Genomic DNA, 62,195 nt, shown 5'->3' with positions numbered 1-62,195 from the left:
GAAGCCATGTGTGGTGATGAGCACTGGGTGTTATACATAACTAATGAATCATTGAACACTACATAAAAACTAATGATGTATTATATGTTGGCTAATTGAACATAATAAAAAAAATAATAAAGTACATGGTTTTTCTACCCAATCCATTTTTTCACAAAGAGAGAGATAAATGGATAATCAAATGGGCAAAAAGGCTTAGTAGTCATACAATAGGCTGACTAGTCAGTGATAAAAGAGAACAGACTACGGATATACGTAACAACAGGGATGAATCTCAACTTTGTCATAAGGAAGTGAAGTCAGACACCAGGCTGCGTAAGGTAGGGCTCCTCTCATACAAATAGGCAAAACTAATCTATGAGGATAGAAATAGGACAGTGAGTGCCTCAGATGAGGTGGGGAGGGAACTTCTAACACTTGCAAATTTAACATTCAACCCTTGATATTTTACTATTTAATTATTTACTATTTTAACATTCGTTAAACGGGAGAATTTTTGCATCCATGTTCATCAGGGATATTGGCCTTTTTTGGTAATTCTCTTTTGGTGGGGTCTTTGTCTTGTTTTGGGTTCAAGGTAATGCTGGCCTCATCGAATGAGTTTGGAAGTTTGCCTTCCTTTTCTATTTTTTGGAACACTTTGGGAAGAAGAGGTGTTAATTCTTCTTTAAATATTTGGTAAAATTCCCCTGGGAAGCCATGTGGCCCTGGACTTTACTTTGTTCGGATATTTTTGAATACAGATTTGATTCTTTTCCTGGTTATGGGTCTGTACAAATTTTCTTCTTTTTTTTTAAATAGTCAAATACTTTAATAGACTTTTCATCAACAAATATACCAATAAGCAGCACATGACAGGGTGCTCAACATCATCAGTCACCGGAAAAATGCAAATCAAAATCATAATCAAAATGCAAATCATGACTCACTTACTAAAATGGTTATAAGTAAAAAACAGATAATGTCAAATGTTTGGGAAGGAAGTTGAGAAACTGGACCTTCATACATTACTGTTGGGAATGCAAAATGAGAGAGCCACCTTGTTTTGGGTTTTTATTTTAATTTTTTATAATTATGTTATGTTAGTCACCATACAGTACATCATTAGTTTTTGATGTAATGTTCCATGATTCCTCATTTGCGTATAACACCCAGTGCTCTGTGCAATATGTGCCCTCATTAATACCCATCACCGGGCTAACCCATCCCCCCACCCCCTCCCCTCTAAAACCCTCAATTTGTTGCCCAGAGTCTATAATCTCTCATGCTTTGTTTCCCCTTCTGAATTCCTCCCTTCAGTTTTCCCTTCCTTCTCCTAATGTCCTCCATGCTATTCCTTATGTTCCACAAATAAATGAAACCATATGATAATTGTCTTTCTCTGCTTGACTTATTTCACTTAGCATAATGTCCTCCAGTTCCATCCATGTTGATACAAATGGTGGGTAATCATCCTTTCTGATGGCTGAGTAATATTCCATTGTACATATGGACCAAATCTTTATCCATTTGTCCATTGAAGGGTATCTTGGCTCCTTCCACAGTTTGGTTATTGTGGACATTGCTGCTGTGAACACTGGGGTGCATGTGGCCCTCCTTTGCACTACAAGTGTATCTTTGGGGTAAATACCCAGTAGTGCAATTGCTGGATCATAAGGTACCTCTATTTTTAAATTTTGAGGAGCTTCCACACTGTTTTCCAGAGTGGCTGTACGAGCTTGCATTCCTACCAACAGTGTAAGAGGGTTACCCTTTCTCCACAACCTCTCCAACCTTTGTTCTTTTTTGCCTTGTCAATTTTTTGCCATTCTAACTGGTGTAAGTTGGTATCTCAATGTGGTTTTGATTTGAATTTCCCTGATTGATAATGATGTTGAACATTTCTTCATTTGTCTGTTAGCCATTCGTATGTCTTCTTTGGAAAAGTGTCTGTTCATGTGTTCTGCCCATTTTTTGACTTGATTATTTGTTTTTTGGGTGTTGAGTCTGAGACGTTCTTTATAGATCTTGGATACCAGCCCTTTATCTGATAAGACATTTGCAAATATCTTCTCCCATTCTGTGGGTTGCATCTTAGTTTTGTTGACTGTTTCCTTTGCTGTTCAGAAGCTTTTTATCTTGATGAAGTCCCAAAACTTCGTTTTTGCTTTTGTTTTCCTTGCCTTTGGAGACATGTCTTGAAAGAAGTTGCTGTGGCCGATGTCGAAGAGGTCACTGCCTATGTTCTTCTCTATGATTTTGATGGATTCCTGTCTCACATTGGGGTCTTTCATCCAGTTTGAGTTTATCTTTGTGTATGGTGTAAGAGAATGGTCGAGTTCATTCTTCTGTATGTAGCTTTCCAATTTTCCCAGCACCATTTATTGAAGAGATTGTCTTTTTTCTGTGGGATGTTTTTTCCTGCTTTGTCGAAGATTAGTTGACCATAGAGCTGAAAGTCCATTTCTGGGCTCTCTGTTCTGTTCCATTGATCTATGTGTCTGTTTTTGTGCCAGTACCATGCTGTCTTGGTGATCACAGCTTTGTAATATAGCTTGAATTCAGGCAACATGATGCCCCCAGCTTTATTTTTCATTTTCAACATTTCCTTGGTGATTCAGGGTCTTTTCTGGCTCCATAGGAGTTTTAGGATTGTTTGTTTCAGCACATTGAAAAATGGCGTTGGTATTTTGATAGGGATGACATGGAACATATAGATTGCTCTGGGCAGCATAGACATTTTAATGATGTTTATTCTTCCAATCCATGAGCATGGAATGTTTTTCCATCTTTTTGTGTCTTCCTCAATTTCTTTCATAAGTGTTCTGTAGTTTCTAGAATATAGATCCTGTTCTTCTTTGGTTAGGTTTATTCCAAGGTATCTTATGGTTTTTCATGCTATTGTAAATGGAATTGATTCCCTAATTTCTCTTTCTACATTGTTTGTGTATAGAAGAGCAACTGATTTCTGTGCATTGATTATTGTATCCTGCCACTTTGCTGAATTGCTGTATGAGTTCTAGTAATTTGCAGGTGGAGTCTTGGGTTTTCTACATAAGGTATCATGTCATCTGCGAAGAGAGAAGGTTTAACTTCTTTTCCAATTTGAATGCCTTTTATTTCTTTTTCTTGTCAAATTGCTATTTCTAGGACTTCTAGTACTATGTTGAACAATACTGCTGAGAAAGGGCATCCTTGTCATGTTCCAGAATTTAAGGGAAAAGCTCTCAGCTTTTCCCCATTGAGAATATTTGCTGTGGGCTTTTCATAGATTGTTTTCGTGAAATTGAGGAATGTACCCTCTATCCCTGCACTCTGAGGAGTTTTAATCAGGAAAGGATGCTGTATTTTGTCAAATGCTTTTTCTGCATCAATTCAGAGGCTCATATGGTTCTTGTCTCTTCTCTTATTAATGTGTTCTTTCACACTGATTGATTTACGAATGTAGAACCACCTTGCATGCCAGGAATAAATCCCTCCTGGTCGTGATGGATAATCCTTTAATGTACTGTTGGTTCCTATTAGTTAAGATCTTGTTAAGAATTTTGGTATCCATGTTCATCAGGGATATTGGTCTGTAATTCTTTTTGATGGGATCTTTGCCTGGTTTGGGAACAAGGTAATGCTGGCCTTATAGAATGAGTTTGGAAGTTTTCCTTTTGTTTCTATTTTTTGAAACAACTTCAGGAGAATGGGTATTATTTCTTCTTTGAATGTTTGGTAGAATTCCCCAGGGAAGCCATCAGGCTCTGGACTCTTGTTTTTTGGGAGGTTTCTGATTACTGCTTCAATCTCGTTATTAGTTATTGGTCTATTCAAGTTGTCAATTTCTTCCTGTTTCAGTCTTCGTAGTTTATAGGTTTCCAGGAATGCATCCATTTTTTCCAGGTTGCTTACTTTATTGGCATATACTTGTTGATAAAAATTTCTAATAATTGTTTCTATTTCCTTGTTGTTAGTCATGATCTCTCCCCTTTCATTCATAATTTTATTAATTTGGGTCCTTTCTTTTTTCTTTTGTATAAGTCTGGCCAGTGGTTTATTGATCTTATTAATTCTTTCAAAGAACCAGCTTCTAGTTTTGTTGATCTGCTCTACTGTGTTTCTGGTTTCTAATCCATTAATCTCTGCTCTAATCTGAATTATTTCTCTTCTAGTGTGTGGCTTAGGCTTTATTTGTTGTTCCTTCTCCAGTTCTTTAAGGTGTAAAGATAGTTTGTGTATTCTGGATCTTTCTACTTTTTTGAGTGAGGCTTGGATGGCTATGTATTTCCCCCTTAGGACTGACTTTGCAGTATTCCATAGGTTTTGGACCAATGTGTTTTCATTCTCATTGGTTTCCATAAATTGTTTAAGTTCATCTTTAATTTCCTGGTTGACCCAAACATTCTTAAGCAGGATGGTCTTTAGCTTTCAAGTATTTGAATTTCTTCCAAATTTCTTCTTGTGATTGAGTTCTAGTTTCAAAGCATTGTGGTCTGAGAATATGCAGGGGATAATCTCAATCTTTTGTTATCAGTTGAGACCTGATTTGGGACCCAGTATGTGGTCTATTCTGGAGAAAGTTCCATGTACATTGGAGAAGGAGTATTCTGTTGTTTTAGGGTGGAATGTCCTGTATATATCCATGAGGTCTATCTGGTCCAATGTGTCATTCAAAGCTCTTGTTTCTTTGTTGATTTTCTGCTTAGATGATCTGTCTGTTGCTGAGAGTGGAGTGTTGAGGTCCCCTACTGTTAATGTATTATTATCAATGTGTCTCTTTATTCTGGTTAACAGTTGGCTTATGTAGTTGGCTGCTCCCCTGTTGGGGGCATAGATATTTATAATTGTTAGATCTTCTTGTTGGATAGGCTCCTTAAGAATGATATAGTGTTCTTCTGTATCTCTTACTACAGTCCTTAGCTTAAAATCTAATTTGTCTGATATGAGAATTGCTACCCCAGCTTTCTTTTGAGTTCTGTTGGCATGAAAAATGGTTCTCCATCCCTTCACTTTCAGTCTGGATATATCTTTAGGTTCAAAATTAGTCTCTTGTGGACAGCATATGGATGGGTCACATCTTTTTATCCAATCTGCAACACTGTTTCATTTTATGGGAGCATTTAGGCCATTCACATTGAGAGTGATTATTGAGAGATACGATTTTCATGTCGTCATGTTGCCTGTGAAGTCCTTGTTTCTATAGATTGTCTCTGTAAATTTCTGTTCTGTATCACTCTTGCGGTCTTTCTCCTTTTATAGAAGCACGCTTAATATTTCTTGTAGGGCTGGCTTGGTGGTCACATATTCTTTCAGTTTCTGCCAGTCTTGGAAGCTCTTGATCTCCCCTTCCATTCTGAATGACAGCCTTGCTGGATACAGTATCCTTGGCTGCATGTTCTTCTCATTCAGTGTTCTGAATATGTCTTGCCAGCCCTTTCTGGCTTGCCAGGTCTCTGTGGACAGGTCTGACGTTATTCTGATGTTTCTCCCTTGGTACGTAAAAAATCTCTTCCCCTTCGCTGCTTTCAAGATTGTTTCCTTTGATCTAAGATTTAGAAATTGTACTATTACATGTCGTGGCATTGGTCTGTTCTCATTCATCTAGGAAGTGTTCCTCTCTGCCTCTTGAACATGAATGCTTGTTTCCTTCTCCAGATTAAGGAAGTTCTCAGCTATGATTTGCTCAAATATCTCTTCTAGACCCCTCTCTTTCTCCACCCTCTCAGGGATCCCGATAATTCTGATATTGAAATGTTTCATTGAGTCAATAATCCTCCTCAGCTTAATTTCTTGAAATTGGATTCATTTTCCCCATGCCACCTCTTTTTCCTTCTTTTCTATCATCTTATCCTCTAACTCACGAATTCGTTCTTCTGCCTCATTTACCCTGGCAGTCAGAGCATCCAGTTTAGACTGCATTTCATTCACAGCATTTTTAAGTTTGGCCTGATTACATCTCATTTCTGCCCTTAGAGATTTTATATTGTCGTTAATATTTTTCTCAAGCCTAGATATCGCCTTGATAATTGTTGCTCTGAAGTCTATTTCTGACATCTTGGTTATATCCATATCTATTAGTTCTGTGGCAGAGGCCACAGTCTCTGATTCTTTCCTTTGTTGAGGGTTCCTTCTCTTAGACATTCTGTTGAGGGGTAGTTGTACAGAGTCCAAATTATTGGCCACAACCCAAGCAAGATGCACATATTTTATAGGGATCTTATGGTTGTTGGCCTCTTGTTCTTCCAGCCTGTCTTCTGGAGGAGGGGCCTGCCATGCTATTACTCAGGCAACCCCATTTGGGCAGAGCTGCCCTGCCCCCTTTGGGGGAGGTGGTGATGGGCTCAGTGAGAAACGGTTTGGGGGGACTTTTGTTCTCTGGAGGTTTTCCCTGGTGGCTTTCTGTGTCTTTTCTGAGAGTCAGAGCAGAAGTGACCGTATCCAAACCTCTGTCTCAGAACAGAGAGATTTGCAGTCTGCTCTTCACTGAGCTCTCCAGGCCACACCCTCTGTGCTGCTAAAAAACTGCAGCATCCTGGGTTGTGCACCCACAGCAGCACTCCCAGCCCTCACTCCCAGGGCTGGGCACATCTCTGCCCTTTGTGCTTCTAACACCGCCAGCCACCCCCAGTTCACATGTGTGCCCCCAAGCTCCAAGTTTCATTCTGGGGGGCTGCCCTAAAGTCCTTTCCCTGCTGCTACCCTACCGGTCTGCGAGTCTGTGCCCAGTTCCCAGTGTGGGAAGCTTTTGCCTCCGTGCAAGATCATGGAGGCTCCCTCCTCCTTCCATTCATGTTCCGATATCTGCCCACAAAATCATAGCTCCCCGCTTCATTTCCCGAGACACACTGATGTAGATATTCTGTTTGTAGAGATGCAGATATAGCTTCTTACATGTCAGGCTGATTTCATGGGTGTTCAGAATGGTCTGATAGATATCCAGCTCAATTCAGGGGACCGGTTGAAATAGGGTCCCCTACTCCCCTACCATCTTCTTTTTTCCAGTTCAAATTTTCTATTGCTTCCTGTTTCACTGTTGGTGGTTTACTTGTTTCTAGGAATTTATCCATTTCCTCCAGATTGCTGATTTTTGTTGCTATGAAATTTTTCATGATATTCTCATAATTGTATTTTTTGGTGTTGGTTTGATCCCTCCTCTTTCATTATTTTATCTATTTGGTTCCTTTCTCTTTTCTTCTTGATATGTCTGGCTAGGTGTTTATCAATTTTATGAATTATTTTCAAAGAACCAGCTCCTGGTTTCATTAATCCATTTTACTGGGGGATTTTTTTGTTTGTTTGTTTCTGTATCGTTTATTTCTGCTCTAATCTTTATTATTTCCCTCCTTCTATTGGCTTCAGTCTTGGTTTGTTGTTCTTTCTCTAGCTACTTTACATGTAAGGTTAGGTTGTGTATTTGAGATATTCCTGCTTCTTGAAGTATTGATATATACTTCCCTCTTAAAGACCAGTTTTGCTATATCCCAAAGGTTTTGGACTGTCATGTTTTCATTATCATTTGTTTCCAATTTTTTATTTCTTCTTTACTTTCCTGGATGACCCATTCATTCTTCATAGAGTGTTCTTTGATTTCTATGTAGTTTTGGTCTTTCCAAATTTTTTCTTGTGGTTGACTTCAAGTTTCATAGCATTGTGATTAGAAAATATGGATGATATGACCTCAATCTTTTCATACTTGTTGAGTCCTGATTTGTGACCCAGCATCCAATCTATTCTGGAGAATGTTCCGTGTGCACTCAAGAAGAATGTGTATTCTGTTGCTTTGAGATGAAATGTCCTGAATATATCTGTTAAGTCCATCTGGTCCAGTGTGTCATTCAAAGCCATTGTTTTCTTATTGATTTTCTGTTTAGATTATCTGTCTATTGTGGTGAGTGGCATGTTAAAGTCCCCTACTATTATTGTATTATAATCAATGAGTTTCTTTATGTTCGTTATTGTTTTATATATTTGGGTGCTCCCATCTTCTTGTTGGGTAGACCCTTTTATTATGATATAGTGCCCTTTTTCATGTCTTCTTAAGAAGACATGATATACATGTCTGATATCTGATATATCAGATACATCTGATATAAGTGTAGCTACTCTGACTTTGTTTTGATGTCCATTTGCATGACAGGTGTTTCTCCATCCCCTCACTTTCAATCTGCGGATGTCTTTAGGTATAAAATGAGACTCTTGTAGGCAGTATATATATGAGTCTTGCTTTTTATCCATTCTGACGTACTATGTCTTTTTATTAGAGCATTTAGTTCATTTATATTCAGAGTGATTATTGATAGATATGAATTTAGTGCAATTTTATTGCTTGTTTTCCCATTGTTTCTGGATATTTTCTGTGTTCCTTTCTAATCCTTTGCCCACTCAAAGAGTCTCCTTTCATATTTCTTGCAGGGCTGGTTTATTGGTCACAAATTCCTTTAGTTTTTGTGGCCTGGGAAACTCTTTATTTCTCCTTCTATTTGGAGATCATTGGTGGCAAGTGAAGCAAGAGAGACTGGAGCCTGAGGCTACTGTTCATGTATTTCTAAGGAGAAATCCAAATCAATTCCACCCAGGGGCATGGTCAGGATCCTGTTCTGGGGTTTCCAGTTACAGCTGTGATAAGACAAATGGCCCTTCCCAGGTGAGGCACTTTGTGTGGACACATTGCATCCTCCCAGAGGAAGAAAGCAGCCTGATACTAGCCTCCCTCATGTGCAACATTTCTCCCCCTGCAGGCCTAACTTGGGTGGGAGTAAGAGGGCCAGGAAACCTCTCAGAGGATAACAGGTCCAAGGGACAATAGGAGGTAGTTTCTTATTGGGCAACTTGAGGGCCTGAAGTCCCATCTTCTGGGACAGTCTGTCCACTTGCTTCTGCCATCATTTCTTTATACTGACGTTTGAAGAAGCCAACCTGTGGGGGATGAATGAAAAGAGAATCAGGAAATCCAGTGGAAGAGAGGAAAAGAGATGGCTGGGGAGGGAGATGGATCACGATTTCTGGAACCCCTACTTCGTTCAAGCACTGCGCTAGAATCTTGAGACACACTGGGTCATTAGACTTTACCATGATTGGTGAACTGGGTGGAATCACCTTCAGAATGAGAGATCAAGGCCCAGCATGAATCAGACACTGCCTACAGTCACAGACAGAATCAGTAGCGTGTCAACACCTAACCCAAACTATTGCTTTTATGTGGCAACTTGCCGTGAAGGGAAACACGTATGAGGAAGATGAGAGTACAAAAGACAGGAAGAAGAGAGTGGGAAAGACAGGGAGAGCGATTCAAGGAGGCCTGAGAGTCAGATAGGAAGGCACGGACATGGCGGACAGTTGGGAACCGGTGACGTCATAGGTGGAAAGGGATCTCTCACATGCAGTGACTTATCAAGAACATGCACCTATAACCAAGCTGAGCTCTTTCTTACATTATAGAAAGAACGGGATCAGATTGCTGGTGGTGTCAATGGCAGGATGGAAACACTCACCTTGTATAGGATGGCCGTAATGAGAGCCAGCAGCAGCAGTCCTCCCACAGAGCTTCCCACAATAATGGGGAGGGGGTTGTAGACCTCATATTTCTCCAGCACCGTCTCTATCTGCATGGAGGTGACCTCATCAGAAAGTACCAGAACTTTTGCTATCCCAGACTCTTTCTAGGTTTAACTTTAGACTCCCTCCCCTCCTTCCCTTTCTCCAAAAAGTGGGATACAGACACACTCATGTGGTTAGGGACAACTCTCCTGCTGATGGACCATCATCCTTCCTCCCTCCAGGCTTCTGAGCCTCCCGCACAGCACCACAGATTTAGCATTAGGGGCCCTCTTACCAGCCTGGCCACTCCTACCACAGAGTCACTACCTGAGCTCTCAAGAATGCCTCCTGTCCTGGAAGCTGGGAATACACGGACCTGTTGAATGTGACTTCAGCCACACTCACCACCAATACCTTCTTCTGCAATGTCTGCAATACAAAAGGGCAAGAGCTGGGGACTAGCTCCGGGAAAGGTTCAGAGTTCAAATAAAGTCCTGGTTTGAGGGTGGCCACAGACACATTTGGTACCACATGAATTCAGGGAAAAGACTGCTGTTGGGCCCACACACCTGGCTGACCCAACCAAAACTGAGGTTGCCCTTCAGGATGAAGTCCAGTTCCTCCTGGATGCCAAAGGAGGGGAAGTCACACTGGAACCTCAGACAGTCAGCGATGGAGCAGTTCTAGGAACAGAGAAGTAACATCCGCCAGAGAAAGGTGGTTTTAAAGGTAGAAGACAGCATGAAACTGACTGATACGAGAGAAGTAGCCCCATCTGAATTCAAGAGGGCTGTTCAGCAGACAGCCATCTAAATGTAATACTAATTCTTGAATTAAATTCCTCTCATGTGTGGCTTAAAGTGGAAATGGCCCAGAGCCCTCCTTACCAGCAGAGAATTCTTCTGAATGTGCCTTAGGAAGTCAGACTCTGTGTGCACTATTCTCTCTGAAGAGCACTGAATGGAGGGGTTCTAGGAAAAGATACAGCAGGCATCTCAATGGGGCCATCAGGGATTCATGAGGGACACAGAGAACTCAGGTCAAGGGCATGAGCTGTGCACAGCCCTGCAGTACCTGGGGATGGAAGACCTCTAACTCTGTCCACACAGGTACCCCATTCAGCTCCACAGGCACAGAGAAGATGATGCTGATCGGCAGGTCCCTTTGTCCCAGGTTGTTCACCTGCACAGAGGGCATTGAGGGCAAAGACCATGCCAAAACCCATTTTCCTCCCTAATTGCTGGCTCCCAGCCCCCTGCCACAGCCCCTGCTCTTAAGTCAGCATCATTTACCCGGTATCTATGCTGAGCCTGGCTGCTTTTCTTCTGGTCTGAGGCTGAGAAGTTGAGATACTTGGTGGACTGTTCATGGCTGGTGAGAGAAGAGGCATAGATGGATTCTAAGTTCCACGGGGGTCGCCTAAAGAGGTTCTGGCTAGCAGCATGACAGGATAGGTAGTCAGTGGGGCCTTGGGGTGGCCCTCAATGAAGTCTATGGCTGATGTTGGATAATGGGAGTGTTTATGGAGCAGGGCTAGGCTTCAAGCTGAGTGCAAGGTTCTTGCAGAAGCTCCCAACAGAGAAAGCTGCCCAGGGGCTTGGGCAGGACTACAGTGAAAGGGACCCAGAGCTATGCCATTGACTCCCTGGGGAGCAGGGACCAGGCCATCCCTCTCTGTGACTTAGTTTCCCTTTCTGGCTTTCACAGGCCCAGAGGATACTGGATATGCATATGCGACACAGCAGAGTTTTGGAGAGACTCAGGTTGATGCTGTTGACAAATGTCTACTGATCACGACCCCCGTGTGGCCTCCCACAGGCTTTCTCTCCTCTCCTGTTTCCTTGGCTTTTCTGGGACTGGGGCTTAGAGGTGAAGGAAGGTCTATGGGTAGACTGTTGGCTGGATCTCAGCGTAACAATTCCTCCTAAGGCCCTCCCAGGCCCATGTGTGGAGACCCAGTGCCCAGCCTGACCCCTTGAACAGGTGGGTGGTCTCACCTCTGCCTCTTCCTGCTCCACTTCTTAAGTACCTGTCCTTTGCCTGCACAGTCCTAATTCTAGACCACTTCTACTCTGAACTCTCATCTCTCCTCTGTGAGGAACTCCCCCAAAATGCCCCAGCCTCATCCCATGGGCCTCTCTAAATGTCCCCACCCACAGAGTCAAATCAGCAGAACGCAGCTGAACTGTAGGGCCACATACACTTAGAGGTAGTGTGGCCTTGCTATGGGTCCCCAGTGCACACTTGAGCAAGCAAGCTCAGGGCATGCACCGGGCTGGCCCGCTGAGAGCTCCTGGTGTGGAGGTGTGAATTAGAGTGTGAACCTGGGAAGGAAGAGGATGTCCAATGAGTCACAAGGGCAGAACTAGTACAGGGGAATGAACCAGACTAAGCCACAGGGGCTTGTACGTCATGAGAGCACACATTGCACAAGGGCAGGTCCTTACGTCTGGTTTGATTATACATAATAGAGGCTCAATAAACTTTTGTTGAATGTCCAATGAATTTACAGAAAGCAAGTCTAGCCCTGCGCTTAGAACATAGCAGCGGCTAGGAAGGTATTTATTGAAGGAAAGTGTATGCTCAAATAGATGATTGGACTCCTGAATTTTAAACACCTCCTCTATTATCCCTCCTGGAGCAGAATTAAGGTCTTTTTCCTTTATATAGCCTTTCCCTGACACTCGGCCCCTGCGGCAAGCAGCTCAATTCTCCCCATACCTCTCAAAGGGGACTGGGAAAAGGAGGAACAGCAGCTCTAAAAGCCCTACAGGGTGTCAATCTGTTCCTTGCAATGAAGAATTGTCTCACACCAACGCCAAATGCCGAGGGCTCCTTTGAGAGTCACGGGCTAAGCTCAATGCTCTGGACTCTTCAACATTCAGCTGAGGCTCCCCTGAAGGCGTCTCTAGCTGCTCTTGGAAACTCATAATAGCCTCAGGGTGCAGAACCACAGAGAGCTCCTTGACGAGATTCTGCCTTGGATCAGGGGAACCTCACTCCCCCACAAAGCTGTAAGAACCTCAAGACAGGAAAATGTCTCACATTTCTCAGGAAACCCAGGACAATCTTGGTGCTTTTAAGAAGGACTTCTAAGAACTGTAACCTCAGGGCGGCCGAGTGGCTCAGGCAGTTAAGCATCTGCCTTCGGCTTGGGTCATGATCCCAGGGTCCTGGGATTGAGCCCCGCATTGGGCTCTGTGCTCAGTGAGGAGCCTGCTTCTCCCTCTCCCTCTACTTACGCTCTGCCTACTTGTGCTCTCTCTCTCTCTCTGTGTGTGTCAAAGGAATAAATAAAATCTTTAAAAAAGAAGAACAGTAACCTCTATTAAATGTATGATGTAATGGTAATAGTATCACAATTATTATCGTAGCTAGCCCCACAATAAACACTATACTTGATTAGTAAGTGCTAGCAGTATCATCTACCAATAGAAAGGGTGGTGATAAAACCCGAATATCCCAGGGGTTCAACTGCTGCAGGGGCTGAAACCCTTCCCTAGGCCCATCAGAGTGATGGAGGGGTCATGGTATGGTACCTGCTGATTACGGTGTAGATGGCATATTTCACCATGAGCTCCAACTGAAAGGTGCTCTTGTTGGTCCTGGGAGTGTTATTTTCACTGCAGAAAGAGGAAGAGCCTAGTTGGCAAGGACCCCAGAGGAGGAGTCTGGGGGCAAGGAGGTCTCAGTACCCCCAGCTCACCTGCTCACATTAGCCGTCAGAAGCAGCCGGTCTCCCAGCATGGCCTTGGGGGAGACATCAAAGGTGACCAGGAAGGTGATCTAAGGAAGAGGCAGTCATGAGGGAGGTCACCAAGGAGTGAGATAGGGTGAGGGCAGGAGAGCGGGGGGTGGGCAGACCCGAGGCTGACCTGGTTACCCCCCTGGAGGATGAGATGGTTGATGCTACAGCGGGTGCTCTGAATGCTCTGGCCCTGGGCTGGGGCGCCATCACAGGTCAGGCGTGGGGAGTGTGGCTGCAGCTGGTTCTAGGCAGGGACAGGTGGCAAAAAGGCAGGTAAATATTTGTTCATGTTCCGAAGAGACACCATGAAGTAGTGACAGTTACCTGGTTCTACCTTAAGATTATGTTTCTAAAAAAATTCTCAGACACTAAAAAAATAAAATAAAAATCCTTAGACACTATGTAGTCCAACGTCATCCTAATAGAAATGCCAGATTTATTAGAGTTTACCCCCTTTTTATTTACTCTTCTTTTTAAAAAAGCTTTTTGTCATGGAAATTTTGAAACATACTCAAAAGTAGAGACAGACTAGATAAGTCAATCCCCTCACGTTCCCATCACTCGATTGAAATTACCAACATTTTTCTACTCTTATTTTATTCCGTTCTTTGCCACTTTTTTTCTGAAAAATTTAAAGCACATTCTGAATATCACCTCGTTTTATACAGAAATACTTCAATGCATGCCACCAACTGATAAGGGTATTTTTTGTATTTTTAAAAAAATTTTTCATTTAAATCCAACTTAGTTAACATATACTGTATTATTAGTTTCAGGGATAGAATTTAGTGATTCATCAATTGCATATAACTAACCCAGTGCTCATTACATCAAGTTCCCTCCTTAATGCCAGTCACCCAATTACCCCATCCCCCCCACCTACCTCCCCTCTAGCAACCCTCAGTTTGTTTCCTAGAGTGAAGAGTCTCTCATGATTTTTCTCCCTCTCTGTTTTCATCTTATTTTGTTTTTCCTTCCCTTCCCGTATGTTCATTAGTTTTATTTCTTAAATTCCACCTATGAGTGAGATCATATGGTATTTGTCTTCCTCTGACTTATTTCACTTAGCATAATACACTCTAGCTCCATCCACATCATTGTGTATGGCAAGATTTCATTCTTTTTGATGGCTGAGTAATATTCCATTATAGATATACCACATCTTCTTTATCCATCTGTCACTGGACATCTGGGCTCTTCCTATATTTTAGCATTATGGACATCGCTGCTATAAACATTTGGGTGCATGTGCCCCTTCAGATCACTGTTTGTATCCTTTGGATAAATACCCAATAGTGAAATTGCTGGGTCATAGGGTAGCTCTATTTTTAACTTCTTCAGGAGCCTCCATACTGTTTTCCAGAGTGGCTGCACCAGTCTGTTTTCCCACCAACAGCGTAAGAGGGGTCCCCTTTCTCCACATCCTCACCAACATCTATTGTTTCCTGTCTTGTTACTTTTAGCCATTCTGACTGGTGTGAAGTGGTATCTCATTGTGGTTTTGATTTGTATTTCCCTGATGCAAGTGATGTGGAGTGTTTTTTCAAGTGTCTATCGGCCATGTGTATGTCTTCTTTGGGGAAATGTCTGTTCATGTCTTCTGTCCATTTCTTGACTGCATTTTTTGTTCCTTGGGTGTTGAGTTTGATAAGTTCTTTATAGATTTTGGATACTAACCCTTTATCTGATAAATCATTTACAAATATCTTCTCCCATTCCATAGGTTGCCTTTTAGTTTTGCTGACAAGTGTATTTTTTTAAAAACATACATATTTAACTTTATGACATCGTCATAAGGGGTGCATGGGTGGCTCAGCTGGTTGAGCGTTTGACTCTTGTTTTCCACTCAGGTTGTGACCTCAGGGTCCTGGAATCGAGCCCCAAGCTGGGCTCCACATTCAGTGGGGAGTCTGCTTGAGGATTTCTCTCCCTCTGCCCCTCCCCCCACTCATGCTTGCTCTCTCTCTAAAATAAATAAATAAATCTTTAAAAAAATAAATAAAATCTATGAAATAAATATTTAAAAAGGCTTGATTTTATAAAACGTTAAAAAAAATTTTAAGAGTTCTGTATCACAGGAATTTAAACAGTGGCAATATATATATAGCTTTGTAGGTTCAAGTTATAAAAATTAAAATCAAATAATCAGAAATGTTTTCAATATAGAAAATATACAAATGAAATAAATAGCAAAAGGACCTAATAGGAGCAATATTTCATTACTTATAGGTTATCATTAGATAATTTTAGGATCTAGACGAAGTCTCTGAATATTCAGACTTCTTCTGCTGTATTTTATATTTAAATATCTCCCTACCTATAATCTGAGTCAAGGTACTTGACCAAAAGTTCTGATTTAAGAAGGCATTTAGCTTTATAGCAAAAGTTTTCCATCTACTGTTACCACCTCCAAAGAAACTGACATAACAATGCTAATGTAATCTGCTAGTTCCCTTTTGAGCAATGTGCAGTAATTTACGTCAACCCTGTATAAAGTCATACAGGTACCAAAAAATGGAACAATTATGCACAATTCAATGGAAGTATAATGTTAAGCTTTCCCCATCTAAAAATTAACCAATGAAACAAAATGTATCAACTATAGTTGACTTGGTTTCAGGAAAAGCACATCTGAGAATTAAAAGTACATCACTGTCCTTATCTCATCCTGTCATTGACAGGAATTTTGTAGGCCACCATCCTATTTACTCTGTGGATGGTAGTGATGAGGGAACAGAAGGCAAGTTGAGAACAAAGCAGAAACTGACACCCTGCAAACAACACCCCCCACCCCCCCACCATGGGATGTACGTGACATTCCTCAGGCACTCCTGGCTGCCCTAAAGCTAAGGAAAGGAAAACAAAGTTAACTCAGAGATCACAATCCTGCAAGACCTGAGTCTCCCTCAGTTTACACATGTCCTAGTGATTTACAAGGAAGCAGCTTTCTTATCAATAGCCTAACTTCCAGAGACCCATAATTCAGTTTCCTGAAGCCCTAACATGACCATCCCCTCCGTAAAATTGAGGGAGGCTGAGGCGGAAGGAAATGTAAATAAAATGGAATTTCTTTTAAACCTGAAGCCCATTGACAAGGACTTGTGATGGGAGGAATGTAACATTCCTCCGGGAGACTCCCAACTCTCTTCACGTTAGTGCCTCATTAGAGTGAGGGACAGCCTTGGTTTGACCATAACCAGATATCCAGTATCCTGCGAGTCTTCTTTAACATTAGAAAGTACTTTCTTGAATCCTCCCTTTTTCCTTACCTCCCCCAACCCCATGGTATATAATCAGTCACCCCTCACAACACTGGGCAGCAAAAACAGCTCTTTCTGCCCACGGGTCGTGTCTCCATGCTTTAATAAACCACCAATTTTGTACCGAAGGCACCTCAAGAATTCTTTCTTGGTGGTCGGCTCCGGACCCCACCCCACTGAACCTCACCTATATCCCCAACCTCATCAGTCGAAGTAAATGAACGAAGACAGACTTTCTCAGAATTGGTAATAAGCTGTGGTCCCGACCCTTCCCATTTTGCAGGTACAATCAAATCTTTGTCTTTAAAAATCAGTAAATCAAAGGAACAAGAAACTTCCCAAAGTGACAAATGTCACCACAGCTGTCATCTGTCTGATCACTGAATGGATTTCATCTTGGATAGCTTTCTGAGACTTCTCTCTGGGTGTGATGAGGGAACAGAAGGCAAGCTGAGGACAAAGCAGAATCTGACATCCCACAACCACCCCCCCAGAAGGGACAGATGTGACATTCTTCAGGCACTCCTGGCTGCCCTAAAGCTAAGGAAAGGAAAACAAATAGTTAACTTAGAGCTCACAATCCTGCAAGACTTGAGTCTCCCTCAGTTTACACATGTCTTAGCAGACCTACAAGAACAAAGCATTTCTATCAGTAACGCAGCTTCCAGAAGGGAATGTAGATACAATTAAATGTCCTTACAACCTGCAGCCCATTGACAGATACTGGAAGCAGGCAGAGTATAACGTTCCTCCAGGAAGCTCCCAACTATCTTCATGTGAATGCCTTGCTAGAGGGAAAAATAACCTTAACTTGACAACCCTGGCCTCTGGTATCCTGTGAACCTTCTTTAACATATGAAAGGACTTTCTCAACTTCCCTTTTTCCTTACCTCCCCCAATCATCAGCCACCCCTCACAACCCCGGTACAGCAGCTCTTTCTGCCCAACGGTCCTGTCCACATGCTTTAATAAATCACCATTTTGCACCAAAGATGTCTCAGTTCTTTCTTGGTCGTCAGCTCTGGACTCCATCCCACTGAACCTCACCTATATTCCAAAACCACATCACTAGTACATTCCTTCATACATAAGTCAAAACATGCTCCCATTGGGAACAGTACTAGCCTAAGAGGGACATAGGAGATCAACCAACCAAATGAAAGTATAAAGGTAGTTTAGATGTTGGGTCAAATAAAAATATATATTTTTGAGACAATTGAGGAAATCAGATTATGGTCTAAATACCAAGGAATCATTCACTTTATTGAATACGATGTAAGATGTCCCCACTGTCCAGAACTATAGAGTGAAATAGGGAGGAGTGCAATGACATGATATCTGGGTTTGTTTTAAAATACTTCAGCAAAGTGGAAAAAACTCAGATGAAATAAATGTGGTAAAATGTTGATAATTGTTGAATCGGGATGATAAGTTTTGGGGAGGCTTGTTGAACTACTTTCTATTTTTATAAATGTTTAACATTTCATAATAGGAGGGGAGAGGCAAGATGGCGGAAGAGTAGGGGACCCTATTTCAACTGGTCCCCCGAATCTAGCTGGATATCTACCAAACCATTCTGAACACCCACGAAATCAGTTGAGATGTAAAGATATATGTCTGGATCTCTACAAGCAGAAAATCTCCCACTGTCATGAGGTATTGATGTGGGAAACAGAGGCAGAAGAAAAATTATTACATTTCCTTACTACCTACAGCCCATTGACAAGTCCTTGAAACAGGCATGGTGACATTCCTCTAGGAACTCCGCTGTCTTGATGCTGATACTTCATTAGGGGCAAAAGGCAGTCCTAGCCTGACACCCCCCCCCCCCAACCAGTATCCTGTAAGTCTACTTCACATATAAAAATTCCTTTGGAAACTTCCTTTATCTCTAACCGCCCCCCCACCCAAGTTACGCGTTGGCAATCATCCCCCAAGCATATGGCCCACCAATACACATCTGAAGGGTCTCATGACTCAGGTTTTATTAGACAGTAATAAATGACCTTTTCCCAACAACAGCTAGCCCCGTCAAGGTTCTGGAAACCTTGCTTCTAAAATTCCTTAGAGACTTGCGCTATCCCTAACCCCCTCCCAACTTGAGAGTATATAATGGGCCACTCCTCATGACCCCGGTGCAGCAGCTCTTTCTGCCCACGCATCCTGTCCCCGTGCTTTAAATAAACCACCATTTTGCACCAAAAACGTCTCAAGAATTCTTTCTTGGTCATCGGCTCGGGCTCCACCCCACCTCACCTCACCTACATCCCACAGCCTCAACAGTATGAAGGGCGGAGCCGTGATGCTGCGGGCAGATATCAGAAGATGAACAGCAGGGGGAGGAGCCACCAGAAGCCGGCGCTGGGAAGGTGCTGTAACACCAGAGCACAAAAGTGTCCGGGGCTGGGAACCCCACGTAGACTTGCAGACCAGCAGCAGCAGGGAAAAGGCTTTTGCAGCCCCAGGCAGGATCCAGATGCTGCAGGTGCGCACGCATGCAAACCTGGGAGGCTTGAGGTTCTAGAAGCACAAAAGGCAGAGACACCCCCGGCCCAGGGATCGACCTCTGGGAGAGTCGCTCTGGGGCGCACCGCGGCAGAAGGCTGCGGTTTTTAGCAGCGCGGGCAGAAGTGGAGACAGTGTGTCCTGCAAGGCTCAGTGAAGAGAGGACCACGATTTCTCTGCTCTGGGTCAGAGGTTTGGGTGCAGTTATTTCTGCTCTGACTCCCGAAAGAGACTCAGAAAGCCCCAAGAGAACAAAAGCTCAAAAAACCAATTTCCACGGAGTCCACCCTCCCCCCCCCACCGGGGGCAGGGAACTCTGCTGAGACAGTTTTGCATGAGAAACAGCAGAGCATGCCCCTCCCCCAGAAGAAAGCCGGGAGAACAAGAGGATGACAACCCTAGGGTCCCTATAAAACGGGTGCATCTTGCTTGTCTTGTGGTTAATACTTTGGACTCTGTACGTTCCCTCAATCACCCCCCATCGGAACACAACAAGGATGCCCACTCAAGCCACTATTGTTCAACATAGTACTAGAAGTCCTAGCATCAGCAATCAGGCAACAAAAAGAAATTAAACATATTCAAATCAGCAAAGAAAAAGTCAAGCTCTCTCTCTTTGCAGATAACATGATACTTTATGTGGAAAACCCAAAAGACGCCACCCCCAAATTACTAGAACTCATAGAGCAATTCAGTAATGTGGCAGGATACAAAATCAATGCTCAGAAATCAGGTGCTTTTCTACTGTAGAAAGAGAAATTAGGGAATTAATTCCATTTATAATAGCACCAAAAACCTTGGAATAAACCTACCCAAAAAGGTGAAGTATCTATACTCTAGAAACTATAGAACACTTATGAAAGAAGTTGAGGAAGACACAAAAAGATGGAAAAACATTCCGTAATCATGGATTGGAAGAATAAACATTGTTAAAATGTCTATGCTGCCCAAAGAAATCTACACTTTCTATGTCATTCCTATTAAAATACCATTGGCATTTTTCAAAGAGCTGGAAAAAACAATCCTAAAATTTGTATGGAACCAGAAAAGACCCTGAATCACCAAGGAAACGTTGAAATAGAAAAACAAAGGTGGGGGCATCACATTGCCTGATTTCATGCTATATTACAAATCTGTGATCACCAAGATGGCAGAGTATTGGCACAAAAACAGACACATAGATCAACAGAACAAAATAGAGAGCCCAGATATGGACCCTCAACTCTATGGTCAACTAATCTTTGACAAAGCAGGAAAAAACATCCAATGGAAAAAAGACAGTCTCTTCAATAAATGGTGCTGGGAAAGTTAGACAGCTATATACAGAAGAATGAAACTCGACCATTCTCTTACACCATACACAAAGATAGACTCAAAATGGATGAAAGACCTCAATGTGAGATGAGAATCCATCGAAATCCTAGAATAGAACATAAGCAGTAACTTCTTCAACAGAGCAACTTCTTTCAAGACACGTCTCCAAAGACAAAGAAAACAAAAGCAAAAATGAACTTTTGGGACTTCATCAAGGTAAAAAGCTTCTGCACAGCAAAGGAAACAGTCAACAAAACTAAGAGGCAACCCACGAAATGGGAGAAGATATTTGCAAATGTCTTATCAGATAAAGGGCTGGTATCCAAGATCTATAAAGAACTTCTTAAACTCAACACCCAACAAACAAATAATCAAGTCAAAAAATGAGTAGAAGACATGAACAGACACTTCTCCAAAGAAGACATACTAATGGCTAACAGACATGAGAAAATGTTCAACATCATTAGCCATCAGGGAAATTCAAATCAAAACCACATTGAGATACCACCTAACACCAGTTAGAATGCAAAAATTAACGAGACAGGGAACAACAATTGTTGTTAAGGATGTGGAGAAAGGGGAACCCTCTTACATTGTTGGTGGGAATGCAAGCCAATTTGCAAAACAGTATGGAGGTTCCTCAAAAAGTTAAAAATAGAGCTACCTATAACCCAGCAATTGCACTACTGGGTTTTTACCCCAAAGATACAGATGTAGTGAAAAGAAGGGCCACATGCACCCCAATGTTCATAGCAGCATTGTCCACAAGAGCCAAACTGTGGAAGGAACCGAGATGCCCTTCAACAGACAAATGGATAAAGAAGATGTGGTCCATATATACAATGGAATATTACTCAGCCATCAGAAAGGATGAATACCCACCATTTGCATGTATGGAACTGGAGGAGATTATGTTAAGTGAAAGAAGTCAAGCAGAGAAAGACAATTATCACATGGTTTCACTCATATCTGGAACATAAGGAATAGCACGGAGCACATTAGGAGAAGTAAGGGAAAACTGAAGGGGGGGAACAGGGGGGAAACCATGAGAGACTATGGACTCTGGGAAACAATCTGAGGGTTTCAGGGGGGAGGAGGGAGGGGGATGGTTTAGCCTGGTGATGGGTATTAAGGAGGGCACGTGTTGTAACGAGCACTGGGTGTTATACGCAAACAATCAATCATGGAACACTATATCAAAAATTAATGATGTATGGTGACTAACATAAAATACTAAAATTAATTAATTAATTAATTAAAATAAAACCCAGACAAGGATGTAAACAGATGCTAAAAAAAGAGAGAAAAAATTCATAATAAAATATTTGTTAAACAATCTGTTTCTCTTTGACTCCCTGTTGTCGTAGCTCTATCTTCTAGAACAGGGATTGCCAAATGACAGCTCACCACCATTTTTATAAATAAATTTTTATTGGAGGACAGCTATGCTCATTCATACACATATTGTCAATGGCTGCTTTCACTCTACAACAGCAGAGTTGAGTAGATGTGACAGGCACCATGTGGCCCACAAAGCTGACCCGTCTAGTCCTTCATAGAAAGAAGGAAAACCAGTAACCAAAGGGTTAGCAGGACTAATAAGTGCAACTGCAAATTTTTACCCAAATTTGCTAGTTCTCCAATGCAGCCTGCTACCATGTTTCTGTAGATAACTGTCTTGCCCGACACCATAACAAAATAGTTGATTTAGTGGTTTTTTTCAGAGACTCAAGGCCTCATCAAGAAACTAGCCAGAACTGATCAGGACCACTGACTGCCTCTTTGACCACGTGCAAATGCACAACAGATGAACTTTTGACATAGAAGGGCTTAAAACTCTCCCCTTGGATCATGCTAAGGATGCCATTTCTGGTCATAGATCGCCTTACAGCATATGCAGAAGCCCCTCGCAGGGCAGGTAACAAAATAACTTCAACCCTCCCCTACTTATTAACTGCCTTTATCTGATTCTGAAATCATGTAGTTTCTCTCCCCTATAACCAGACCCCTTTTTTTATTTGCCTTTAAATATCCCTGAGTCTCCCTTTCCTTACTCAATGTCTCAATGATTGGCTTTGCTGCATGTTGGGGATATGGACTTGTATTTGGTTACAAATACGACAAGCCAGCCAGGAGCTCTTTGCTCCACTCTCCAGCCAGTAACGGGAGTTTGGTGATGAGTCCAAACAGCTGCCTAGGCTCTTTTGTCCTAGGGACAATCCCTGGGGTACCACCCCAAGTTGGCACCACTGACCTTCCATGTTTAATTTAACTCTTGTGGCAAGGAAACCGCTTTTAGTTTGGACAGACACCTTTTGGTGAGTACTTCGTGTGTGATAGCATGTGACTTATTTCTTCCTCCCGTTCAGTTGCCTCCAACAAGGGGGGTTTGGTTGGGCTTCTAAGCCTCCTTTTCTTGCTTAATTAAGAAAAGTTTGACTAGGGGCAACTGGGTGGCTCAGTTGTTAAGCGTCTGCCTTTGGCTCAGGTCGTGGTCCCGGGGTCCTGGGATCGAGCCCCGCATCAGGCTCCCTGCTCAGCGGGAAGCCTGCTTCTCCCTCTCCCACTTCCCCTGCTTGTGTTCCCTCTCTCGCTGTGTCTCTCTCTCTGTTCAACAAATAAATAAAATAAAATAAAATAAAATAGAAAGAAAGAAAGAAAGAAAGAAAGAAAGAAAGAAAGAAAGAAGAAAGAAAGAAAGAAAGAAAAGGTTGACTAGAAAACCAGTTTGTTCAGTCAGTGAAGCCCCAACTTTTAGGGAGGAACTAATGCTCACAGAAGTATTCTGGCCTTCATATGGTATGTTTGTTCCTGCAGCTTTTAGTATCTTTGCATAAAATTGACCATGTTCTTATTAGAAAATGGGAAATGATTGGGGCACCTGGGTGGCGCAGTCGTTAAGCGTCTGCCTTCGGCTCAGGGCGTGATCCCGGCGTTCCGGGATCAAGCCCCACATCAGGCTCCTCCATTATGAGCCTGCTTCTTCCTCTCCCACTCCCCCTGCTTGTGTTCCCTCTCTCGCTGGCTGTCTCTATCTCTTCAAATAAATAAAAAATAAAATCTTAAAAAAAAAAAAGAAAATGGGAAATGACAATTCAACTCTTGCATACAGCTCTTTGGGCTCTATTCTTCAAAATTGGGTAAGATTTAGTTATGAAACTATGACAAAAATTATTTTTTGCAACACTGCTGGGCCACAATATTCATGAGACTCTGGAGAAAAATGGCCAATTAGTGGATTCATAAATTATAATACCATCTTACAATCAGACTTTTGTAAAGGGAAGGTAAATGGGATGAAATACCTTACGTTTAGTCTTTTGTATCTGAATAAGCTGGCTCAGAAAAGATGTAAAATTTTACTCCAACAGTACAGTGACACGAAAAACCTGTGTTGCCTGATTCTAGCTGGAGGAAAGAGGATGATACATTGATTACCGAATTGAACCCCCAAGGGGCTGCCGGAGTGGCTACCCCTCCCCAGCAGCCCCATTCCAACAACTTGAGCCACAAAGGGACCCAAAACAGTTTCCCCTTCTCATACCCAACAGGGAGGACTCAATTTAGTCAGGGAGTCGCTCATTCCTGAGGAAGGCAGTATCTATTAAGCCAAGTTCCAATTGGATGCTTAGATGCTGGAGGACCACTTGCAGGAATGATTTGGGTGTACTCTCCATTTTCTACCTCAGATATGTTCACATAGAAAAACAATATGCTTACTTATAGACATGACCCCAAGAGGATGGAAAGTTTGTTCTCATCTACTTTTGCCAACCACAACCCCACTTGGGCAGATACACAAAATCTGTTAAATACTCTCCTCACTTCCAAGAAATGCTGCATGCTGCCAGAAAAGTCTAGAGAAGAAGCTAATCAGCTGCAGGGTGAAATCCCCAATAACGCCTTAAGAGCTGATGCCGTGATGGCCATTGCTACCGCAGATCCCAACTGAAATGTCAACACTGGAGACGGAGGTTAGCTTGAATACTATCAGGATTGTATTTGAGTTGGATTAAGAAAAGGGGTCCCAGGGGCGCCTGGGTGGCATAGCGGTTAAGCGCCTGCCTTCGGCTCAGGGCGTGATCCCGGCGTTCCGGGATCAAGCCCCACATCAGGCTCCTCCATTATGAGCCTGCTTCTTCCTCTCCCACTCCCCCTGCTTGTGTTCCCTCTCTCGCTGGCTGTCTCTATCTCTGTCAAATAAATAAATAAAATCTTTAAAAAAAAAAAAAAAAGAAAGAAAAGGGGTCCCAAAGCAAAGGAGTTTAAATAAAAGTCAAGAAGTTCAGCAAAAACTGAATGAGAACACTTCAGAATTTCTTGAATTTTTGACACACATCAGAAATACACTGATATTGATCCTGAGGCACCAGAAAAAATTTTAATGATCAATATGGGGAGAGGAAGAGTCAAGACGATGGAGGAGTAGGGGAACTGTAAGCTTGCTTCATCCCGCAAACACAGCTAGATAATTATCGAATTATTCTGAACACCCAAGAAATCAGTCTGAGGTCTGTGAGAACAAAACTGCAAATCTACAAGGAGAAAAGCAATCCCCTTCTGGAAGGTAGGAGGCGCAGAGAGTTGATTTGGGGGAGATAACTGTAGGAGGGGAGATAGCCCTTCTTACAGAGTCTACCACAAAGGATTATAAGTAGCAGAGCACAAAATTGGAAATTTTCAAAGTCTGCCACCACCAAGGTTGTGTCTGGCTTAAAGGTGCTCAGGTGGGGAAGCAGGGTGGAAAGCCAGAAGTGGACAGCATGGTCTGAGGATCCCCTGGGTTACAAGAAGAACGGGTGGTGCCAATGTGCTGCCCTCTTCCCAGGCACAGGAGCGGGGACTCTGGCTGAGGACAGCGAGCGTGGGTGTTAGCTCTCTGCTCTGCCTTGCCATAAACTCCGAAGCACTGCAAAATCATGCAACCACTCTCCTGACAGGGGCCAGCAAAGGGCAAAAGTGCGAGACTCTTCCCCAGAGGATCAATGCTGGTCCACGCAACAGGAATCCCTAAAATTTGGAGTTTTGAAACCCACTAGCAGGCCTGAGATAAAACAGCTTGGACACAGAATGAAAGCAAGGATCTGATGGAAGCTGGGGTCACAGAGGAGTGATTTGCTCTTCTGTGAGGGACTCCTGAAGAGGGAGCATAAATTCTCAGCACTAGGGCTAGAAAGCTGGGCGCAGCCGTTTTCACCCCTCCTATCAGCCCTGAAAGCCTTGAGGGAGCAAAAACAGTGCCACCTAGTGGTATCTGGAGCCCCTTACAGCAAGCCCCACCCCTGTGCCCTGGAGACACATTTCCACTAGGACAAGACAACCTGAAAATCAGCACAACAGGCCACTCCCACAGAAGACCAGCACAAACAACTCCTTTCACACAAAGTTTACTAATCATAGAGGGCTGCGAAGTTTCAGGTCTAGGGGAAATAGGATCTAGCTTCCTTTTTACTTTATTTTTTAAAATTCCTTTCCTTATTTTTTTATTATTCTTTTAATTTTAATTTTTTAATTTAATTTTTTAAAATTTTGGATCTAGCTTCTTTTAACAAGCAGACCAAAACACACCCAGAATCTTGTTTTGTTCTGTTTTTCTTTCCTAGTCTTTTCTTTTCTGGACAAAATGAGAAGACAGAGAAATTCACCCCAAAGAAAGAACAGGAAGTAGAACTCTAGGCAAGGGGTTTAATCAATTCAGATATAAGTAAGATGTCTGAACTAGAATTTAAAACAACAATTTTAAGGATACTAGCTGGGCTTGAAAAAAGCACAGAAGACACTAGAAAATCCCCTACTGAGGAGATAAAAGAACTCAAATCTAGTCAGGCTGAAATTAAAAATGCTATAACCGAGATGCAAACCCAAATGGATGCCATTAAAACAAGGATGGACAAAGCAGAGGAATGACTCAGTGATGTAGAAGACAGAATTATGACAAATAATGAAGCTGAAAACAAGAGGGAAAGAAAGGCAATGGATCACCATAGTAGACTTAGGGAACCCAGTGACCTATTAAAATGTAATAACAGTTTTATCACAGGAGTCCCAGAAGATGAAGTGAGAGAAAAGGGGGCAGAAATTTCATTCAAACAAGTTGTAGCTGAAAACTTGCCTAATCTGGGGACATCAACATCCACAAAGCACAGAGAATCCCCATTAAATTCAACAAAAGTCAACCATTGCCAAGGCGTATCATAGTCAAATTCACAAAACACAGACAAAGAGAGACTCCTGAAAGCAGCAAGGGGGGAAAAGTCCTTAATCTACAAGGGAAAACAGATCAGGTTGGCAGCAGAGCTGTCCACAGAATGTTGGCAGGTCAGAAGGGAGTGGCAGGATATATTCAACGTGCTGAATGGGAAAAATCTACAGCCAAGAATAGTTCATCCAGCAAGGCTGTCATTCCGAATAGGAGAGATAAAGAGTTTTCCAGACAAACAAAAACTAAAGCAGTTTGTGACCACTAAGCAGCTCTGCAAGAAATATTAAGGGGAATTCTTTGATTGGGGAAAAAAGATCCAAAGCAACAAAGACTAGAAAGGACCAGAGAACATCACCAGAAAAACACCCACTCTACAGGTAACACAGTAGCACTAAATGCATATCTTTCAATAATCACTCTGAATGTAAATGGAGTAAATGTTCCAGTCAAAAGACATAGAGTATCAGAATTGTGTGTGTGTGTGTGTGTGTATGAAGATCCCCCTTATTTTATATATATATATATATATAAAGATCCCTCTATATGCTGCTTACAAGAGACTCATTTCAGACATAAAGACACCTGCAGACTGAAAATGAGGTGATGGGGGCACCTGGATGGCTCAGTCTGCCTTCAGCTCAGGTCATGGTTCCAGGGTCCTGGGATCAAGCCCCACATCAGGCTCCCTGCTCAGCGGGGAGCCTGCATCTCCCTCTCCCTATGTCACTCCCCTGCTTGTGTTCTCTCCCTCTCTTGCTCTCCCACTCTCTCTCAAATAAATAAATAAAAGCTTAAAAAAGAAAGGAAAGAAAGAAAGAAAGAAAGAAAGAAAGAAAGAAAGAAAGAAAGAAAGAAAGAAAGAAAGAAAGAAAAAGAGAGAAAGAAAGTGACGGGATGGAGAACCATCTATCATGCTAATGAACACCCAAAGAAAGCTGGAGTAGCCATACGTATATCAGACAAATTAGATTTTGGGGGGAGGGGTAATTTAAATTCAATTTAGTTAACATATAGTGCATTATTAGTTTCAGGGGTAGAATTTAGTGATTCATCAGTTGCATGTAACAACCAGTGCTCCTTACATCAAGTGCCCTCCTTAATGCCCATCACCCAGTTACCCAATTCCCCACCAGCAAACCTCAGTGTGTTTCCTATAGTTAAGAGTCTCTTATGGTCTGCTTCCCTCTCCATTTTCATCGTTTTATTTTTCCTTCCCCTCCCCTGTGTTCATCGGTTTTGTTTCCTAAATTCCACAAATGAGTGAAATCATATGCTATTTGACTTTCTCTGACTTATTTCGCTTAGCATAATACCTTCTAGTTCCATCCATGTTGTTGCATATGGCAAGATTTCACTCTTTTTGATGGCTCAGTAATATTCCTGTGTGTGTGTGTGTGTGTGTGTGTGTGTGTGTGTGTGTATACATATACATATATCACATCTTCTTTATCCATTCATCTCTTACTGGACATCTGGGCTCTTTCTATATTTCAGCTACCGTGGACATTGCTGTTATAAACATGGGGGTGCGTGTGCCCCTTCAGATCACTGTGTTTGTATCCTCAGAGTAAATATCTAGTAGTGTGATTGCTGGGTCATAGAGTGGTTCTATTTTTAACTTTTTCAGGGACCTCCATACTGCTTTCCAGAGTGGCTGTACCAGTTTGCATTCCCACCAACAGTGCAAGAGGGTTCCCCTTTCTCCACATTCTCACATATTTGTTATTTCCTGAGTTATTTGTTGTAGCCATTCTGACTGGTGTGAGGTGGTACCGCGTTGTTTTGTATTTCCCTGATTCTGAGTGATGTTGGGGACTTTTTCACGTGTCTGTTAACCAGTACGAAAAGACTGGAATTATTCCTTGCATATTTTCAACCCACAGTGCTTTGCAACTAAAACGCAATCACAGGAGGAAATTTGGAAGGAACTCAAACACTTTAAAGTTAAAGAGCATCCTACTAAAGAATGAATGGATCAACCAGGAAATTAAAGTTTAAAATTTTAAAAATTGATGGAAACAATTGAAAATGAAAACACAGCTGTTCAAAATCTTTGGGATGCAGCAAACATGGTCCTAAGAGAGAAGTATATAGCAATACAAGCCTTTCTCAAAAAAGGCCTCAAAGACACTACCTAACCTTACAGCTACAGAAGCTGGAGAAAGAACAGCAAATAAAGCCTAAACCCAGCAGGAGAAGAGAAATAATAAAGATTAGAGCAGAAATCAATGAAATAGATACCAAAAGAATAGTGGAACAGATCCATGAAACTAGGAGCTGGTTCTTTGAAAGAATTAATAAGATCGATAAACCCCTAACCAGACGTATCAAAAAGAAAAGAGGGGGCGCCTGGGTGGCACAGCGGTTAAGCGTCTGCCTTCCGCTCAGGGCGTGATCCCGGCGTTCTGGGATCGAGCCCCACATCGGGCTCTTCCGCTATGAGCCTACTTCTTCCTCTCCCACTCCCCCTGCTTGTGTTCCCTCTCTCGTTGGCTGTCTCTATCTCTGTCGAATAAATAAATAAAATCTTAAAAAAAAAAAAAAAAGAAAGAAAAGAGAAAGGACCCAAATAAATAAAATCTTGAATGAAACAGGAGAGATCACAACCAACACCAAGGAAATACAAACAATTTTAAGAACATATGATGAACAACTGTATGCCAACAAATAAGGCAATCTGGAAGAAATGGATGAATTCCTAGAAACTTATGAACTACCAAAAACGGAAACAGGAAAAAATAGAAAGCCTGAACAGACCCATAACTAGCAAGGAAATTGAATCAGTAATCAGAAATCTTCTAACAAACAAAAGTCCTGAGCCAGATGGCTTCCCAGGGGAATTCTACCAGACATTTAAGGAAGAGTTAAGCTGTGTCACATTAAAATGTCTCCAGCTGGGGCGCTTGGGTGAGCGGTTAACGGTTAAGCGGTTAAGCCGTAAAGCATTTGCCTTCCACTCAGATCATGATCCCGGGGTCCTGGGATCCAGCCGCACAGACACACATACCCCCCACCAGGCTCCCTGCTCAGCGGGGAGCCTGTTTCTTCTCTTCTGCTGCTCCCTCTGCTTGTTCTCTCTCTGTCAAATAAAATCTTTTTTAAAATGTCAAAAAAAAAAAAAAAGAGCTAATACCTATTCTCCTCTAACTGATCCAAAATATAGAGAAGGAAGGAAAACTTCCAAACTCATTCTACAAAGCCAGAATTACCTTGATTCCAAAACCAGATGAAGACCCCACTAAAAAGGAGAATTACAGGCCACTATCCCTAATGAACGTGGAGGCAAAAATTTTCAACAAAATACTAGCAAATAAAATTCAACAATACATCAAAAGAATTATTCATCACGATCAAGTTGGCTTTATTCCTGGGCTGCAGGGTTGTCTCAATATTTGCAAATCAATTAATGTGATACAGCACATTAATAAAAGAAAGGGTAAGAACCTTATGATCCTCTCAACAGATGCAGAAAAAGCATTTGACAAAATTCAGCATTCATTCTTGATTTAAAAAAAAACCCTCAACAAAGTAGGGATACATGGAGCATACCTCAACATCATAAAGGCCATATACAAAAGACCCACAGCTAATACCATCCTTGATGGGAAAAAACTAAGAGCCTTTTCCCTATGGTGAGGAACAAGATAACACACTCTCACCATGACTATTTGTATTTGGTTTTGTTTTTTTACGTCCTCTCCAATGGAATTTTATTTTTTCAATTTTTTATTTAAATGTAATTAGCCAACATATAGTACATCATTAGTTCATAGTGTAGTGTTCAATGATTCATTAGTTGCATATAACACCCAGTGCTCATCACATCACGTGCCCTCCTTAATGCTTTACCACCCTGAATGCACCCAATCTCATCTCACCGTAACTATTTAACATAGTACTGGAAGTCTTCCCCTCAGCAATCAGATAACAAAAAGAAATAAAAGGCCTCTACACCGGCAAAGAAGAAGTCAAACTTTCACTCTCTGCAGATGACATGATACTCTATGTAGAAAACCCGAAAGACTCCACCAAAAAATTGCTAGAAGTAATACATGAATTCTGCCAAGTCGCAGAATATAAAATCAATGTGCAGAAATCTGTTGCATTTCTATATGCTAATAATGAAGCAGCAGAAAGAGAAATCAAGGAATTGATTCCATTCGCAATTGCACCAAAAACAATAAGATACCTAGGAATAAACCTAACTAAAGAGGTAAAATACCTATACTCTGAAAACTACAGAACACTTACGAAAGAAATTGAGGAAGACACAAGGAAATGGAAAAGTATTCTATGCTTATGGATTGGAAAAACACACATTGTTACAATGTCTATACTACCCAAGGCAATCTACACACTTAATGCAATCCTATCAAAATACTACCAGCATTCTTCACAGAGCTAGAACAAACAATCCTAAAATTTGTACGGAGCCAGAAAAAAACCTCGAATAGCCAAGGCAATCCTGAAAAAGAAAACAAAACTGGAGGCATCACAATTTCAGATTTCAAACTACAATACAAAGTTGTAGTGATCAAGACACTATGGTGCTGGCACAAAAATCGACACATAGATCGATGGAAAAGAACAGAGAACCTAGAAATGGACCCTCAACTCTACGCTCAACTAATCTTCAATAAGGCAGGAAAGAATATCCAATGGAAAAAGACAGTGTCTTCATCAAATGGTGTTGGGAAAACTGGACAGCAACGTGCAGAAGAATGAAACTGCATCACTTTCTTACACCATACACAACAATAAACTCAAAATGGATAAAAGGCCTAAAAGTAAGACAAGAAACCATCAAACTCCTAGAGGAGAACATAGGCAGGAACCTCTTTGACCTCAACCATAGCAACTTCTTACTAGACATGTCACCAGAGACAAGGGAATCAAAAGCAAAAATGAACTATTGGAACTTCATCGAAAGGAAAAGCTTCTGCACAGCAAAGGAAACAATCAACAAAACTAAAAGACAGCCTATGGAATAGAAGATATTTGCAAATGACATATCTGATAAAGGGTTAGTATCCAAAATCTAGAAAGAACTTATCAAACTCAACACCCAAAAAATAAATAATCCAATCAAGAAATGGGCAGAAGACATGAATAGACACTTTTCCAAAGAAGACAGTTGGCTAACAGTCACACTACAGCAAAAACTAATGATGTACTATATGCTGGCTAACTGAACATAATTGAAAGAAAAGAAAGAAAGAAAGAAAGAAAGAAAGAAAGAAAGAAAGAAAGAAAGAAAGAAAGAAAGAAAGAAAGAAAAGAAAGAAGGAAGGAAAGAAAGAAAGAAAGAAAAAGAAGAGAAAAGAAAAGAAGGAAGGAAAGAAAACATGCTCAACATTACTCAGCATCAGGGAAATACAAATAAAACCCATGATGACGTAGTGCTCAATGATTCATTAGTGGCATTTAACACCCAGCGCTCATCACAAGTGCCCTCCTTAATACCTATGACCCGGCTTCCCCATCCTCCCACCCCACCCCCCTTGTAACTCTCAGTTTGTTTCCCAGAGTGCAGAGTCTTTCATGGTTTGTCTCCCTCTCTGATTTCTATATGCTGGCTAACTGAACATAATAAAAACAAAAACAAAAAAGAATCATGATGTCAGAATGGCTAGAATTAACAACACAAGAAACAGTAGGTGTTGGCGAGGATGCAGAGAAAGGGGAAGCCTCTTGCGCTGTTGGTGGGAATGCAAACTGGTGCAGCCACTGTGGAAAACAGTATGGAGTTACCTCAAAAAGTTAAAAATAGAGCTAGCCTCTGATCCAACAATTGCACTTTTAAGTATTTACCTAAACAATACAAAAATACAGAGTCAAAAGGGCACATGCACCCCGATGTTTACTGCAGCATTATCAACAAGAGCCAAACTACGGAGAGAGTCCTAATGTCCATCAACTGATGAGTGGATAAAGAAGATGTGGTGTGTATATATATACAATGGACTATTACTCAGCCAGCGAAAGAATGAAATCTTGCCATTTGCCACAACGTGGATGGAGCTAGACTGTATTACGCTAAGCGAAATAAGTCAGTGAGAGACAAATACCAGTGATTTCACTCATATGTGGAATTTAAGAAACAAATTAGATAAACATACTGGAAAGCCGGGGAAAAGGACAGAGGGAAACAAACCATGAGAGAGTCTTAGTAATAGAGAACAAACTGAGGGTTGATGGAGGGAAGGGTGGGGGATGGGCTAGATGGGTGATCAGTATTAAGGAGGCCATTTGTTATGACGAAGCCTGGGTGTTGTAAGTAATTAACCAGTGAGTTCTACTCCTGAAAACAATATTGCACTGTATGTTCACTAACTAAAATTTAAATTAAAGAATTTTTAAATTAAAATAGAATAAAATAAAATGATCCGTAAGATGTTATGGGGCAAAACATATCTGGACTTTCAATAGAAACTTCAAAAGCTGAAGGCTGCATTGGGAATACCTTCCGCAATTGTTTGAAGCTGCCTTTTGAGAGTTTAACAGCAGTGACCAACACAAGAAGTAAAAGAGCACCAGAAAATGAAACAGCAGGTTTCTTTGTTACCTGCCACCTTAACTCAGGAAAGCTAATACCAGGCCAAGGACCCCTGGAGGATGAGATCAGCACCAGGTAAGAAATTCAGGTTTCTTGGACCCTAAAGGATGCCCCTTTTAGGGTCTCATCGATGTGTCTATTGTAAAGAAGAGGGCCATTGGAAAAGAGGATGCCCCAGGCTCATGACGTCTCTTAAGGACAGAGTCCCATAATGCCCAACAGATACCTGGATTGGTTGATAGTCACCAAGAATGAAGGGACCCAAGGGTTCCTTTAAACCTTGCACAGCCTGTCGTCGTATCCCACAAGGAACCCCAGATAACAATGGCAATGGGAAATAAACTCATAGATTTTTTTTTTATTGATACCAGGGCCACATATTCAGTACTGAACATTTGGCTTTCTCGGCCCACAAACCAAACTATAGCCGTACAAGGAGTTTTGGGAGAAGTATTGACTAAAACCTTCCTACAACCACTAGAATGCCAAATGGGACAAACTCACCTCAAACGCAGCTTTCCGAATATGCCTAAACGTCCCATCCCTTTCCTGGGATGTGATCTGTTAACTAAACCAAACGCCGAAGTCACTTTTGCACCTGACACATGGGTGTAAAAGGCACCACCAGAGCAAGCGTGTGCCTTTCAAGCAATGCCACTACATCGAAGTAGAGAAGTTCTGTTAGAGCGGCCTGAAGAAATCATCTGAGAGGCTGAGATCAGGTGTTTGGGTAGATGGGAAGCCAGGACGAGCAAAATCAGGGACACTTGGACATGTTAAGCTTTGTAATGGGGTTAAGATTCCAGCCCTCAGAGAGTACCCATTAAAGGACAAACTAAAAGAGGAATTCAGCCCTTTCTCTGTCTTAGAATTTGGCCTCATCCACCTTTGCCAATCCCCATACAATATCCTTGTTTTGCCTGTACAGATTTAAGGGCCATAAACCAAATTGTAGGGGAAATCCGCCTGGTGGTAATGAATCCATATACTCTCTTAACAACCTTGTCTGGAGAGTTTCAATAGTTTGCTGTTCTTGGATATAAAACCGTTCTTTTGCATCCTTCTCGGTTCAGACTCCCAGAAACTGTTTGCGTGTGGGAAACCCTGAGACTGAGAATAAGCGGCCATATTGCTGGATGGTCCTTCCCTAAGGCTTTGAGAACTCCCTCACCACTTGGGGGAGAGTCTTAGCCACAGACTTAAGGCACCTCCAATTATAAGGAGGAGCCCTCCTTCGATATTTAGTTATTATTTTGGTTGCAAGCAAGACTAGAGAAGCCTCAGACCAAGATATGATTTTGACGCTAAACTTTCTGCATGAGCAAGGCTAAAAGTCTCAGAGAGAAAGACTCAAATCTCTCAAACATCTGTGAAATATCTGGGCTTCGAACAGGCACAGGGACAAAGGAATCTGCTCCCAACAGGAGGGAAGCATTAGTGAGGGTCACATGCTTACTACTAAAAGACAATTGCATAAATTCCTAGGTATGGCTAGATTTTGCCATATCTGGATTCCTGATTTGAGACTCATTACTAAACCCCTCTATGAAATCCTTAAAGGAGGAAACGAGGAGCCTCTCGAATGGACTAGAGAATGCCATAAGGCATTCCAAGTTATTAAAGAAAAGCTACTCACAGCTCCTGCTTCAGGCCTTCCAGATATCAGGAAGCCCTTTGATTGCTTTGTCCGTGAGAGGCAGGGGATCGGTTTGGGTAGTGCTGATGAGGGAACAGAAGGCAAGCTGAGGACAAAGTAGAAACTGACACCCCACAACCCCCACCCCCCATGTATGTTACACTCCTCAGGCACTCCTGGCCGCCCTAAAGGAAAAAGATAGTTAACGTATAGAGACTACAATCAGGTAAGACTTGAGTTTCCCTCGGTTTGCAAATGTCTTAGCAATCTACAAGAACAAAGCATTTCTATCAATAACTAGCTTCCGGAAGGAAATGTAAATACAATTGAATGTCTTTGTAACCTGCAGCCCAACAACAGATAGTTGAAGCAGGCAGAGTGTAATGTTCCTCCCGGAAGTTCCCAGCCATGGTCATGTTAATGCCTTACTAGAGGGGTAAACAACCTGAACTTGACAATGGCAAGGCCTCCAGTATCCTGTGAGTCTTCTTTAATATATGAAAGTATTTTCTCAGCCTCCCTTTTTCCTTACCTCCCCCAACCCCATAGTATATAATCAGCCACCCCTCACAACCCGGGGCAGCAGCTCTTTCTGCCCACGGGTCCTGTCCCCGTGCTTTAATAAACCATCATTTTGCACCAAAGACGTCTCAAGAATTCTTCCTTGGCGATGAGCTCCAGACTCCACCCCACTGAACCTCACCTATATTCCACAAGCTCATCAGCGCTAACTCAGAATTTGGACGACATAAAAACAACTGTTGCCTATTTTTCAAAATAATTTGATCTAATAGCTAAGGGATGGTCCATATGTTTGAGAACAATAACAGCCGCTTGTGATTACAAGAAGTAGAAAAATTCGCTGTGGGGCCGCCTACCGCACTTCATACTCCACATAATGTCTCCCCCTACTGGAACAAAAGGGTGACTACTGGCTCACCTCTAGAAGATTAGGCAAATAGGAGGTCCTATTAGACAATCCCAAAGTTACTTTGAAAGTCCTAGCCTCAGCAATCAGACAACAAAAAGAAATAAAAGGTATTCAAATTGGCAAAGAAGTCAAACTCTCCCTCTTTGCAGATGACATGATACTTTGTGTGGAAAACCCAAAAGACTCCACCCCCAAATTACTAGAACTCATACAACAATCCAGCAACGTGGCAGGATATAAAATCAACGCACAGAAATCAGTTGCTTTTCTACACACTAACAATGTAACTGTAGAAAGAGAAATTAGGGAATCAATTCCATTCAACATAGCACCCAAAACCATAAGATACCTAGGAATAAACCTAACTAAAGAAGTAAAGGATCTGTACTCTAGAAACTACAAAACACTGATGAAAGAAATTGAGAAAGACACCAAAAGATGGAAAAATATTCCATGCCCATGAATTGGAAGAATAAACATTGTTAAAATGTCTATCCTGCCCAGAGCAATTTACACCTTCAATGCCATCCCTATTAAAATACCATTGGCATTTTTCAAAGAGCTGGAACAAACAAGCCTAAAATGTGTATGGAGTCAGAAAAGACCCCGAGTCGCAAAAGGAATGATGAAAAAGAGAAACAAAGCTGGGGCATCACGTTAACCTGACTTCAAGCTATATTACAAAGCTGTGATTACCTAGACAGCATGGTACTGGCACAAAAACAGACACATAGACCCATGGAAGAGAATAGAGAGCCCAGAAATGGACCCTCAACTCTATGATCAACTAATCTTTGACGAAGCAGGAAAAAATATCCCATGGAAAAAAGACAGTCTCTTCAATAAATGGTGCTGGGAAAATTGGACAGCTATATACAGAAGAATGAAACTGGACCATTCTCTCACACCATACACAAAGATAAACTCAAAATGGATGAAAGACCTCGATGTGAGACAGGAATCCATCAAAATCCTAGAGGAGAACATAGGCGGTGACCTCTTCAACACCGGCCACAGCAACTTCTTACCAGACACGTCTCCAAAGGCAAGGGCAACAAAAGCAAAAATGAACTTTTGGGACTTCATCAAGATAAAAAGCTTCTGCACAGCCAAGGAAACAGTCAACAAAACAAAGAGGCAACCCACGGAATGGGAGAAGATATTTGCAAATGACACTACAGATAAAGGGCTGGTATCCAAAATCTATAAAGAACTTTTCAAACTCAACACTCAAAAAACTAATAACCCAGTCAAAAAACAGGCAGAAGACATGGACAGACATTTTGCCAAAAAAGACATACAAATGGCTAATAGACACATGAAAAAATGCTCAACATCATTCGCCATCAGGGAAATACAAATCAAAACCACAATGAGATACCACCTTACACCAGTTAGAATGGCAAAAATTAACAAGGCAGGAAACAACAAATGTTGGAGAGGTTGTAAAGAAAGGAGAACCCTCTTACACTGTTGGTGGGAATGCAAGTTCGTACAACCACTCTGGAAAATAGTATGGAGGTTACTCAAGATATTAAGAATAAAGCTACCCTATGAACCAACAATTGCACTACTGGGTATTTACCCCAAAGATACAGATGTAGTGAAAAGAAGGGCCACATGCACCCCAATGTTCATGGCAGCAATGTCCACAATAGCCAAACTGTGGAAGGAGCCGAGATGCCCTTCAACAGACAAATGGATAAAGAAGATGTGGTCCATATATACAATGAAAAATTACTCAGCCATCAGAAAGGATGATTACCCAATATTTGCATCAACATGGATGGAACTGGAGGAGATTATGCTAAATGAAATAAGTCAAGTAGGGAAAGGCAATTATCATATAATTTCACTCATATCTGGAACATAAGGAATAACACGAAGGACATTAGGAAAAGGAAGGGAAAACTGAAGGTGGAGGAAACAGAGGGGGAGACGAACCATAAGAGACTATGGACTCTGGGAAACAAACTGAGGGCTTCAGAGGGGAGGGGGTGGGGGAATGGGATAGGCCGGTGATGGGTAGTAAGGAGGGCATGTATTGCATGGAGCACTCGGTGTTATATGCAAATAATGAATCATGAAACACTACATCAAAAAATAATGATGTACTGTATGGTGACTAACATAACTAATAATAAAAAAAAAGAACAGAACAAAATGGAAAAAGAAAGAAAGAAAGAAAGAAAGAAAAAAGAGAGAGAAGGAAAGAAAGAAAGAAAAAGAAAATGTCTCAACTAATGAATCATTGAACATTATATCAAAAACTAATGATGTACTATACTTGGCTAATCGAATTTAAATAAAAAAAAAGAGAGTGGTCTCCACCTTGAACCCAGCCACCTTGCTCCCCACCAACACTGAGGGACCCACACATGACTGTATACAGATAATTAAACAAGTTTATCCCAGCCTGGCTCGATGGATCTGCCATTGGAAAATCATGACCTTGAGATGTTCACGGACTGCAACAGTACAGTATGGATCAAGGACAATAAAGAACTGGGTATACAGCGGTGACCCATCAGCAAACATTAGAAGTAGAAGCCCTCCCACCAAGTATCTCCACTCAGAAAGCTGAAACCATAGCTCTCATAAGAGCCTCCAGAGAGGTAAGGACAAGACGTGACTGTTTTTACTGATTCTAAATATACCTTTTTGGCAGTCTATGCACATGGAGCCATTTGGAAGGAAGGAGGGTTGTTAAATTCAGGAAATAGAGAAATTAAAAAAGCCAAAGAGATTTTAGAAGTACTAGAAGTTGTTTTGGAATTCAAGGAGGTAGCTATTGTCCCCTGCTTGGGACACCAGAAATTGGACTGATTGCCCAAGAGAACAATTAGGCAGATCAAAACGCCAAATTCGCAGCCCCGATGAAAGACTCCCAAACCCTTTATAATGGCTTTAGTACCAGACATAGATTTAACAACATATCAACCCCAATATTCCTCTGAAGACCTAAGAAGAGCTAAGGGATGGATGTTTAGACATAATACTGGCACTGAAACTGGTTGGAAATATAAGGAATAAGGAATAAGATATGGAAGAGATAATTAGTGATATTCACCAAAGCACCCATTTTGGACAAAATGCTGTTCTGCAATGGATCCAGAAAATTATTATGGATCCAAATATTCGAGAACAATTTAAAAGATGGTCCAAAACTGTGACATTTGTGCCACAAAACAATGTTAGGACTGAACTCCCACCAGTCCTAAAAGGTATGTAAGTTACAGGCACCAAACCTGGAGAAGACTAGTAGAAAGACTTTTCCATGGTGCCAAAAACAACAGGTAATTTTCAATATTTTCTAGAATTTGTAGACACCTTTACAAGTTGGGTTGAGGGTTTTTCACGCCATTCAGAGAAGTTTTCAGAAGCTGTCAAGACACTTTTTAAATGAAATCATTCCTAGGTTTGGATTGCCACAAACAATTCAGAGTGACGATGGAGAAGCATTTGTGGCAAAAGTCACACAAGCATTGTCTAATGCTTTGGGCGTTCAATGGACATTATATACTTCCTGGAGACCCCGATCGACTGGGGAAAACAGAAAAAGAAATGAACCATATGCTTAAAAAAAAACTGATAAAAATCTGCCAAGAAACCAACTTCAATTGGGGAAAATTCTGGCCATTGCTCCACTTCAGGTAAAAGTGGCCCCTAAATTAGGCTTGGTTTAATCCCCTAAGAAATGTTTTATGAAGGTCACTTTCTTCATTCTTTTCATGGCTTAGAGTTCCTGATGGGGCTCGTGTTAGGGAAGTGGCTACTATCAGGTACATTCAATTTGGGGGAAATATTCTAAGTGCTATACGTAAGTTAGCTTCTAGCAGGTTGACATACTCCACAGATGGACTCTTACACCACTTGAATCCTGAAGACTTGGTGTTATTAAAGACCGAGAGGACCAACTCCAACCTCAGTGGACAGGACCTTCTTAGGTGCTGTTGACCACCGTTCTTCAGTGAAACTAAAGGGAATTAAGCCATAGATTTATCACACTCAAATTAAGCTGGTTCCGCAAGAATCCACGGGTTCTCTATGCCCTTTCAGCAAGAGGAACATGGGAAAGAACACTGCTTGGACCAGTGAACTTGTGACGAACCTGGAACTGTTATTTAGGAGAGCTGGTCTGAAGAAAACAATCGATAAGTAACAAATAACCTATGACTTATTAATAGTTTATACGCTATGAATGTTATTCCTTTTTCTCTTTGCATTTTCCTATTGGTTACAACCTCTCAAGCTTGGAAAGATAATTCCATGATTAGGATTTCTCAAACATTAGCCAAGGCTGGCAATCTTTCTTGCTGCTGGATATGTCACCCCACACCCCAGCAGTGACCCAATAGTAATGTCTGTAACCAACTTTTCTCTGGTTCCTAATTTTTCAATATGTCTAAATTGATGCATTCCATTAGCTTATAGTCAGGTTAATCAAGCCAGCCTCCCTCACTGCTCCCATCCCTTGTTTTCTCCTAGCTAACCCAAAATATGGACCTTTCACATTCAGTGATTGGAATCCACCCCAAGAAGCTTGTCATTCTTATGTTTACAATATAATCATCGCAGTTAATAATTTCACCTCTTGTAAATTTAACTGACCCTTTTTCCTTTCGCCACCTTTCAGAGATTTGGGGGAAATACGCTGTTTTAACAAAAGTTACTCATCTTGCCCTGCTGCTCTCTGTACAACGCTGCAAACTAAAAAAACTTGACCACATGAGGCCCCCACACTCCTTCCTGTATAACGTCTTACCAGTTACACCAAACTTAACTATATTCTTCTTGGTTTCAAGTGATACCTTCAATGATTCTGCAAAGTGAAAGTATTAACCCCCATAAATTAAGAGGAGTGCTATGTGAACCCCTACGTTACATTTTTGTCTGTGGATATCAATACTTCCCTTAGCGATATGAATGTTTGAATGGGTGAAGAATGAAGGTACTTGTCTTTTAGGATGTCTGGTCATCCCATTTTTCACATATAATTCTTTTTTTTTTAAAGATTTTATTTATTTATTTGACAGAGAGAGACAGCCAGCGAGAGACGGAACACAAGCAGGGGGAGTGGGAGAGGAAGAAGCAGGCTCCCAGTGAAGAGCCTGATGTGGGGTTTGATCCCAGAACGCTGGGATCACGCCCTGAGCCGAAGGCAGAAGCTTAACGACTGTGCCACCCAGGCGCCCCTTCACATATAATTCTAATAAAATCAGCATTGGACCAGTTCTCTCAACTATTCTACAGGTTAAAAAGAGAAGTCACAAAATATTCTGATTATCTTCCCAGAAATCAAGAAGATGGAATTTGGTACATGTTTGGGAGCACATTACTGCCATGGTGGGGAATGGCAGCACATGGACATACAATTAGAAATTTTTCAATAGGGGCACGTGGGTGCCTCAGTCGTTGAGCGTCTGCCTTCGGCTCAGGGCGTGATCCCGGCATTCTGGGATCGAGCCCCACATCAGGCTCTTCTGCTGGGAGCCTGGCTCTTCCTCTCCCACTCCCCCTGCCTGTGTTCCCTCTCTCGCTGGCTGGCTGTCTCTATGTCAAATAAATAAATAAAATCTTAAAAAGAAATTTTTTTTTCAATAACTTTAGGAATTATAGCAAATGAAGCTGCCCAAGCCAAGGAGCCCAACAAAAGGCCTTAGACTCTTTGGTCAGCATAGTGTCAGATAATATAATTGCTTTAGATTATATTTCAGCAGAGCGAGGTGTCTGCGTAGAAGCGAATTCATCCTGCGGCACATATATTAATGCTTCCTCAGAAATTGAAGGTTGTCTTCACAAAAAGAAGCAAATGAGCTACTTGGTTACCATGACTCTCCCCTGAAGTCTCAGATTCAGATTTGGACTGGTGTTCACAGTTATTTTCTTGGATCCTCCAAGAAATTAAGTTAATTTTCCTAGGATTACTCATATTTGGAATATCCATATTCCTAACTCTCCTTCTTTGCTACTTAATCATAAAGTGTAATATAAAATGTTGTACTAATGCCGTACTGCATGGTGACTAACATAACAATAAAATATTAATTAATTAATTTTAAAAAAAGAAAAAAACAACAAAGAAAAACCAAAGAAAAAGTACAAACATACCGATAATGCAGAATGTTGGCTTACAAACTGGGATAAAGGAATATTTCCAAATGAGCACAAAAAGTTTCCGTTCCTCTAACCCTGATCTCCTTACTATTTCAGCAGGAAGCAGCTAGAGCTGTCATCTTCCCAACTGCCTCAAGAATGAGGAATGATCCAAAGACAGTGGGGATAGAAGCCAGTAACCGAAGAGTTAATGGCACTAATAAGGGCAACTGCAAATTTTTACCCAAATCTGCTTGTTCTCAGAATGCAGCCTGCCACTATGTTTCTATAGAATCTTGCCTGCTGCCGTGGTAACAGAATATTGATTTAGTTGCCCTACGGAGACTCAAGGCTTCACTAAGAAAATGACCAAAACCAGTCAAGACCACTGACTGTCTCTGAGCATGCCCAAGTGTCCAATGGATGAACTTTTGACATAGACGGTCCTAAAATCCCACCCTCGGATCACGTTAAGGATGACATTTTCTGGTTATGGATTGCATGAAAACACATACAGAAGCTTCTAGCAGGCACAGATAGCAAAATCAACCTTCCCCTACTTATTAATTATCTTTATCTGATTCTGAAGTCACATAGCTCCTCTCCCCTATAACCAGACCCTTTTTATTTGCCTTAAGAATCTCTGACTTTCCCACTTAGAGGGGATAAATTTGAGGCTGGCTTTCCTGTCTCCTGGTTTGGCTGTCTCTTCAATAAACCCTTTCCTTGCTTCATACTCAATGTCTCAGTGATTGACTTTGCTGGGCATCGGGCATACAGACTTAGGTCTGGTTACCAAAGTATGCAAAATCCTGATCTCGAGTAACCAATAAATTCAACTCTTTCTCATACAGAACAGTGTTTTAAAATATTTGAAGGTCAAGATATGCTTTCTTTAAAAGGAATATTGATATGATGTGGAATACAAAGAAATTTAAGGCAGGCTCCCCTCTCTCTCCACATTAGCAGCCTTGTGAGAACTCGTTCCTGACAGTCAGTGTCTCTAAAATGCAATACCAAGAGTCGAACACAGTATGAGCCAAAGCAAGCCCCAGAAACATGACCATATCCATCCAACCATGATCAGCCCAGACCTCTTGGCTTACAAGAGGTTGCTAAGCAATGGTAGCACCTGCCTGAGCTTTGAACCCAGCACAGGAGTTTCTGCTGATCTCCAGCCATCAGATGCTTTCTTCCCCAGAAAGAAATACCTTGATCCCTGCCACGCGTCGATAAGACAGCCCTGGTGGGTAGAAGAGGGTGACTGTGGTTCCATAGGAGTCCTCACCATCATTCCACACCACCACTTTCATATTCAGCTCCAGGGTACTCCCCACCAACAGGGTCTCCAAGCTAGATGTTGGGGTAGAGGGCAGGAGATGGTTCTGGGACCGGGGCTAGAAATGGTCTGGGGATGAAACACAGAGTGGGGAGGTAGGGGAGAAATAGGGGACAGGATGTCTTTCTGAGCACAGGCTAGAAATGTTAGGGAGAGCCAGAGCAAGAGCTCCAGGTTCCAGAAGAGGAGCTGGGGAACCAGGGCAGGTCTAAGGGAGTGGTAGCTCACCCTGAGAAGCCAAAGGAGATGCCGAGGTCATCCTGGCAGACATGGTCAGTTCCACAATTCTTCTCAAAGGGGAGCTGAGAGGGAAAGCAAAACAGGGTTTTCCCCAAGATCTGGAGTGCACACCCTCCACTCCCTTCTGGAAGATTCCAATACCAGGACTTACAGAGGCTGTGTAATATCTCTGAGCATCCACAGCCAACATAGGCTGGAGGTTTCCAAAGGAAGGGATAGGCTTGCCCACCAGGGAGAAGTTGAGACGCAAGGTGATGGGGGTCACTGTGTCCTCCACACAGGCCTAGAGGATAGACGTTGAAGACAGCAGCGGCTAATGCATCTTTACAGTCACTAGCCGTGCCCTGTCCCCTCATCTGTAAAATGGGGCAATAATGATACCCAGTTGGGCTCAATTGCTAAAATTCCACCATGCAGAACCTCTCCTTTGCCTGCTTTCTGCCTTAAATTCCTTCCCCACCGTGTCCCACATGGCTCACTCATTCTACTCATGATCTTCCCAAACTTTACCTGATCCAAGAGGTCTCCCAACACCTTCTCTACTCTCCTCCCTGACTTTGTCTTTTTTCAGAGCATTCATCACTACCTGACATCTATTATCTAGGAACTCGATTGTTCTTGGCCTTCTCTCAGAGTTTCCTGTGGGCCTATTTTGTCCACTGCCGTGTCCCCAGTGCCTAGGACAGGGCCTATCTCAGAGAAGCAGCTCCTAAAAGAATCCCAGCGCATCACCCCATAGTTCTCTGAAGCAGTGGTACTCTCCTAAAATCCAACTGTGTGGCCTCAGCAGTTGCAGATGACCCCTTCGTTTGTTCCTTCGCTCACTCACTTACTCATGAAGTAACCAGTGTTATGCGCCTCCTGCCTGCCAGGTCCTGTGGGAGGGCTAAGCCACAGTGAGAACCAGAACACTCCCTGTTCCTTCTCTGCCCAGCCCACTGCCAGCCGCAGAATCTCTGCCATCCCCAGGGCTCCGAGGTCCCCTTACCAGGAGCAGTAACTTCACAGTCTCACAGTGCTGTCTCAGCCCAAGGTCTCGGACACGAGTCAGGTTCCAGGTCTTTGTCTCCTCAAAGATGGCACGGGGATTCTGGCGGCCAGGGTCGAGGGTCAGGTCAAAGGTCACAGAGCTTTGGAGGTTACCTGTAAGGGAAAGGAGGGAATAAGGAGGGCTGAGAGAGCTAGAAACTCCGCAGGTGGACAAGGGTCAGGGCAGCAGACAGGAATCCTGAGCTGAGGGACTCTAAGGACCAGGGTATCTTGGGTCAGAGAGGCGAGGACTCACCCAGCCGATTCTTGGGACTTTCATAAATCTGAAGGCAGACATCGGCATCACCCAGGGTGTTGACAGAGGAGGTCTCTTTCTGACACTCAAACAGAGACCTGGCTATCTCTGCAGGTTTGAATCGGACGCTCATCCGCGCCCTGAGTACAGGTCTGGTCCTGTGGGCAGAACACTGAGCTGAGGGCAGGCCCTTGGTCCCAGAAGGGCAAACTGGGATGCGGGTGATGAAGGCTGAAATCCTAGGCAGACTTAGAATGATCTAGAAGTGTCCGAGGTGGATTTTCTCACCTGAGCAGCAGCACCTGCCCCTGGGCCCCCACAGCAAGGTCCACCAGTCCATCCAGGGTAAGGTCCTGACCCCCACTCAGTGACTGTCCAAAATACTGGAGCCTGGGGGAGAGCTGGGAGGCTGAGATCCTCTGGACAGAGAGGGAAAGACAAGTCGGGTTGAGAGCGATGGAAACAAGTTGGAAATCAGCAACAAGAGGAACAGGGAGGTAGGCAAGTGGGAGACAGAAAAAAGAGGTGAGTAGTGAAAAGACGTGCCTAAAAAGAGGAGGTAGGGTGGGGAAATGATGACCAGAGAAAAGACCCCTAAGACATAAATGAAGAAGCGGTGATTGAAAGCTTGGCCTGGTGACCTGTGTCTCATTCATTCATCTACTTAGTCCCAGGTCCAACTCTGGCTCTTCTCATGAACCATGAGGACTTGGGCCAGAATCCAATCTTACTGTGCCTCAGTTTCCCCATCTTTCACATGGGGATAATAATACCTTGGAGTTTAGCTGTGAGTAGTAAATGAATTAATGCATATAGTTCTTTGAACAGCAAAGGTCCCTAGTCACTGATTATGATGAGTATTGGAGTTAGAAGGGACCTCAGAGCTCAGCTAGCCCCACTTTCCACTTTGCAGACAGTGTCAAGGCCACACAGCCTTTAAGAAGCCAACTCCAAACCTGAAATCAGATCCTCTGACCCCATGCCCAAGGCCCCTTTTTGCTCCCCAGGGCCACCCTATCTCTTCAGAGGACAAGGAGGGAAAGAGTTGGGATCAGGAGTGGCTGTACCCATAAGAAAATTCTATGCTCTGGAAACTTGCCTCCCCTGGGGGTTCCTTCTCTTTTATTTCCATTACTCTTATAATGACCAACCCCTTGGAGAACGTGCCCTTTAAAATCTCTAGGCACTGCTGGAGGCAAACATTAAGCATAGTAATAATAAAATGCAAGAGAAATTTACCAATTACTAAGGACATCTAGAAAGGAAGAGGCAGGTAGAGACAGCACAAACCCAGTCAAGTGATCTTCCCACCATAGCCTCAGGTTGGTGTGTGGGCCCAGTGGGAACAAAGCGAGTCCTTCCCAGTCAAATAATGTGGTGGGATACATTGTAGTGGGAAGGAAGAAAATCACGGCGGACCAGCAAATCTCGAAAGATCTCCTCTTACAGTCAAGCGTTTCAGGTATAACTCAAGTGATATTTGCAGTGAGGGTGTCCATAGATACGCCTTTAAACTGCAGCAAGGGGAAGTCAAACCAACTGGTGTGGAATGAATGAGGTTTCTTGACATCAGGTGTTATTGTCAACAAAGCCTTTTGTTCTCTTCTGGAAGTTCCAAGTTCTTCAGAACCCCTTCAATTGTTAAACTGTATTAACAATAGTTGATTATAGGGGCGCCTGGGTGGCACAGTGGTTAAGCATCTGCCTTCGGCTCAGGGCGTGATCCCGGTGTTATGGGATCGAGCCCCACATCAGGCTCCTCCGCTAGAAGCCTGCTTCTTCCTCTCCCACTCCCCCTGCTTGTGTTCCCTCTCTCGCTGGCTGTCTCTATCTCTGTCGAATAAATAAATAAAATCTTAAAAAAAACAAACAAACAAACAATAGTTGATTATGATACCGTAATACCTATTATATGCCAGGCACAGATGTATATTTATACCGTGTATATACTCTGTATGCACTAACTCATTTACTCCTCACAGCAGCGGCCCAGTGAGGTCGGTTCTCTTACTATCACCATTTTACAGATGAGGAGACTGAGCCCAGAGAGGTGTGCAATGACTAAGATCCTTTAGCCTGGAAGTAACAGTCCGGTAGGGATCTTCTTTGATATTTTTTTCTAACAACTTTTTGAGATATTATTCATACACCATACCATTCGCTCTCTTAAAGTATACAACTCAGTGGTTTTATGATATTCTCAGAGTTATGTCACTATCACTTTTAGAACATTTTCATCACCCCCCCCAAAAAAATCCATACCCCTTATCACTCACCCCCATGTCCTTGGTTTTCCTCTGCCACCAGCCCCTGACAACCCCTTATCTACTTTCTGTCTCTATGGGTTTACCTGTTTACATTTCATATACATAGAATCCTACGATATGAGCCCTTTCGTTAATGGCTTCTTGCACTTCGCATAATGTCTTCAGGGCTCATTCATGTTATAGCAAATACTAGCTTTTCATTCCTTTCATGGCCAAATAATAGTCCATCGTATGCATATTTATTTACAATGGAATTTATGTGTTCATCCGCTAATGGACATTTGGGTTGTTTCCACCTTTTAGATATCATCAGTAATGCTACTATGAACATGCATGTATAACTTTTTGTGTGGAGATAGGCTTTCAATTCTCTTGGTTCATACAGTATGCATTTGCTGGGTCATACAGTAGCTCTACATATAACCTTTGAGAAACGGTCAGAGGTATTCCAAAGTAGCTGCAGCACTTGATATTCCCACCAGCAGAGTTGGAGGGTACCAAATTTTCCACATCCTCAGCAACGCTTGTTATTATCTGTCTTTTGGTTCTAGCCATCCCAGTGGATGGGAAGTGGTGTCTCATTGTGGTTTTGATTTGGTGATGACTGATGACCAATGATGTTTAGCAACTTTTCATATGTGCATTGGTCCTTTGTATATCATCTTTGCAGAAATGTCTTTGCCTATTTTTTATTTTTATTTTTTTTAAAGATTTATTTATTTATTTATTCGACAGAGAGAGAGACAGCCAGTGAGAGAGGGAACACAAGCAGGGGGAGTGGGAGAGGAAGAAGCAGGCTCATAGCGGAGGAGCCTGATGTGGGGCTCGATCCCATAACGCCGGGATCACGCCCTGAGCCGAAGGCAGACGCTTAACCGCTGTGCCACCCAGGCGCCCCTGCCTATTTTTTAATTGGAGCTTTCTTTAACTTTTGCTAAGGGAAGAAGCCCTCCCTTGTCAAGGAACTTCCCCCATAGGGACAGGCATTTGGCAGGACAGCGGACGGCATGAGGAAATGGTCATAGAGCATCCAGGGAGAAGAAGGGATGAGTAGACAGGCAGACTGAGGCAGCCCGACCTAGACTGGCAGCTGGGAGCCACCAAGAGACCAAGAACTGGGTTAGAAGGCAGGAGATTGGAACCTACCTCATCACCATTCCTGATCCACTATAAACCTTGGACAAGTCAAATCATTGGTATTCTCCATACCCCAGATTTTATGTCTAAAGTGGGTCTGTTAATGCCTGGCCTATGTACCTTGTAAAGCCACTGGGGGATTAAAAGGCCTAAGTGGAGATCTCACTCAAAAATCAAGTCCTCATACAAAGCAGAGAATATACCAATGTTTTCATTTCTAAAATTCCGCAGATTTTGCTTGCTGCCTACAAGGAGCCAGTGCTGGGCAAAGGAAGTAAGATGAGGTAAATGAGAATTTTCCAGGTGGCAGAATAGAAAACAAGGAGAAGCAAGGGAGAAGTTGTTGTAACAACAGGACCTGTGACCAGGCCTCACCTGACTGTGGGAGGGGCTGATGCCCGGTCTTGAGGTTCCATGAAAGAGGTAGACGGCACCCCGGCTCTCCTGCTCTCCTGGGGCCCCGATGGCCACGTCTGTCAGCTTGTCCCCATTCACATCCCCCAGCACTGTCAGGGCTGCCCCAAAGCGGCCCCAGGGGTGGCCCTGCTCCCCACAGAGAATGACCTCACACTGCCACTTAGCCCTCTGCAGAACAAAAGCAGTGTCAGGTCCCAACCCAGGCAACCCCTCCATCCCATACCCAGGCCCCACCCAGCCCAGCTCTCATCAGACACTCACCCCCTGGGGGAAGGGACACACAGACACCTGGCCCCCCTGGGTCGGCTTGTAGTAATGGGGAGCCCCGATGAGGACAAGGTCAGAGCTGCCATCTCTATCCACGTCCACAGTGAGGAGGGAGGCCCCAAAGTAGGAGCCAATCTGCAGGGCAGAGCCTGAGGTCACCCTGCCTGCCCCTGACAGTGGCACCCCGTTCTGGGACAGGTCCCACTTCTCCCCAGCCACAGGGACCTTCCCCCCACGGGCTCCCAAACCCCTTCATCTCCTCCCTCTCTGCCCATGGAGACCCTGCCACCCTCATGTTCCACTCTGGCTTCCTCAACACCCAACCTGGGTCCCTGTGACTTCAGCTTTCGGCCTCCATTGCTCGGACGTCTGGGTGAAGATGACAGCTTTCCCAGTATGCTGATGACGGGGAGCCCCCAGGATCAGGCTCTGGACCCCCTTCCAAAAGGCCAGCTCAGCGGAGTAACCTGAGGGGGCAGGCCTCAGCACAAAGTCTTCCTCCCCAGCCCCTGAGCTCCTGTCCTTCCCAGGCAGCTCATCTCCCACCTGTGCCCCATCCACAGACTTTTCTCACCCAGGTAAGAGTCCCTCATGTCCACATTCTCTTGAGACATGTTGATGAAAGTGGGGCTCTTGTTTGGGGCGTACAGGAAGGCACCACCAGACCAGCTGAAGCTCCCCACAGCCCCCAGAACTGGTCCATCCTGGGAGGAGAGGATTCCAGGGATGAGCAAGCCTGAGCCAAAAGAAGACAGCCTATTCCAAGGCAATGCCTGCCATCAACTCTGCTCCTTATTTGGAATTCTCTTCCTCCACTCTCTTATCTAACACCCCTCCCTACCTTCCCTCCTCCCACTTCTCCCTCCTACATCAATAGCCTGAAAGGGGCCCCACTCACAGGTGTGAACACAGCGCTGAAGCCCTCCTGGGACATCTCCAATTCAAAGGAACTACTGCTTGAGGTCTGCGTACCTGGGGAAAGGCAGGACACCTGGGTTCCAGAAGGAAAGATAGGCTTTGCCAAGTCTGAGGACACCTCAGCTTGAGAAGATCTAATGTTGGAGATTAATATCCAAAGGGATGGGTTGGTGCCCATGGCATGGGGGTCCAGGTTCAAGAAAGGAAAGCACTTATGGGTGAGGGTTTCTGAAGTGAGTACTTTCTTTTTTTTTTTTTTAAAGATTTTATTTTTATTTATTTGAAGAGATTTTATTTTTATTTATTTGAAGAGATAGAGCCAGCGAGAGAGGGAACACAAGCAAGGGGAGTGGGAGAGGAAGAAGCAGGCTCATAGTGGAGGAGTCTGATGTGGGGCTCGATCCCAGAATGCCGGGATCACGCCCTGAGCCGAAGGCAGACGCTTAACCGCTGTGCCACCCAGGCGCCCCTGAAGTGAGTACTTTCATCTGTAACTTACCCTCAATGGCAAAGATCTTCTCTTTTAGTTGGTTTTGTATGTCTCTCAAAACATCAAAATTGTCCACTTTAAAAATGTACTCATTGGAGGGCTTCGATGCAATGTCATTTAATTCTTTCCAGGAATGTCTCTTTTGAAAAGCCGATCCCACCTGTCCGCAGTGAAGACAAACTCAGTGGAAACAATCACGAATCTCATATGCTAGCACATTCGGATGCTGATATCCTCCAAGAACCCCACAAGGCCAATATTATCACACTCAGTGTACAGATGAGAAAAATGAGGCTCAGACAGCATCAAGGAGTTTGGGGGAAAGGATCAGGGCCCCCAGACTGGAACACAGCTTTCGTCCTGAAGGTAGTAGAAGCTGAGAGAGCTGGGGGTTTTGTCCTAGAAAGGGAAGTTGCCTTAAGAGGAAGCAAGGGAGGAAGTGGTGGCAGGACATGTCCACACCGTACCCCAACTGCATAGCGGATGATACCCGCAGCCTCAGCCATAGGGATGACATCCTCATAATTCAGGTAGTCGCCTTGTTTTTGCCCATCGGTGATGACAATGAGGATCTTGGAGGCATCTTTTCGGGCCCCGCTTGAGGTACTGAACAGTTGGTTTCTGTCAGAGAAGAGGATCCAGAGACCTATGAACGGACCTGCTGCTAGCCCTTGATGCCTTTTGAGAAGAAGGAGATGTTCCTCTCTCTTGGAGGCCCTGGTCCCCCCCATAGGCCCCCAGCTGGATGAGGAATCCACAGGCTGAATTTCAGTCCCAAACTGTCCCTCTCTCATGGAGATAGATGAGGCCTAAAGGAAGACCCAGATGCTCTGGGGAAGGACCTGGAAGAAATCAGGACTCACGTGACCCTTTGGATGGCTGTGGCTGTGTGAGTGTATCCTCCCAGCTGATACACAGATTCCAGCAGGGCTAGCGGGTTGGAGCTGTAGGTGAAGTCTTTGAAAGTGAAGTGCACCCGGAAATTGTGGGAAAACTGCATCAGGGAGAACTGGGAGAATAGCAGGGGGCTGGGAGCCAAGGCCACTTGACCGGGACCCTGGGCAGTCCACCCACCAACCTCCCACAGGGGCCCTGCACACTTGCCTTCCCTCCCCCAAGGGCACACCTGGGTGTTAGGTCTCTGGAACTGGCTCATCACAGCCTTCACGAAATTCAGCATCTTGGTAAAATCATCGGAGGAGATGCTGCCTGAGCCGTCGATCAGGAACACAATATCCTGCTCTTGCCTCGGACACTCTGGGAAAAGAGGCGGCACCAATCCTCCAAGGAGCACTCCCAGAGCCTAGGACCTCAGCCCGCTGACCCAGGGGCTTCCCCAATCCCTGCCTGAAACAGGGCCCTTTGGCCTCCTCAAGTCTTTAAGGAGGCTACCTCTGTGACACAGCTGCTCACACCTGCGTGGCCAGCGTGCTTTATAAAAAGTGAAAGTGCATGGGGCGCCTGGGTGGCTCAGTCGTTAAGCGTCTGCCTTCGCTCAGGGCGTGATCCTGGCATTCTGGGATCAAGCCCCACATCAGGCTCCTCCGCTGGGAGCCTGCTTCTTCCTCTCCCACTACCCCTGCTTGTGTTCGCTCTCTCGCTGGCTGTCTCTCTCTCAAATAAATAAATAAAAATCTTTTTTTTAAAAAAAGTGAAAGTTCCTCCAATCCAGAGGGTAAGAAGCTGGGGGCCCCTCCTTCTACCTTGGCTGTCTGCGTCCCTTTCCCAAGCCCTACTCTACCTCTTCCCCCACATCTCCGTGATCTAGCAGTAAAAGGGGCCTGCTTCAGTCCCTGGCCAGAGTCTGTCCTCATTAATCAGTGCCAAACTGTACTTTTGTTCACCGTTTGTAATGTCACCCCTGGCAGCAGCCACACACTGGCCCTATTCTGTTCTTCGCTTAAATATGGGCCCCTAGGCCCCTCCTGAGTGAATTCAGAATTGGTCAAAAAAAAAAAAAGAAAGAAAGAAGCTCTCCCAGGTCTCCAAGAGGAGACCTCCCAGCTTCTCCTTTCTGTTCCAGAGCTTCCCGCCTGGGTATTCCGAAGGGAGCCCAGGCTCCTATGGGTGAAGTCTAGAGTCTAGGAGGTACTGGAAGGGCACCCCATTCAGTGGCCAGATGTCAGTCTCCCCAGGGGCCTGAGTGTAAATGTGAAATCAGGGAGGGGCCTAGGTCTGCCATGGCTAAGTCTGAAAAGCTCACTGTTCTCCTCTCCTTATCTCCCATCCCTATCAACACTAGGGAAGCCGGGCCCTATGACCCAACCTGTACACACACACACACACATGCATGCACAAGTCCCTATACACATGTGGGCTCGTGCATAAGCATGTGTATACATGTGTGCACGTGCTCATTCATACATACATGTTCACATATACATGCACGCCCATGTATACAGATGCACACACAATGCACACGTACTCACGTATACACTTGCATACGAGCATTCATGCAGACACATGCACGCACATATATATGCGTATGCACAGATACAGACACACACACACACACACACACGGCTCAGACTGTCTGCATTCTCATCACCCATTCCCACAAACCAATAGGTTATACCCCAGGATGTATTGGGGAAAAATAAATCCCCTCTCCCTAAAAATAACAGCACTAGTAGTAATTGAGCCATCACCACGTGCCAGGCACAGTGCTAAACCCTGGCCACAGATCGTCTTATGTCACTCTCAGGGGTGGGTGTGTCGTTATCCCCATCTGACAGATGAAGAAACTGAGGCTCCAAGAGGGGAAGGTCATAGGAAAGTGGGACAGTGACAGGGCAAGGTGTCAAATCAGGCAGTGACTCCCCAGCCCGGGTTTGGAACCATTATCCCATCCAGTAATACTTTTTTCCAGGTCTCTCTTTTTTTATCCACTCTGGAAAGAAGTGGTTCTGGCCCCCACCGCACTCCCAGGCACAAGTGTGTGTGCTCCTTAAAGGAGCCAGGGCCCCCAACACTCACCCTGCAGGGCAGCCGGGAGCCTCTGGGCTTGCCAGGAAGGGGAGCCCAGCAGGAAGCAGAATCCAGACAAGTACACATTCTCCCTGCATATATGGTGCACTGTGGGGCCACAGGCCTAGGGACAGAGACACCTGATGGGAGGAGCTGCTCCTGCTTCCAACCCATCCTCCTACCCCAGTATCTTCACCCTCCCCAAGACCCCTATCCCCAAACCCCCCCCCCCCCCAGCCCCAGGTCCTCAGTCCTTCCCTCAGGACAGCTCCACAATCCAAGGCAACTCACCAACAGCTGAGAGGGGTTAGTGGAGGCTGCCAGGGACAGGCCCAGGGACATGTTCACAGCTTCCGGGGGGACTGAGGGGACAGACATGTGCATGGTTACCCTCAGGACAAAGGAGGCTATGTAAGATCTGAGCAGGGGTCACCTCAACCCTGCAAGAGAAGGAAGTCTGACCAGTGAAGGGCTTTCAGGTCTTGATGGAGCCATGGGGGTGCAGGGGTGTGATGGGCAGGGAGGCCATGAGGGGGTCAGGAAGCCTGTCGAAGGTTAAGGGTCTCAGACAGAGCTGGAGCTGGGAAGTGGGTCTTCTGTGCTCCCTGCAGTTCCCCAGAGCATGGGAGTCTGGACCTGGGTCCCAGGGAGGGGCAGTGACTCACCCTGCAGGCGGATGGGCTCACACTTGCCCGTGCTGTAGTCACACTGGTAGAGGCCGCCTGTTTGGTTGGCCGCCTTTATCTCCTGGGGGGCTCCAACCACCACCCTGGAGGGAGACAAAGAGCACTGCAATTCAGAATGTGGACAGCAGAGCCAGACTGCCTCTCATCAGGTTCGCTTCACTTCTCGAAGCCTCAGTTTTCCCGTCTGCAAAGTAGAGATGAATAACAATGTAAGATCCACATGGGAGGGGGTTTTGTCTGTTTGGTTCTCTGGTGTACGCCTGGCTCCTGAAACATTTAATAGTTGGTGCTCAATAAATATTTGTTGAGTGGTTGATAACTACACACCTTATTGTGAGGACTACATCAATGCTCACCGGAAATGCAAATCAAAGCCACAATGAGATACCACCTCACACCTGTCAGAATGGCTGGAATTAACAACACAAGAAACAGTAGGTGTTGGCGAGGATGCGGAGAAAGGGGAACCCTCTTGCACGGTTGGTGGGAATGCAAACTGGTGCAGCCACTGTGGAAAACAGTACGGAGGTTCCTCAAAAAGTTAAAAATAGAATTACCCTATGATCTAGCAATTGTACTACTGGGTATTTACCCAAATAATACAAAAATACTAATTTGAAGGGCTGCATGCATTCTGCTGTTCATAGCACCATTATTTACAACAGCCAAGAGATGGAAGCAGCCAAAGCGTCTACCAATTGATGAATGGATAAAGGAGATGTGGTTCATATAGACAGATGGAGATAGAGATATTATTCAGCCACAAAAAAGAATGAAATGTTGCTATTTGCAATGACGTAGATGGAGCTGGAGAACATTACGCTGAGTGACGTAAGTCAGTCAGTCATATGATTTCACTTATATGTGGACTTTAAGAAACAAAGCAAACAAACAAAGGGAAAGAGAAACAGACTCCTAATTATAGAGAACCAACCAATGGTTACCAGAGGAGGGGGCATAAGGGGATGGGTGACATAGGTGATGGGGATTAAGGAGTGCATTTGTCACGAGCACCAGGTGACGTATGGAAGTGTTGAATCACTATATTGTACACCTGAAATTAATATAACACTGTATGTTAACTCTACTGGAATTTAAAATAAAATAAAATAAAATAAAATAAAATAAATCAGTACCCACATAAAGGGTGCTTGGCACAGTGCTGGGCACTTAGTAAGTGCTCAATAAATATTAGTTGTGATCTTCAACTAATAAAGTTGACAGCACCTGCTTTCAGTCTAACTCTTCATAGCACCGGGGGAATTGCCAAACCAGACAGAGAATAGGAGGGTCATGGGGAAGGACAGGACCCTATGCATGGAGAGGAGTTGATGAGAAGCAAAGGCCAGTCACCCAGTCCTTACCAGGCGTTGCCATACTGGACCACGCTGTGTCCAAATCCAGCACTGTCCATAAGGAAGGTTTTTGGCTGGTCCGTGTCCAAGTTGAAGCAGAGAGAAGAAGCCAAGGCTGGGGTAGGGGGTGAGAAAAGAAACACTGGAAAAGGGTCTTCCTCCTGTTCCATCTCCCCAGCCCCCAGCGCCTGCTCTCCCCGGTAGGCCCAATGCCCCAGCATCTCCTGGACTTCTGAACTCCCAGGCTCGGGCCTTCCTCAGCCTTGCTTCTGTCCTGCAGGCAGTCCAGAGACAGCTCTTCACCCACTGACCTTCACTCAATTGACCAATTGAGCATTGAAGTTTCAATTGCACAAGCTCTAAAGACACTCCTTTGCCTCCCCTACCATTGGGGGCTTCCAGGAGGAAGAATCCAGGAAAACTTGGGCCAAAGTGACATTGTGAATAGAGCACAAGTTGGACTTGTTCTGCCTATTTGGGAAATCTCTGGATTGTTCAGGCAACTGGCTCCTTTTCTAACATTTCTTGAACTTCCCTAAAATTAGTTCTTCAATATTCTCTCCCTCCAAAAACTCCAGATCCCAAACCCTATGTAATTCCAGATCCCCCTCTTAATGTCTGTGTCTAAAACATGTACATTCTCAGCTCTCTACCTGGACCCCAATCTTCTCATATCCTTTCCTTTGGGCCCGTGACTTACCCATCAACAGGAGGAGGGATGATCTGGTCCCAGTCATGACTGGAAGGTCAGACATGGGCTTCCGAGCTCCTCGGCCACTGAAGGAACAGCTGGACCAGGGTGCAGAGGGATCAAGTGAGAAGAGAGGTGGTCAGGAGGCCAGAAGCAGGGAGGGAAGTTGTCAGCATGACTCAGAGGCGGAGGGCGGAGAATAGGACTAAATTAAACAGAAAAAAGGGTTGAGGCAGCCCACACATGCTGTGTCCCAGAGTCTTCCCTTTTTTTTTTTTTTTTAAGATTTTATTTATTTATTTGACAGAGAGGAAGAGAGAGCATAAGCAGGGGGAGTGGGAGAGGGAGAAGCAGGCTCCTTGCTGAGCAGGAAGCCCAATGCAGGGCCTGATCCCAGGACCTGAGCAGAAGGCAGATGCTTAACCAACTGAGTCACCCAGGTGCTCTTCCAGGAGTCTTTTCTAACCAGAGATGTCTTGACTTACTTCTTTTGCCTTCCCAAACTAGGTTCAGGTGAATGCAAATCCCCTGCCCTACGCCACTTCTCCAAGTTTCTCTAGTTGCACTGGCAGAAGGTTCCTCTTTTTTTTTTTTTTTTTTTAATGTGTAGGTTTTTTCCCCACCAAGCAATTCTTTTTTTTTTTTTTTTTTAAGATTTTATTTATTTGACAGAGAGAGAGAGCCAGCAAGAGAGGGAACACAAGCAGGGGGAGTGGGAGAGGAAGAAGCAGGCTCCCAGCGGAGGAGCCTGATGTGGGGCTCGATCCCAGGACCCTGGGATCACGCCCTGAGCCGAAGGCAGACGCTTAACCGCTGTGCCACCCAGGCGCCCCAGAAGGTACCTCTTAACCTTGAAACTTGAGTTCGCCCGGGGAGGGAAAACTGGCAGATGCCAGGGTAAAGTGAGGATCCTAATTTAGACCCTGAAGGGAACCCTCCCCTTCGGACTTGGAAACCTCTGGGCTAGGAGTCAAGCATCCCGATCTTAGGAGAACAGGGTGAGTCTTCAGTCATTTACTGAACATGCTAATTGGAGGCTGATGCCGGACCTCTCTATTAACAAAAAGAACACAAACACAAGCGTGGGGTCTGTAGAGAAGGCAAATGTGCAAACAGCAGGTTGTTGCTACAAAATTAGAAGCCACTGGCCGCAGAGTAGCTTACCCAAGTTAGAAGGGCGTGGATTTCCGGAAAGTCTTCCTGGAGGGGCCCTTGAGCTGAGTGTTGAAGGCAACTGACTATGGGGGGAGCATATTTCAAAAGGGGTAACCAAATGTAGAAGAGGCATGAGAGTAGGGGGCCTCTTGGGAAACCGGTGATAGGAAACCAGAGAGTGGGAGGTAGGAAGTGGCAAGAAATGAGGTCAATACCACGGGGGAGGGGGGGGGAAGCAAGCCCCAGGTCTGGAAAGCCCCCTTAAGATATGTTTATTGTATCCTGAAGGCAAAGGGAAGCACTGAATCAAATTAGGATAACTGAGATCTTCAAATATACATTTTAGAAAGCTAGGAAGAGGGGCGCCTGGGTGGCACAGCGGTTAAGCGGCTGCCTTCGGCTCAGGGCGTGATCCCGGCGTTATGGGATCGAGCCCCACATCAGGCTCCTCTGCTGGGAGCCTGCTTCTTCCTCTCCCACTCCCCCTGCTTGTGTTCCCTCTCTTGCTGGCTGTCTCTATCTCTGTCAAATAAATAAATAAAATCTTTAAAAAAAAAAAAAAAGAAAGCTAGAAAGAGGGGCTGTGTGGATCGGGTTTCATGGGGAAATAGCTGGAGACAGATCGGTTAGGAGGGAGGTATTGGGGCCCGGTGGGGGGAGCTGGAAGCTGACTGGTCCCTACGAGGAAGACAGTGGTGATGGTTCCTGAGCATACTTGTAGGAAGGGAGGGGCAGTGAGCTAGGGTAACTTTGGTTTTTAGAAAACCGAAATTTAGTGTTTAAGAGCTTGGAGTCTTTCAGCCTCTCTGGGCTCCAGTTTCCTCATCTACAAAATGGGGGTGGTCATAAAAGTACACACGAACCCGAACGCCTGGCTGGCTTAGTCAGTGGAGCACATGACTCCTGATCTTGGGGTTGTGAGTTTGAGCCCCACGTTGGTTTAGACACTACATCAAAAACTAACGACGTAATATGATATACAGTGGCTAACTGAACATAGTAAATAAATAAATAAATAAATAAATAAATAAATAAATAAATAAATATTAACCCTCAGATTCACGATGAAAAAAAAAGAGATTACTTAAAATCTTCAAAAAAAAAAATAAAAAAGTACAGACCTCCTATTATTGCCAGGAAGGTTGAGTTAGTAAATGTGAAATGCCGAGAAGAATGTATAAAAGCTTCTGTTATTGGCTATTATCAATACTACACTGTGATGATTATCGTATTAGGAAAGAGGAGACTGAAGGCTTTCTGAGAGAAGATGTCCTAGAGGAGGGTTGAATGAACGGGGCTAGGTCTCAGGAGAAAAGTCTGGGTTGGAGATGAGTTTTGAATCCATCAGAGGTGCTGGGTGAGATCCTGATGGGAGTGTAAAGAGGGAAGAGAAAGATGGGCAGAGGAGGGGGAGAAAGCCAGTGCCGGCAGCAGAGCAACAGCGAAACCATATTGAGAAGGAAGGAGTCCTCAAAGAGGGAGAAAGAAGCCCAGAAGAAAAAAAAAGGCATCATGGAAGGGCTGCTTGGAGAGGACTGTAAACAGCGTCACAAGCTGCCAGAGGCTAATGAGGTAAGAAATGAGGAAGTCCCCAGTTCTGACAACAGAGGCTCCCAGGGAGCGTGGAGTCAGCTGTGCCAGAGTAATGGGAGAGGATCTGGGAATGAGGAAAGTGGACATCAATGTCACCTGGAGATAAGCAGCCCTGAAGAGACCTCAGATACAATATGGCCGGAGAAGAGCCCTGGAATTCTTGGAGATGAAGAAAATTTGAGGGAGAAGGAAATGGTGACAGAGAAACCTAAGAAAAAGAAAGGAGAAGAAACAGATTCTGAAGAGAATAAAAGACAAACCAGAAATGACTCAAGCCAGAAGATGTCTCTCAGACTCAGAGCTCACAGACAGCTTGAGTACCAGAGAGGACCCCAGCCGTCAAAGGTGCCCTGAATCCCGACCTTTCCATTGCTTCCTTTCCTCGGCCTTGGGTTCTACTTTTGGCAGGTGAGAGTACACGAGACAAGAATATTGGACAAACAAGACTTCATTTCTTCTTTCAAGCTGCCCAACACACTTCCATGATACTTGAGAGAAAAGCCAAGCAAGGTAAGACCGCTCACCTTTAGCAAAGATAACTTAAACCATAAAAGTGTAGAACAGGATGTGTCTTTATTTCGACCCAACCATTTTACAGTTGTGAGCAGTGAGGGTCCAGCCAGGAACTAAAACTCACAGCCCCTTTTCATTTCAGTGAATCATGATGTGACACTTCCAGAAAAAGGATGACAGCTGAGGGAGATAATATAAGCAAGAAGGAGTGGACACCCAACTTCCCCAATCTCCTCAGCCCAGTGGGACCATGAGTCAGTCACATCCAGCTCTGTCCATCTGGAACCCCTAGGGTGTTCAGAGGGGGAGGGTCTGGGGAAGTTTGGAGGGCAGCCAGCCTTTCCCACTTCTGGCATTCCTCCTTCAATAAGTTTCTGCTCTGTCCCTGAGCCTAGAGGTGCTGACTGAAGAAGATTCTGGAAGGGCGGTGGCGCAGGAGGGGCTGCATCTGATCTGTCACATACTTGGGGCGGGGGAGTGCTAGTGGAGAAACAAGGGCAGAAGCTGCTTTAATTCAGGTCTGATTTGCCTGAGCTAAGTAGCAATGAATAATCTTGGGTCTGTCTCCCATGTTTCTTTTCCACAGAAAGAGAACAGAAATCTGGTGGGTGGAAACCCTTGTATTTTTCAGTCCATTTCCACCCCACCCTTACCCCTGGGGCCTGAATGGATTTTCCCTAGAGTTTCTGCCCTTCCTCTTACTACATGAAATCTGTCTCACTTCTCTGTCCTTGAAGGACATTGGCCACCTCATCACCAGATTTTCTCAAAACAGAATTTATTATAATTCTCTAGTGTAGAAACACACATGCATACTCAGTTTCTCAGGAAGAGGCTGTCCTCCAAAAGCAACTGGTTCCCCCTGAACTCCCAGAGCTCTAGGCGTGGGCTTCTGTTATGATGGATGATTTGAGAATGCTGGAGGATTTTAGCTTGGGACATGGACAGGAGAAGCAGGCGTAGGGTAATAACATCCCGGTGGCAGAACAAAAAGGCTGAGGTAATACTAACATATCACTGTACACTTTATGTCTGTTAGCTCACCGAATCTTCACAGCAGTCCTATGCCGGTGGGGCATTGCTACTACCCCCATTTTACAGATGCAAAATTGAGGCACAGAGAAGTTGAGTCATTTGTCTCAAGTTGCCCAGCTAGTACAAGATAAAGACAGATTTCAAGGCACCGGAATCTTGACCACTGCTAACGATCTTACTTCCTCCTCTCTGCCCCACCTGCTGCTGGGGCAGCGTTGTTCACTGAACCATTTATCCCACCCAGAGGAGCTGTTCACGTGACCCAGGCTGTGGGCTAGCTGCTGGGGAAGCAAGACAAGCAGGAACTGGTGCTGGCCCTCAAGGAGATCATGCCCTACAAGGGAGATGATATTTTCATGCGTGCAAATTACAAGTTTTACTAGACAGCAGAATGACTTGAATGGCTCAGAGAGGAAGTGATTAACTCCGCTTTGATGAGTCTCAGAAGGAGATGCTGGGGGGGGGGGGGGAATGCCTTGATACACCAGGGATTGAGGTAGGGACTACAGACTTCAATATAGGGACCGTGTCCTTCTGGCCCGTCTACCCCCAGCACTCAGCACAACACCTGACACACAGGAAGCACCCAGGCAATACTTGGTAGAACGGCAGAGCTAATCCCAGGCAAGGGAACAGGTCTTTTTGTACAGAAGATTCAACAGTCTGGTCTCGGTCACTATTGCAGCTCAGCTACGTGCTTGGGAAACCGCCTTGGCTGCTGTTCGTTGCTGTAGTTGTTGCAAGGGGGGAAATCAACAATCAGTCCTCCTTAGTGAAGAATAAAAGGCCATACCCTCTCAGTGAGAGGTCATTGAGAGCAGACTCTCATTTCTCTTTGTCTCTCCAAGGATGGCCATTAGCACTGGAGTAGATACAAACCAGGGCTCAAGCGTGTCTGTTGGGTATGTGGATGAATGAGTGTGATCAGAGGGTAGGTGGGGGGGCTCCTGGTGGCTCAGTCGGTTGGGCATCTGCCTTCGGCTCAGGTCATGGTCTCGGGGTCCTGGGATCGAGCCCCATGTCAGGATCCCTGCTCAGCGGAGGGGCCTGCTTCTGCCTCTCCCTCTGCCACTCCCTCTGCTTGTGCTCTCTCTGTCAAATAAATAAATAAAATCTTCTTTTAAAAAGAGGGTAGATGAGTTTGTGTGTGGACAGGAGAGCAGGTGACTGGGTAAATGGAAAGGTGAGTAGATGGGTGGGTAAGTGGGGTGGATGGGTATGTGGAAAGGGAGTTGGCACAGATTTGAAGTTAATGGACCAAGTGTTCAGCCCAGATCTACCCTGGGATCTGCTCAATAGTTGTATAAATCAGAAGGCTGCCTCAGAACAAGGCAGAAGCAGCCTTCCTAGAAGGCAAACCAACTTGAATTAGGGCAAATTTTGGATACAACAGGGATTTGTTTAGGTTGAGTAAAAGGCTTTAGGAAATAAGTAGAGGAATGTTAGGGAACACAGCAAACGTGTACCTGGTGGATGAGGAAAACCCTAGGGCAACAGTGAAGGGAAGGGGAAGGAACACTGGCTTGGCTCATGTACAGACATTGGCAAAACCCCTGGGAGAGCCAAAGTCTTGTTCTTGCTCTAACTCCCACTGCTGGTAAGTGACTTAGCTGGAATGAGAAGAACAGAGTACTTAATTTGTATTTAAGTTCTGTGAAACAGAGACAGAAGAGAAAAGGAGAAGCAAAGACAAGTCACTGGGAAACGGGGAAAAAGAAGAGGAAATGATGTGGTCAGAGTAAGGGGGGTTAGAGGCTGAAGTGTTGATAACTGGCCTATCTCCTCCTGTGTTTCCCTTGGAGAGAACACTCATACTTTCCATCTGAAGACTCCACAATGCTGCCCCAGTTTCCAGCCTTCGATTCAGCTCACAGAAGTGAGCAGGCAAAGCTGGGCTGGAGCCCAAGCTATGGAGAACCTGCTTGACCTTGGTCAAGTTAACATAACCTCACTAACCATCAGTATCCTCTTCCGCAAAATGGGAACGATACTATCCGCCTCACTGGGCAGGCGTGGACAATTTCGTGAGAACTGGATGGGCCTTCAGGACAGGACTTATCCAGCCCTGTCTGAACTAGAGTCTGGTCAGCA

The 62,195-nt window shown here is 44.1% G+C and overlaps 1 protein-coding gene across 1 annotated transcript; it reads right to left on the bottom strand.

Moving 5' to 3' along the window:
• Nucleotides 1-8,188: 8,188 nt before the first annotated feature.
• Nucleotides 8,189-55,984, bottom strand: ITGAX (integrin subunit alpha X). The gene is made up of 30 exons (XM_026515882.4): nt 55,818-55,984; nt 55,127-55,232; nt 53,742-53,845; nt 53,368-53,438; nt 53,086-53,200; nt 51,236-51,366; nt 50,973-51,118; nt 50,577-50,730; nt 50,119-50,269; nt 49,600-49,673; nt 49,276-49,405; nt 49,026-49,168; nt 48,696-48,836; nt 48,393-48,602; nt 44,902-45,032; nt 44,614-44,771; nt 44,317-44,471; nt 43,480-43,611; nt 43,317-43,390; nt 42,961-43,102; nt 13,377-13,493; nt 13,208-13,287; nt 13,041-13,124; nt 10,794-10,872; nt 10,576-10,683; nt 10,389-10,472; nt 10,071-10,184; nt 9,829-9,930; nt 9,456-9,566; nt 8,189-8,880 (listed from the first exon to the last, which is right to left on the bottom strand). The coding sequence occupies exons 1-30, from the start codon at nt 55,870-55,872 to the stop codon at nt 8,782-8,784; spliced, it is 3,501 nt and encodes a 1,166-aa protein (XP_026371667.2). The 5' UTR covers nt 55,873-55,984; the 3' UTR covers nt 8,189-8,781.
• Between the last annotated feature and the right edge of the window lie 6,211 nt (nt 55,985-62,195).

The sequence above is a fragment of the Ursus arctos genome, unplaced genomic scaffold, assembly GCF_023065955.2.
Source record: "Ursus arctos isolate Adak ecotype North America unplaced genomic scaffold, UrsArc2.0 scaffold_2, whole genome shotgun sequence".
Lineage (NCBI taxonomy): Eukaryota > Metazoa > Chordata > Mammalia > Carnivora > Ursidae > Ursus > Ursus arctos.
The sequence above is the reverse complement of the archived record's forward strand: the minus strand, read 5'-3'. Positions and strand labels throughout refer to the sequence as shown.

Excerpts from the sequence above, each read along its gene's own strand:
- ITGAX (XM_026515882.4), bottom strand. The coding sequence starts at position 55,872 with ATGTCTGACCTTCCAGTCATGACTGGGACCAGATCATCCCTCCTCCTG. Across the intron at positions 44,772-44,901 it reads GGGCAGGTGCTGCTGCTCAG|GACCAGACCTGTACTCAGGG; the intron begins GTGAGAAAATCC and ends TTCTGCCCACAG. Across the intron at positions 8,881-9,455 it reads TTACGGCCATCCTATACAAG|GTTGGCTTCTTCAAACGTCA; the intron begins GTGAGTGTTTCC and ends CATCCCCCACAG.